The sequence below is a fragment of the Xenopus tropicalis genome, chromosome 5 (assembly GCF_000004195.4).
Source record: "Xenopus tropicalis strain Nigerian chromosome 5, UCB_Xtro_10.0, whole genome shotgun sequence".
NCBI lineage: Eukaryota > Metazoa > Chordata > Amphibia > Anura > Pipidae > Xenopus > Xenopus tropicalis.
The window spans coordinates 162,605,129-162,676,542 of NC_030681.2; the positions used below are offsets into that span (position 1 = coordinate 162,605,129).

Genomic DNA, 71,414 nt, shown 5'->3' on the forward strand with positions numbered 1-71,414 from the left:
GAACTAATTTGTTAATATCTATCATAGTTTCCAATACATTGAAGTCCCTAGAGGGTGAAAAGGACAGACCTTTTGCAAGTAGTGATAACTGAGTTTGAGTCAAATTTATACGTGAGAGGTTTAGAACATAGGTCTCTTGGTCCCCTTGCGGTCGCGAAGGTGATAATTCTGCGTGGAAAAAGGAAAATCCCTTCTTCGATTACCATCACCATTATCACTATGGTCACTCCGATCGCTTGCATCATTCAAACGTCTCCGCTGAAGGGCATCCCTATTCCTTGTTTCGTAATCGCGATCCGAGATTAGAATTTCTTTCTTTTTATTGCTGTTACGTCCTCGGGACCAAGTAGCTCGTGTAGACATTGTACCGGTATCATTAAAAGAATCCAGAGCTCGCACGATCCCTCTGCAAAGAAGCAGAAGAAGAAACAGAGGAGCAGAAGGAAGTACTCTCATTCCCTATACATGATTCATCATCTGTACTAGTGAATCTAACAGATTTCAAAGGCTGTGATTTCTTCAAAATAGTCTTACGAGAGTCCCGATATGCAGGGCCCATGTTAAATCGTTTCTTAAAGCTCCACTGTGTTGTTAAGTATACCCTCCCCTCGGTATAGTCCTGCTTATCCCTGTTTAATTTTTTAATTTTGCGCAAAAGAACCAAATCCTCAGCATTTTTTAGCTTAGTTTTTAAATTAGTATTCAAAACACTGTATTCATCAGACAGATGGAACCTGGTAAGGCATTCATACACATTGGTCAAATTCGTTTGAGTGCGTAAAAGATCATTTTTCTTATGTTCAATCAACAAACCCATCAACTTTAAGGAACAATCCGATAGTACCAAGTTCCATCTGTCCATAAAGTCAGCTTCTTGACTAGAAAAAGACGGCATCTTACGAATGCGCAGGCCACGAGGTATAATCTTTAATTCAACATACTTCTCAAGGGACGCCAAGTCCCACCAAAGGTTCATTTCTTTTATCGATAGTTTTTCTAACTCACGAAACCTATAATCTAAGGGCAGATCTACATTTGGTTCATTTAAATGCCCAGAAAAAGCATCCTGTAGACGCTGCCGGCGTTCATTAGCGCTTTGTATATAATGAATTAATTCAGGGTCTGCGGCAGGCTGAGAGCCGTTAGAAAAAGGACCCGACATGGTGAATGAAAAAAAAGGGCTACTTAAATATTAGCAAAAAAGCAAAAAAAGGAATATTTAATTCAAATATAAACTATAATCAAATTAATAAGCATAGGAAGCAGTTTGAAAAGATATGTAGAAACACAAACTAATAAAAGATGTGTAAACAACGAAATTCGTACCAAATTAAATGTTAAGGTCCAGGTGTGAACACCCCGAACCTAACACATGTATTAGAGTCAAGTCAAACCGCTGGGAAGGCTAATAACAATCCATGAGTCAAATTCACTCACCCGGGTCTCAAAGTGGTCCGGGTGCCCAGGGCCCCGAACCCGTAGCCTGGGGGTAATCCCAAAATTCAGCCAAAAGAAGCTCCAAACACTCCGGACTCCAATAAAAATCTGCTGCTATACCTGTTTTTATATGCACTTATTATTATGAGTATTTGAATTATATTTATTGGGCTGACCATGTATTGTATCATTTTGTATAGATTTTTATTGGATTGTACATTCTTTATTATGTTATATACACTGGGAATTATGAATGTGTATCATGTAGCTCTTTATTGATCTTATATTACGATAGCTTTTGGTCACATTTTTAGCCTAAGGGCATAATTATTTGTCTGTTTTTGTCTCCCTTCCCTTTTCTTTATATTCAGATGTTTTTCATCATTGTTAATTAGCTGCCAATCATTGTTATGAGCTGTTGCATGCTATAAATACCTCCTTTGGGATATATGGGTTAGCCTATGATTAAGTGCGCTTGCGCACAAAACGCGTTAGGCCTTTGCTTTTAATGGATCAATAAAGACAGAGTTTTTTATCCGAAGTCCGGAGTGTTTGGAGCTTCTTTTGGCTGAATTTTGGGATTACCCCCAGGCTACGGGTTCGGGGCCCTGGGCACCCGGACCACTTTGAGACCCGGGTGAGTGAATTTGACTCATGGATTGTTATTAGCCTTCCCAGCGGTTTGACTTGACTCTAATACATGTGTTAGGTTCGGGGTGTTCACACCTGGACCTTAACATTTAATTTGGTACGAATTTCGTTGTTTACACATCTTTTATTAGTTTGTGTTTCTACATATCTTTTCAAACTGCTTCCTATGCTTATTAATTTGATTATAGTTTATATTTGAATTAAATATTCCTTTTTTTGCAGTTATTTCTCAAGCCGCATGTTTGAAGGCCAGATTAAATGAAAATGATTGTTTATGTGGAAGCCTTCAAGCAGTCTGGGGGCCATAAGGCATCTGAAGGGCCACATCCAGCCGCGGGCCCTGGTTGGACAGCACTGGTTAAGCCTATCTATTCTATTGGTACTTTACCTACAGGGGGGCATCCTGTGGCTCATCTTTCTCATATCACAGATACTTAATGTCTCAGTTGTCAGTACCATATTTTATTATCTTGTAATAACTAAAGTATATTGGTACTGGTATAACACTAGTTTGGATGTATATCAATATTACTATGGTACAAGTACCCAGGGTATCATTACTGGGCACATACCCGCAGTTGCACTAGCCTGCTAGTTACCCAGGTATTTAATCTGGTAATCACTACATTATATTATTTCCCATATCAGTGTTTCAGTACTGTACATACAGTGGCTATCCTGCATCTAATAATTAGCCAATAGCTATTTGGGTTCTATATACAGCCCTACAGTTTATTATCACTATCACATAATGTTTATATGAGGATCATTTGTACTATTGCAAGTGGGAGGGCACATAAAGTTATGTGTATTCTCTCATGTCATTGTTACTCTGATGCAGTTTTAGACTTTGGGCCTGATTCACTAAAGTGCGATAAAAATTATCGCACGCTTTTTTTGCGGTAAAAAAGACGCGATAATTTGCGCGCAATTCACCATAGTATTATCGCGTGCAAAAAATCGCCATTTTCGCATGCAGTATTTCTCGCACTAGTTTTACCGCATGCGTTAATTTCCACGCTGAAAAGAATACGATCGCATGATTCACTATAACTTTTGCGCGCTAAATATCGCATTCGGCTATGCGAAAATTAACTCCTACTACAGGCAGGCGAAAAATTATACAAAAGTACAGTAAATGAGTTTTTGGCAATAAAATATGGACTTACAGTGTTATTTATTCAGTGTTTCCCCCAGAGTGACGCAGCCGCCAGTTTGCAGCGAAATGGTCATTTTTAACAGTAATTTTCTGCAAGTATTGGCGTGTATGGCTAACATGGCGTGCGTTCATTTGCGCGACTATTTATATTTGGCTACAAGTGATGAAATGTTTCGCCAGGCATGGATTCACAGCGAATTTTTGGATGTGCGTTGAATTTTTTCGCGGCGGATTTTTTCATGCGTTTCGCAAAACAATCCGCCAATGGCAAAACGCATGAAAAAATTCGCCACGCAAAAATTCAACGCACATCCAAAAATTGATACAAGCATCAAAAAATAATAGTCACGGGCAACAATTTTTTTGCCCGCACAACATTTTTGCCGTTTCGGGGATCTTTCGAAAGATTTGCTAATTTTTCACTAAAGAAACCAGAACACATTTGCTCATCACTAGTGGCTACTATTTATATACTACTATTTATATGCTACCATTTATATGCTACTATTTATAAGCTACTATTTATATGATACTATTTATATGCTACTATTTATATGATACTATTTATAAGCTACCATTTATATGCTACTATTTATATGCATCTACTATTTATATGCATCTACTATTTATATGATACCATTTATATGCTACTATTTATATGCATCTACTATTTATATGATACCATTTATATGCTACTATTTATATGCTACTATTTATAAGCTACCATTTATATGATACTATTTATATGCTACTATTTATATGATACTATTTATAAGCTACCATTTATATGCTACTATTTATATGCATCTACTATTTATATGCATCTACTATTTATATGATACCATTTATATGCTACTATTTATATGATACCATTTATATGCTACTATTTATATGCTACCATTTATATGTGGCTACTATTTATATACACCATTTATATGCTACTATTTATAAGCATCTACTATTTATATGATACCATTTATATGCTACCATTTATATGATACCATTTATATGCTACCATTTATATGCTACTATTTATATGCTACTATTTATATACTACTATTTATATGATACCATTTATATGCTACTATTTATATGCTACCATTTATATGCTACTATTTATATGCTACTATTTATATGCTACTATTTATATGCTACCATTTATATGCTACTATTTATATGCTACTATTTATATGATACTATTTATATGCTACCATTTATATGTGGCTAATATTTATATACACCATTTATATGTGGCGACAATTTTTATACACTATTTCTATGCTACCATTCATATGCGGCGACTATTCGTGTGCGTAATTTAGTGCATGTACCGGCAAATACCGCATTGAAATAGTCTTCGCGAGTTAAATAACACATGCAATATCGCACGTAAAAAAGCACAAGTATGCTTATAGTGAATCGTGCGAAAAATCGCAAAAATTAAGACGCGGTAAAATTTATAGCGCACGCTAAAAATAGCGCACATTTTATCGCACTTTAGTGAATCAGGCCCTAAATCTTTATAGTGTGATATTTTAAATTGACTTGTAATTAATCATTACATTTCCTATAATGTCCCACATTCCCACATACCAGTGTATAAAACTAGTACTGGCTGGGGGTATTAATGGTACCATGTTGTAGCAATCCAGTATATTATGATGCGGGGGTGCAAAAGTGGTGAATAGGGTATTAAATTATTACCAAAGGACATTTCATCAATGTAAAGTCTGTCGTAGCAGATACTTTCATTCCATATTACATTTACATTTATATTGGGATACATGGGGGCAAGTTCTTTAATATTATGGTCTCTTACCATATATTTATAGGCTGGTTTCGTTTTTAACTCCTAAACTGCTGTTTATGGCCGCAGCATTTCACCAAAAATGTTATTTCCCCGGGGTGTTTCCCTAGTGTTACACTATGGCCTCATTTATGGCTATTCCCCCCTGTTCCTATCTATACATTACTGCACATGGAAAGCTGCTCATTCTATTCAATACAGTTTGTGTTTCAACAGATTTTCCTAATTTGAAGCGGTTTAGCCAGATTTTAATATAATATTGATGATTAGGTATTTTCAGTTCTACCACATAGTGTTGCCTGACTAAGTATGGTAGCATTTGGGATATCTCTGCAGCTTATCATTGATTTCTATTATATTCTTTGTTATAATATTGTGTATTTTTCCTTTACAGTTCAGAGAGGAGATGTCTGGCACATTAATATAATCTGCTGCAGTATATCTTTATAGGATGTTATTTACCTGTATCATCTGCAGCCCATCATTGTATATCGATAAATAACTATATTCTAGTACGGCAAACATAGTGATAATGCATTACTATTTGGTAACTTTTTGTCTAGTGCTCATATGATACTGTATAATTTCACTATAGGACTATTTGGAGTTATCCAGTACATTCTCTGTGTCTGCATTAACATTTTAGTATGTTGAATTAATAATCTCTCTACAGCAGGCTTGGCCATGGTCTCACCAAACCCAAACTGTATATCATTCCTTATTTGGGTCTTGTAAGGCTCAGTCCTATAGTGCCGCAAAGGTAACCCTAAGGCAGAAAGGTGGTGAGTATGTTAACAAGAAGGTTGTCACACTCTTTAGTGTCCGCCTTTATATGGTGCAACTGTATTGCCGTATCTGCCTGTATAGGGTGCAACTGTATTGCCGTATCTGCCTGTATAGGGTGCAACTGTATTGCCGTATCTGCCTGTATAGGGTGCAACTGTATTGCCGTATCTGCCTTTATATGGTGCAACTGTATTGCCGTATCTGCCTGTATAGGGTGCAACTGAATATTGCCGTATCTGCCTGTATAGGGTGCAACTGTATTGCCGTATCTGCCTGTATAGGGTGCAACTGTATTGCCATATCTGCCTGTATAGGGTGCAACTGTATTGCCATATCTGCCTGTATAGGGTGCAACTGTATTGCCGTATCTGCCTGTATAGGGTGTATCTGTATTGCCGTATCTGCCTGTATAGGGTGCAACTGTATTGCCGTATCTGCCTGTATAGGGTGCAACTGTATTGCCGTATCTGCCTGTATAGGGTGCAACTGAATATTGCCGTATCTGCCTGTATAGGGTGCAACTGTATTGCCGTATCTGCCTGTATAGGGTGCAACTGTATTGCCATATCTGCCTGTATAGGGTGCAACTGTATTGCCATATCTGCCTGTATAGGGTGCAACTGTATTGCCGTATCTGCCTGTATAGGGTGTATCTGTATTGCCGTATCTGCCTGTATAGGGTGCAACTGTATTGCCGTATCTGCCTGTATAGGGTGCAACTGTATTGCCGTATCTGCCTGTATAGGGTGCAACTGTATTGCCGTATCTGCCTGTATTGGCTGCAACTGAATATTGCCGTATCTGCCTGTATTGGCTGCAACTGAATATTGCCATATCCGCTTCTATGTTCTTATTTGCAGGAAGAAATCATTGTACTAATGCCTTCTGCAACTACATGGGGGTCTCCCCTGGGGAATGTTGTTGTTGTTGTTAGTGTTGGGCTCTCATCACTATATTACTTGGCTACCGCTGTAGCTAGTCACACTATTGAAGTTGCCCTATGGAGTAACCCCTCTAGTTATGGGGGGTTCAGTGGCCAGTATGTGGGTTTAGCTCTCTCTGGTTTCCCTCCCTAATACTGTGTAGCTTTTGTACATCCCATTGGTGCCACTGCCATGCTACAGTCCAGGAAAAGAAAATCTCTAAGTATGATTTGATTTTCTCCTGTCTGTCCCTCGGCCCCACGCGCGGCCCCTCAGCCCCACGGCCCCTCGGCCCCACGCGCGGCCCCTCAGCCCCACGGCCCCTCGGCCCCACGCGCGGCCCCTCAGCCCCTCGGCCCCACAGCCCCTCAGCCCCACGGCCCCTCAGCCCCACGTGCGGCCCCTCAGCCCCACGGCCCCACGCACGGCCCCTCAGCCCCACGGCCCCTCGGTCCCACGCGCGGCCCCGCGGCCCCTCGGCCCCCTTCCCTTCAGGCTCAGCTGGTGCCAGTGTATGGGTCCCCACACCAGGGAAAGCTCAGTCGCTCTTTCTCTGTAGAGCCCTGGGGGTATCACTGGGTTACACTCGCTATCCTGCCTGTCCCTGTTGGGCAGCTGGGGGCTAAAAGTGGCCACTTGCGCTGGGAGATACCATGTATGCCTACAGCATTACGTTGGGGCAGGTAGCAGGGGCAGTTACTACTTCCCTTATTAAAAGGGTATTACAGGGCAGATCACTGGCATCTTGTTTTCCTTAACTTTTATTTGCTTTTTTGATGATTTTCTTTCTGGCCCCTCTGGCCCCTCTGGCCCTTCTGGCCCCTCTGGTCCCTCTGTCCCCTCTGGCCCCTCTGGCCCTTCTGGCCCCTCTGTCCCCTCTGGCCCCTCTGGCCCCTCTGTCCCCTCTGGCCCCTCTGTCCCCTGGCCCCTCTGGCCCCACTGTCCCCTCTGGCCCCTCTGGCCCCTCTGTCCCCTCTGTCCCCTCTGGCCCCTCTGGCCCCTCTGTCCCTCTGGCCCCTCTGTCCCTCTGGCCCCTCTGTCCCCTCTGGCCCCTCTGCCCCTCTGGCCCCTCTGTCCCTCTGGCCCCTCTGCCCCTCTGTCCCTCTGGCCCTCTGTCCCCTCTGTCCCCTCTGGCCCCTCTGTCCCCTCTGCCCCTCTGGCCCCTCTGTCCCCTCTGTCCCCTCTGGCCCCTCTGTCCCCTCTGGCCCCTCTGTCCCCTCTGGACCCCTCTGTCCCCTCTGTCCCCTCTGGCCCCTCTGTCCCCTCTGTCCCCTCTGGCCCCTCTGTCCCCTCTGGCCCCTCTGTCCCCTCTGGCCCCTCTGTCCCCTCTGTCCCTCTGGCCCCTCTGGCCCCTCTGGCCCCACTGTCCCCTCTGGCCCCTTTGTCCCCTCTGGCCCCTCTGTCCCTCTGGCCCCACTGTCCCCTGGCCCCTTGGCCCCTCTGGCCCCTCTGGCCCTCTGTCCCCTCTGTCCCCCTCTGGCCCCTCTGTCCCTCTGTCCCCTCTGGCCCCTCTGTCCCCTCTGGCCCTTTGTCCCCTCTGTCCCCTCTGGCCCCACTGTCCCCTCTGGCCCCTCTGGCCCCTCTGTCCCCTCTGGCCCCTTTGTCCCCTCTGGCCCCTCTGTCCCCTCTGGCCCCTCTGGCCCCTCTGTCCCCTCTGGCCCCTCTGTCCCCTCTGGCCCCTCTGGCCCCTCTGGCCCCTCTGTCCCCTCTGTCCCCTCTGGCCCCTCTGGCCCCTCTGTCCCCTCTGTCCCCTCTGTCCCCTCTGGCCCTCTGGCCCACTGGCCCCTCTGGCCCCTCTGGCCCCTCTGTCCCCTCTGGCCCCCTGGCCCCACTGGCCCCTCTGGCCCCTCTGGCCCCACTGTCCCCTCTGTCCCCTCTGGCCCCTCTGGCCCCTCTGGCCCCTCTGCCCCACTGTCCCCTTTGTCCCCTCTGGCCCCTCTGGCCCCTCTGGCCCCTCTGGCCCCTCTGTCCCCTCTGGCCCCTCTGGCCCAACTGTCCCCTCTGTCCCCTCTGGCCCCTCTGGCCCCACTGTCCCCTCTGGCCCCTCTGGCCCCTCTGGCCCCACTGTCCCCTTTGTCCCCTCTGTCCCCTCTGGCCCCTCTGGCCCCTCTGGCCCCTCTGTCCCCTCTGGCCCCACTGTCCCCTCTGGCCCCTCTGGCCCCTTTGTCCCCTCTGGCCCCTCTGGCCCCTCTGGCCCCTCTGGCCCCTTTGTCCCCTCTGGCCCCTCTGTCCCCTCTGTCCCCTCTGGCCCCTTTGTCCCCTCTGGCCCCTCTGTCCCCTCTGGCCCCTCTGTCCCCTCTGGCCCCTCTGTCCCCTCTGTCCCCTCTGGCCCCTCTGTCCCCTCTGGCCCCTCTGTCCCCTCTGTCCCCTCTGGCCCCTCTGGCCCCTCTGGCCCCTCTGTCCCCTCTGGCCCCTCTGGCCCCTTTGTCCCTCTGGCCCCTCTGTCCCCTCTGGCCCCTCTGGCCCCTCTGTCCCCTCTGGCCCCTCTGTCCCCTCTGTCTCCTCTGGCCCCTCTGGCCCCTCTGGCCCCTCTGTCCCCTCTGGCCCCTCTGGCCCCTCATCCATTGCCCTTAATAAGGAAGCTTCTAATAGGCTGGTTAGCTCAGCTAGCTATGGCTTCATTGCATCCAGTCTGTAGGGCTGGAAAGGCCGAAGCTTCTGCTCTACTACCAGGGTCGGACTGGGAAAAATCCCGGTGGGCTCCCCGCTCCAGTGGGCCCTGGCAGCCCAGACTCAACCCTTGCCAGCGCTCCCCCTGCCCGACCGCTCCTCCCCTGATGCGTCAAATTTACACGCTCGGGGGAGGATGTTGGGTGGGGGGCCCTATGAGGGGGGTTAGGGGGCCCCTGCGGGGGGTGGGGTTAGGGGACGCGCCCGGCTGGGGGCACCTGCAGGGCCCCTGGGACAGGAGACCCGATGGGCCCTTCACCCCCCAGTCCGACAGTGTCTACTACTGACTGTGTGACTGCAAATTTCTGTGAGCGAGACTCACACTTGCTGTTGGTACCCCTACTATTTCTGGGAGCTGCATCTTACACACACATAAAAACAACCTGCGAAGCTGCATATCACTAGCATAGGGCTATTTGCCTCGTCTGCTCCATGCTGTGCCCTCGCTATGTTTACTTACTTACACTGTGGTGCTGTAAATGTACATTGTGTACTGTGTTGTTGCTTTGTTCAGTACATTAATACTGTTATACTGCTAGTTATACTGAGTTATATATCCACTGTGTTATTTGGCACATTAATACTGTTATACTGCTAGTTATACTGAGTTATATATCCACTGTGTTATTTGGCACATTAATACTGTTATACTGCTAGTTATACTGAGTTATATATCCACTGTGTTATTTGGCACATTAATACTGTTATACTGCTAGTTATACTGAGTTATATATCCACTGTGTTGTTTGGCACATTAATACTGTTATACTGCTAGTTATACTGAGTTATATATCCACTGTGTTATTTGGCACATTAATACTGTTATACTGCTAGTTATACTGAGTTATATATCCACTGTGTTGTTTTGGCACATTAATACTGTTATACTGCTAGTTATACTGAGTTATATATCCACTGTGTTGTTTGGCACATTAATACTGTTATACTGCTAGTTATACTGAGTTATATATCCACTGTGTTGTTTGGCACATTAATACTGTTATACTGCTAGTTATACTGAGTTATATATCCACTGTGTTGTTTGGCACATTAATACTGTTATACTGCTAGTTATACTGAGTTATATATCCACTGTGTTGTTTGGCACATTAATACTGTTATACTGCTAGTTATACTGAGTTATATATCCACTGTGTTGTTTGGCACATTAATACTGTTATACTGCTAGTTATACTGAGTTATATATCCACTGTGTTGTTTGGCACATTAATACTGTTATACTGCTAGTTATTATACTGAGTTATATATCCACTGTGTTGTTTGGCACATTAATACTGTTATACTGCTAGTTATACTGAGTTATACAGTAATGCTGTATTATTGCTTAGGGAAGATGATATACTGTTGCTGTATTCAGTTTATTAGTGTTATATTACTGCAGGTTAGCCTGACTGTGCCTCTGCCATTAATACTCTTACTGTAGGTAAACGTTACTCTAGCTCTAATGTTTTATTAATTACTATTCCTAGGTAGGGGAATTATTACTATACTTCCATATATTACTGCATGAATACTGGTAAAAGGCAGCTTTATGCCTCTGCTGGTTTCTATGGATTAATAGGGTATTATGGCAGCTCAGGCAAGATACTATGTACCTGCTGGGTTCTATGGGTTAATAGGGTATTATGGCAGCTCAGGCAAGATACTATGTACCTGCTGGGTTCTATGGATTAATAGGGTATTATGGCAGTTCAGGCAAGATACTATGTACCTGCTGGGTTCTATGGGTTAATAGGGTATTATGGCAGTTCAGGCAAGATACTCTGTACCTGCTGGGTTCTATGGATTAATAGGGTATTATGGCAGTTCAGGCAAGATACTCTGTACCTGCTGGGTTCTATGGATTAATAGGGTATTATGGCAGTTCAGGCAAGATAATATGTACCTGCTGGGTTCTATGGATTAATAGGGTATTATGGCAGTTCAGGCAAGATACTATGTACCTGCTGGGTTCTATGGATTAATAGGGTATTATGGCAGTTCAGGCAAGATACTGTGTACCTGCTGGGTTCTATGGATTAATAGGGTATTATGGCAGTTCAGGCAAGATACTATGTACCTGCTGGGTTCTATGGATTAATAGGGTATTATGGCAGTTCAGGCAAGATACTCTGTACCTGCTGGGTTCTATGGGTTAATAGGGTATTATGGCAGTTCAGGCAAGATACTCTGTACCTGCTGGGTTCTATGGATTAATAGGGTATTATGGCAGTTCAGGCAAGATACTCTGTACCTGCTGGGTTCTATGGATTAATAGGGTATTATGGCAGTTCAGGCAAGATACTCTGTACCTGCTGGGTTCTATGGATTAATAGGGTATTATGGCAGTTCAGGCAAGATACTCTGTACCTGCTGGGTTCTATGGATTAATAGGGTATTATGGCAGTTCAGGCAAGATACTCTGTACCTGCTGGGTTCTATGGATTAATAGGGTATTATGGCAGTTCAGGCAAGATACTCTGTACCTGCTGGGTTCTATGGATTAATAGGGTATTATGGCAGCTCAGGCAAGATACTATGTACCTGCTGGGTTCTATGGATTAATAGGGTATTATGGCAGTTCAGGCAAGATACTCTGTACCTGCTGGGTTCTATGGGTTAATAGGGTATTATGGCAGTTCAGGCAAGATACTCTGTACCTGCTGGGTTCTATGGGTTAATAGGGTATTATGGCAGTTCAGGCAAGATACTATGTACCTGCTGGGTTCTATGGATTAATAGGGTATTATGGCAATTAAGGCTACTGCACCAATGTAGGGTAGGTACTACAATAACGCGAGGCTATTCCCATTATGGTATGGGTGATACTGTAGGTAGCGCTGTAAGGCTATATCGGTTGGGCATACCGGGCATCGTTAGCCATTTCTAGATAATCTAGTCCTCTTTCTCACTACAGTGAGTGTAGTATTAATGTGTTTCTATTTCTTTTGATACCACGTTTCATGGTAAGTTGTTACAATTATACAGAGCCTCTGTTTACACGAAATATAATTTTTTAGGGGTGTGTTTGTTGGCACTGGAGTTGGGCATTGCCACTGGTCTTGCTTATGAGGACCAATCAGATCTTTGCTTTGCAGTTGACCATTTTAATCTGATTGCTGGTTGGTAGTTGTGGGTAACTGCTGATGGTTTTTCTCCAATACTGATTTAAGCCTCTCCGTGTGTAGGTGCGCAGGTTAGACTATATTGTCACTGCAGATGTATGTATATAGCAACACAAATGTACCCAGTACTTTACAGGGCAGAAACTCAAACAGGGGTTTTATGGATTAGACATTGAGAACAAAACTGAATAGTTGGAATGAGGTCTTTGGCCCAATAAATTTATCTTGGGTACTAGTCTCTGTACATTACAACAGGTTGGAGGAAGCTGCTATTTAATTTTAGAAATTAGTTTCCTGGTGATGAACCATCTCTGTAAAGCGCCAGGTGTAGCGGCGCAGTATCGGGAATGCATAACCAAACTGGAATCCAGTTGTGCCCAGTTGGGGCCTAAGGACAGGATCTTCGATACCGGGAAGAGTTAAGAGACCTGCTCTACGCAGCGGTCTCCCTTCCAAGCACTGACCAGGGCAAGCCCTGCTTAGCTTTCCAGACCTATCAGGTTCATTCGGGCCACAGGTGACATTAATTATCCCAGAACAAATAGCAATATAAATGCAGTGCCAACTTCACCTTTTAAACATAGTGCTAGAACTGCATTTGTACTGCTGTGTGTTCTGGGGACATCAAATGAAAAGTTGGCACTACATTTATACTACTTTGTGTTTGGGAGGCCATTATACGTCCAGTTGGATTGCATTTCTACTGCTTTATTTTCTGGGGACATTAAACATGGTGCTGGCATTGCAAATCTGATATGTGCGGGGATACTAAATATAAAGTTACTGCTGCATTTATATTGCTGTGTATTCTGGGGACATGCCTCAGAAACGTTACTAAAGCATTATAACCGGGCTATGTCACATTGGATTTATTAACCCTACTGCAGGAAGAATAATGTAAACCTATGGTACGGCAGTGCTGCAAATCTGCTCAGTGTTAGTGAATAAGCCCCAAGGTTTCAGCAAATCATTCAGCCACGAGCCGTGGGATAGGGATTCCAAGAATCAACTGCTTCCCCAGCTCTGAGAAATCTACTTACTCACTACTGAATCTGACCACATTGTCTGCAGCCCTTGGGCTCGCCCCCACATTGTCTGCAGCCCTTGGGCTCGCCCCCACATTGTCTGCAGCCCTTGGGCTCACCCCCACATTGTCTGCAGCCCTTGGGCTCGCCCCCACATGGGCACCACATTGGCAGCCCTTGGGCTCGCCCCCACATTGGCACCACATTGGCAGCCCTTGGGCTCGCCCCCACATTGTCTGCAGCCCTTGGGCTCGCCCCACATTGTCTGCAGCCCTTGGGCTCACCCCCACATTGTCTGCAGCCCTTGGGCTCACCCCCACATTGTCTGCAGCCCTTGGGCTCGCCCCCACATTGTCTGCAGCCCTTGGCTCACCCCCACATTGTCTGCAGCCCTTGGGCTCGCCCCCACATTGGCACCACATTGGCAGCCCTTGGGCTCGCCCCCACATTGTCTGCAGCCCTTGGGCTCGCCCCCACATTGGCACCACATTGGCAGCCCTTGGGCTTGCCCCCACATTGGCACCACATTGGCAGCCCTTGGGCTCGCCCCCACATTGTCTAGCCCTTGGGCTCGCCCCCACATTGGCACCACATTGGCAGCCCTTGGGCTTGCCCCCACATTGGCACCACATTGGCAGCCCTTGGGCTTGCCCCCACATTGGCACCACATTGGCTGCCCTTGGGCTTGCCCCCACATTGTCTGCAGCCCTTGGGCTCGCCCCCACATTGGCACCACATTGGCAGCCCTTGGGCTCACCCCCACATTGGCAGCCCTTGGGCTCGCCCCCACATTGGCACCACATTGGCGCCTTGGGGCTCGCTGCCTGCCCCTCCTGCGAGTCAGCATTGGCACGGGACATTGGCAGCATCCTTGGGCCTTGCCCCCATGCGGATTGGCCACCGACATGGCAGCTCCTTGGGGCTCGCCCCCACATTGGCACGCACATTGGCAGCGCCTTGGTGTTCCGCGCGCGCATTGGCACACTTTGGCAGCCCTTGGTCGCCCCACATTGGCACCACATGTGTCAGCCCTTGGGCGTCGCCGGCCCGCATGGGCAGCCCACATTGGCAGACCTTGGCTCGCTCCCAACATTGGCACCGTACATTGGCAGCCCTGTGGCGCGCCCCACAGGTTGGCTACACATTGGCAGTCCCCTTGGGCTCGCCCCCGCATTGGACGCACATGGCAGCCTTGGGGCTTGCCCCTACATTGGCACCGTACATTGGGGCGCCTTGGCTCGCGCGCCACATTAGCACGGCACATTGGGCTAGCCCTCTGGCTCGCCCCCGGCATTGGCACCCGACATTGGCAGCCTTGGGCTCGGCCCCACATTTTTGGCACCACTGTGACATGTGGCAGCCCTTGGGTCTCGGCGCCGCCCGTCGCATTCGGCAACGCCACATTGCAGCCCTTGGCTCGCTCCCCGGCCATTTGCACCGACAGTTGCAGCCGTTTGGCTCAGCCGCCCGTGGCATTGCAGCCCTTTGGACTGCGGCAGCACAGCGAGAGAGGGAGATATGTTTGTTCAACTGAAGGCCCCAAAGGAGCCATTTAACCGGCCGCAGTCTGCGCAACAAATTGCTGTGGCAATATACAGGAGATAAGTACGGCGCTACAGCAGGAATTCAGCGTGATCAGCTCAAATGACACTAAGCTGCCTAGTGAACTTGATGGCCCTAGGGCCCACAGAATTGGCCTCTGTGAAGCCGAAAGTCAGTTGGCAAGCGAAAGCTCTTGTGTCAATTGGTCCACGGGGGCATTCCCTTTGCCGAGAGGAATGTGACCCCAAAGCACAGAGCCGTTTATAAGCACTATGGCATGTCAGCCAGGGTCCCCAGAAGGGAAAGCACTAAAGAGTCCCACCTGGAGAGCCCCCAATGAGAGGCACAAGGAGGGGCCAGAGGCACTCGGGGATCTGTGTAGGGGAATGAAAGCCGGAGAGCGAGGCACCGCTACCGTCAGTCAGTATAGGGGCAGTTTAGGGGAGCTGTCTGTATAACACTGGGGTGCCTTGGGGTGGGACACAGAGTGACAGAATGATGTCTGTAAGGTGGCAGTATTAGCAGGGGCAGAGGATGGCACAGCTTGGCAGTTGTAGGGTAGCAGAAGTGTAAGTTACAGATAGTGGCAGTGGGCAGCGGGGGGCACACGCACTATCAGGCGCCAGCAGTACATGGGGGGGCAGCACTGTGCCTAACTGTCAGTATTTAGCTATAAGTAGTGAGGGACAGAGTAACAGTAGAAATGCTGGAGGAACCCTGGATCCGGACTATGCAGCGTCTCTTCTACCCCATCATGTCTGCCTTTGGCATGCCAGGTAAGCCCTTCTGTGCCAACCTACCCTACTGTGTGCCATCTTACTTATCTCTCTGTATGGAGCCATCCTGCCCTGCCAATGTGTGTGACTGCCAACCTACCCTACTGTGTGCCATCTTACTTACCTCTCTGTATGGAGCCATCCTGCCCTGCCAACCTGTGTGACTGCCAACCTACCCTACTGTGTGCCATCTTACTTATCTCTCTGTATGGAGCCATCCTGCCCTGCCAACCTGTGTGACTGCCAACCTACCCTACTGTGTGCCATCTTACTTATCTCTCTGTATGGAGCCATCCTGCCCTGCCAACCTGTGTGACTGCCAACCTACCCTACTGTGTGCCATCTTACTTATCTCTCTGTATGGAGCCATCCTGCCCTGCCAACCTGTGTGACTGCCAACCTACCCTACTGTGTGCCATCTTACTTACCTCTCTGTATGGAGCCATCCTGCCCTGACATATAGTGTCTCGTTAATGGTGTCATGCTATTAATTATCTGTTGGTTACCTGATATACCCACTCCTCCTAACGAAGTCCTGCTAACTACTGGGTACTGTGCCCATTATACTCACTGTACCATACAGAGTCCTGCTAATAACTGCTAGGCACCATGCCCCATATATACCCACTGCTAGGCACCATGCCCCATATATACCCACTGCTAGGCACCATGCCCCATATATACCCACTGCTAGGCACCATGCCCCATATATACCCACTGCTAGGCACCATGCCCCATATATACCCACTGCTAGGCACCATGCCCCATATATACCCACTGCTAGGCACCATGCCCCATATATACCCACTGCTAGGCACCATGCCCCATATATACCCACTGCTAGGCACCTTGCCCCATATATACCCACTGCTAGGCACCATGCCCCATAAAGGTTCGGGAGTCGGCCAAGATTGGCCCATTTCAGCCGGATCCATTCTGGCCAAACAGAATCACATGACTTCTTGTCCTATAAACAAGGAAGTTGAACATCATTTTTTTTTTTTAAAGGTTTTTTATTGGTTTTTATAACAATAGGGTAGGGTAGAAAGAGGAAAGTAAGGAAGGGATTGGAGAGTAACTGTTATTGTGCTGTTGTGGCTGGTGAGTCTGTGCACTGCTGGTTCTGACTCCTGATACAACTCCCCAATACCCATTCATCCCTCATTCTCACTGGGATTATAGTTATGTGTAACTGTCACTGTCCCTTTCCCTTTCCCTTCCCTGCACTGCTGGTTCTGACTCCTGATACAACTCCCCAATATCCATTCATCCCTCATTCTCACTGGGTTTATAGTTATGTGTAACTGTCACTGTCCCTTTCCCTTTCCCTTCCCTGCACTGCTGGTTCTGACTCCTGATACAACTCCCCAATATCCATTCATTCCTCATTCTCACTGGTTTTTAGGTTATGTTTATACTGTCACTGTGTCTGTCCCTTTTCCTTCCCTGCACTGCTGGTTCTGACTCGATACAACTCCCCAATACCATTCATTCCTCATTCTCACTGGGTTTATAGTTATGTGTAACTGTCACTGGTGTCTGTCCTTTCCACTTCCTGCACTGCTGGTTCTGACTCCTGATACAACTCCCCAATATCCATTCATTCCTCATTCTCACTGGTTTATAGTTATGTGTAACTGTCACTGTGTCTGTCCCTTTCCTTCCTGCACTGCTGGTTCTGACTCCTGATACAATCCCCAATATCCATTATTCCTCATTATCACTGGGTTTTATAGTTATGTGTATACTGTCCACTGTGTCTGTCCCTTCCCTTCCTGCATCTGCGTGGTTCTGACTTCTGATACCTACTCTCCAATTTACCTTCATTGTCATCCCTCATTCTCACTGGGGTTTATGTTATGTGTAACTGTCAGTGTGTCTGTTCCTTTCCCTTCCTGCACTGCTGGTTCTGATGCCTGGGATACGAAGACTCCCTTCAATACCAATAATTGCCTCATTGCTCACTGTTTATGTTGATTCGTGGTAACTGTCCACTATGTCTGTCCCTGTTCCGCTTCCCTGCACTGCTGGTTCTGACTCTCTGATACACTCCCTTCAATAAACCATTCATTCCTCATTCTCACTGGGTTTATAGTTGTTAAATGTGTACTGTCCCATGTTTTGTGTTCTGTCCCTTTTCCCTTCTGGGCATGCTGGGTTCTCTGACTCCTGATACAATCCCAATAATCCTGTCATTCCTCATTTATCACTGGTTATAGTTATGTGTAACTGTCACTGTGGTCGTTCCTTTCCCTTCCCTGCACCTGCTGGTTCTGACTCCTGATACAACTCCAATTATCCATTCATTCTCATTCTCAACTGGGTTTATAGTTTATGTGTAACTGTCACTGTGTCTGTCCGCTTTTCCTTCGCTGCACGCTGGTTCTGACTCTGATACAGCAATCCTAAATTTGACCATGTCATCCCTCATTCTCACTGGGGTTTAAGTTATGTGTAATGTCACTGTGTGTCTGTCCTGTTCCCTTCCCTGCCTGCTGGTTCTGACTCCTTGATAACAACTCCCTAAGTATCCATTTCATGCCCTATTCTCCTGGGTTCAGTTGTATGGTAACGGTGTCACTGTGGTCCTGCCCCTCCCATGCACTGGCTGTTCTGACTCCTGATACAACTCCCGTCGAATAACCCATTCAATCCTCATGTCTCACTGGGTTTTATATTATGTGTAACTGTCACGGTGTCTGTCCCTTTCCCTCGCCTGACGCTGTTCTGACTCCTGATACAACTCCCCAATACCCAATAATTTCCTCATTCTTCACTGGGTTTTATAGTTAATGTGTAACTGTCACTGTGTCTGTCCTTTCCTTCCCGTGTGCACTGCTGTGTTCTGACTCCTGATAAATATATCCATTTCATTCCTCATTTTCCACTTGGTTAGATAGTTATCGGTGTAACTAGTCACTTCGGCTGTCTTGTCCCTTTCCCTTCCCTTGCACTCTGGTTCTGACTCCTGAATTATCAACTCCCCCTAAATTATCCATTCCATTCATCATTTTCACTCGGTTTTATAGTTATCGTGTAAACTGTCGACTGTGTCTGTCCCTTTCCCTTCCCTGCACTGCTGGTTCTGATTCCTGATACAATCCGCAATACCCATTCACCCTCATTCTCACTGGTTTAGTAGTTAGTAACTGTCACTGGTCCTGTCCTTTCCCTTCCTGCACTGCTGGTTTCTGACTCCGATCAGACTCCCCAATACCAATAATTCCTCATTCTTCTCACTGGGTTTATATGTTAATGTGTAATCTGTCACTAGTCTTCTTTCCTTCCCTGCATGCTGTTCTGACTCCTTGATACAACTCCCCAATATCCATTCATTCCTCCCTCTCACTGGTTTATAGTTAGTGCTGTAACTGTCACTGGTGTCGTGTCCTTTCCTTCCTGCTACTGCTCGGTGTCTGACTCCTGATACAACTCCAATATCCATTCATTCCTCATGTTCTACTGTGGTTAAGTTATGTGTAATTGTCACTGTGTCTGCCCTTTCCCTTCCTGCACTTGCTGGTTCTGATCCTGATACACACTCCCCAATATCCATTTCATTCCCTCATTCTCATGGGTTTATAGTTATGTTAACTGTCAACTGTGTCTGTCCCTTTCCCTTCCTGACTGCTGGTTCTGACTCCTGATCAACTCCCCAATACGCATTCCTGCCTCATTCTCACTGGGTTATAGTATGTGTAACTGTACTGTGTCTGTCCCTTTCCTTCCCTGCACTGCTGGTTGTCTGCTCCTGAATACAACTCCCAATATTCATTCATCCCTCATATCTCACGGTGGGTTTATAGTTATGTGTAACTGTCACTTGTGCTGCCTTCCTGTCACTGCTGGTTCTGACTCCTGATCCAACTCCCCAAATGACCGACATCACCTCATCTCACGGGTTTATAGTTATGTGTAACTGTCACTGGTGTCTGTCCTTTCCTTGCCTGCACTGCTGGTTTTTGGACGTCCTGATACAACTCCCCAAACCCAGTAGATTCCTCATTCTCACTGGTTATTAGTAGTGTGTAACTGGTCACTGTGTCTGTCCCTTTCACCTTCCTGCATGCTGTTCTGACTCCTGAAATACAACTCCCCAATATCCATTCATTCCTCCATTTACTCGTTTATAGTTATGGTGTAACTGTACTGTGTCTGTCCTTTACCTTTCCCTGCAACTGCTGGTTCTGACTCCTGATTACAACTGCCCATATACATTCATTCCTTTTTCATTCTGGGTTATTAGTTATGTGTAACTGTCACTGTCCTGTCCCTTTCCTCTTCCCTGCACCTGCTGGTTCTGAACTCCTGATACAACTCCAATTACCATTTCATGTCCTCATTCTCACTGTGGTTTATAGTTTTATTGTGTAAACTGTCACTTGTGCCTGTCCTTTCCCCTTCCCTGCACTGCTGGTTCTGACTCCTGATACATACCACAATATCATTCATCTCTTCTCACTGGTTTATAGTTATGTGTAAACTGTCACTGGTCCTTGTCCCCTTCCTCTTCCCTGCAACTGCTGTTCGTGATCCTGGTGATCCAGACCCCCATCATATCGCATTCATGCCCATCATTCTCCTCACTGGGGGTTTATGAGTATAGTGGTAACTGTCACTATGTCTGTCCCCTTTCCATTCCCGATGCACTGGGTTCTGACTGCATGATACAACTCCCAGATACCGGCTCATGTGCCTCATTTTCACTGGGTGTGTATAGTTATGTGGTAACTGATTCAGCTGTGTCTGTCCGCTTCTCTTCCGTGGCACTGCTGGGTTTGCCTCCTGATACAGACTCCCCAATAATTCCATTCATTCCTCATTCTCTACTGGTTTATAGGTGTAGTGTGTAAACTGTCACTGTGTTCGTGTCCCTTTCCCTGCCCTGCATCTGCTGGGTTCTTGATCTGCGTGATCAGCAGTACTCCCAAATATCCATTCATTTCCCTCATGCTCACTGGGTTTTAGGTTAGTTAATGTGTAACTGTTACTGTCGCTTTCGCTCGGCCCTGCACTTTGCTGGTGCTAGAGCTGTTCCCTGATTAGCAACTCCCCAATACCCATGGTCATTCTCATTTCTCACTGGGTTTATAGTAATGTTGTAATGTCGACTTACGTGTCTGTCCTTTCCCCTTCTGCAGCTGCTGGTTTCTGACTCGTGATTACAGACTGCCCAATAAGCCATTCATCCCATTCTCACTGGGTTATAGTTATGTGTAACTGTCAGTTCGGTCCCTTGTCCCTTTCCCTTCCTGCACTGCTTGGTTCTGAACCTGATAGACAACTCTCCCATATTCCAGGTTCTGCCCTCATTCCTCACTGGGTGTAATTAGTTATGGTTGTAAACCTGTCACGTCCCTTTCCCTTCGTCTGCACTGCTGGTTCTACTCCTGATACAACTCCCAATAGTCATGGCGATCAATTCCTCATTCTCACATGGGTTTATAGTTATGTGTAACTTGTCATGGTGTCTGTCCCTTTCCCATCCTGCACTGCTGGTTCTGACTCCTGATACAACTCCCAAATCCATTCATTCTTCCCTCACTGGGTTTGAAATTTGCCTGGGGGGGGGGGGGTGCTTTCCCATTGAGGGACCTAGCGATAGGGAATTGCCCTAGGGAATGACCGCCTTATAAAGTGCAAAGTCAGTGTAGGAGTGCATGGGGGGCAGTGAGATAGAGGGGGCAACACACGTAGCTTTACTATTCCCCCAGGGGCCCCAGTTTATTCTGAGACATGGTGTAAGTTCTCTCCCGGGGCCGACCGGGTGCCAGATGGCTTGTCTCCTCACAGGCCCAGAGAGCGCCATTAATCAAGCATTGCGCCGTCATTTGCATGCAAAAATCTTCTTCTGATTTGCTAATTAGCAAGTTACCCCGGGTGCTGGAGTGAGATTTCAATTTGGTGACTTGTGATTTGTGTTTTGTTATAGCTGTTTTTTGCCGTATGGCTGGGCGTAGCTGTATGTTTCGGTTTGGGGCGCGTTTGTCTTTTGCGTTTGTTGTGGTGTGTGTATTTGCGTTTGTTTTTATTGTTATGGGTCGTTAGGGTTTGGATTGTGTTTTTTGGTGTATGGATGTGGTGTTGCATAGTGTCGATGTGGGTGTGTGGTGAGTAGCTGTTGTTTATTGATTATTCTGCGTGTTTTCGAGGTGGCCGAGCCTGGCCCCTTGTTGTGTGAGGTGAATGTGGTTTCTTGTGGCGGTGGGTGTGTGGCATGCGGGATGTGGCTGCGTTTGTTGGTGGCTCGTGCCTTGGTGTTGGTTGTGTTGGTAGGGTTGTTTATGGGCTGGTTGGAGCGCGTGGCTTGGTGTGTTGTGTTGTTGGTCTTGTAGGTGGGTTGGGTCGGTTATTGTGCTTGTCGGTGTGTGTGTGTAGAGGTTGTTGTGGGTTTGGTGTGCTTTTCGGTTGTGTGGCGTGGGTAGGGGAGGGGTTGTTTTGGTGGTGGGGTGGGTTTGTTGGTGTGAGGTTTTTGGTTGGCTTGTTGCTGTGTTGCTTGTTTGGGTTGTGTCACGTTTGATTTTGGGGTGGGGTTGGTGGAGGTTTGTGTTTGTTCGTGGGGTTTCAGTGTTGTGGTAGTGTCGTTGGTGTGTGGTCGTGTGCGCTAAGTGGATGGGTGTGTGGTGGTTGGCGTGGGTTCTGGTGGTGTTTGGTTGGTGGTGGTGTGTATGTGGTGGTTTGTGTGTGTGGCTGTTTGCGTGTTGCGGTGTGGTGGGTTTGGTAGGCGTTGTTGTTTGTGGGGCCTGTGGTGTGTTTGTTGATGTAGGATGCTTAGGTTTTATGCGTCGTGTTTGGTTGCTGTATTGGTGGCGTTGGGTGTGTGCGTGTTTGGTTGTAGGCCGCTGTGCAGGTTTGTCGTGTATTGATGTGAGGTTTGGTGTGGTGGTGGTTTGTGGGTGTGTATGGTGTAGTTTTGGAGTGTGTCGTTTGTGTGGAGGCGTGTTGTTTCGGTGTCTGGTTTTTTTTCATGTGATCAGTGCGTGTGTGTGTTGTGCTGTTCGAGGCTGATTGTTGGTATGTGGTGTTGGGTGAAGTTGCTTGAGATTGGTGGGGAGGGGTTTTGGTTTATTGATTTAGAGGGTGTTGCTGTTGTGTACGGGACTTTAACCCACCCCTTATACTTGGGGCCATTTCCCCCTACAGGTCCTTGGTTTTATTGAATACTTTGGGCTGCCAACTTCCTCCCCCTCTCATTTTCAGGAGGAGTTCAGGCCCCTCCTGCTTAAGGCTTATCGTGGCTCCTTCGGAAACAAAGAATTATCTTAAACAACACTCAGTCTCTTCTTCGCCATTCCTCTGCCCCTCACTCATCCTTCCTCTCTGTGTTCCGGGTAGTTCTGGCCGACTCGCTCTGCCCTCACACATCCCTTCCTTGTGTCTCCGTATCGTTCCTGGGCGAGCTCCTCTGCCCCGCACTCCATCCTTCCATTGTGTTTCCGTGACGTCCTGGAACGACTTCCTCTGCCGCCTTCACTCATCCCTTCCCTTGTGTCTCCGTACGTTCCTGGCCGACTCCTCTGCCCCTCACTTCCATCCCTTCCCTTTTTCCGTACGTTCCTGGCGAGGAGGCTCCTCTGCCTCCTCATGACATCCTTCCCTTGTGTTCCGTAGGGGGGCGTTCCTGGCCGACATTCCCTCTGCCCCGCACTCCATCTCTTCCTTGGTGTCTTTCCGTACGTTCCTGGCCGACTCCCTGCTCCTCACTCCCATCCCCTTCCTTGTGTCTCCGTCGTTTCCTGGCCGACATCCTCTGCCCTCACTCACTCTTCCTTGTGTCGTCCGTACGTTTCTGGACCGACTCCTCTGCCCCTTCACTCCATCCTTCCTTGGTGTCTCCCGTTGTTCCCCGCCCAACTGGCCTTGCTCCTCACGTCCATCCTTCCCTTGTGTCTCCGTATGTTTCCTGGCCACTCCTTCTGCTCCTCATATCCATCTCCTTCCCTTGTGTCTCCGTATGTTCCTGGCCGACTCCTCTGCCGCCTCACTACATCCTCTGTTCCCTTGTGTCTTCCGTACGTTCCGCCGACTCCTCTGCCCCGCACTCCATCTCTTCCCCTGTGTCTCCGTAGCGTCCCATTGGCCGACTCTCTGCTGCCCACATCATCTTGCCCTTGTGTTCCGTACGTTCCTGGCCGACTCCTCTGCCCCTCACTCCATCCCTTCCCTTGTGTCTCCGTATGTTCCCGGCCAACTCCTCTGCTCCTCACTCCATCCTTCCCTTGTGTCTCCGTATGTTCCTGGCCAACTCCTCTGCTCCTCACTCCATCCCTTCCCTTGTGTCTCGTACGTTCCTGGCTGACTCCTCTGCCCTCACTCCATCCCTTCCTGTGTCTCGCCGTATGTTCCCAGGCCAACTCCTCTGCTCCTCACTCCATCCCTTCCCTTGTGTCTCCGTATGTTCCTGGCCAACTCCTCTGCTCCTCACTCCATCTCTTCCCTTGTGTCTCCGTATGCTTCCCGGCCAACTCCTCTGCTCCTCACTCCATCCTTCCCTTGTGTCTCCGTATGTTCCTGGCGGACTCCTTGGCCCCTCACTACATCCCTTCCCTTGTGTCTCCGTACGTTCCTGGCCGACTCCTCTGCCCCGCACTCCATCTCTTCCCTTGTGTCTCCGTACGTTCCTGGCCGACTCTCTGCTCCTCACTCCATCCCTTCCCTTGTGTCTCCGTACGTTCCTGGCCGACTCCTCTGCCCCTCACTCCATCCCTTCCCCTTGTGTCTCCGTATGTTCCCGGCTAAACTCCTCTGCTCCTCACTCCATCCCTTCCCTTGGTGTCTCCGTACGTTCCTGGCCGACTCCGTCCATCTGCCCTCACTACATCCTTCCCTTGTGTCTCCGTACGTTCCTGGCCGACTCCTCTGCCCGCACTCCATCTCTTCCCTTGTGTCTCCGTACGTTCCTGGCCGACTCCTCTGCTCCTCACTCCATCCCTTCCCTTGTGTCTCCGTACGTTCCTGGCCGACTCCTCTGCCCCTCACTCCATCCCTTCCCTTGTGTCTCCGTATGTTCCCGGCCAACTCCTCTGCTCCTCACTCCATCCCTTCCCTTGTGTCTCCGTAGTGTTCCTGGCCAACTCCTCTGCTCCTCACTCCATCCCTTCCGCTTGTGTCTCCGTACGTTCCTGGCTGACTCCTCTGCCCCTCACTCCATCCCTTCCCTTGTGTCTCCGTATGTTCCCGGCCAACTCCTCTGCTCCTCACTCCATCCCTTCCCTTGTGTCTCCGTATGTTCCTGGCCAACTCCTCTGCTCCTCACTCCATCTCTTCCTTGTGTCTCCGTATGTTCCCGGCCAACTCCTCTGCTCCTCACTCCATCCCTTCCCTTGTGTCTCCGTACGTTCCTGGCCGACCCCTCTGCCCCTCCATCTCATCCCTTCCCTTGTGTCTCCGTACATTCCTGGCCGAACCCCCTCTGCCCCTCACTCCATCCCTTCCCTTGTGTCTCCGTACGTTCCTGGCCGACTCCTCTGCCCCTCACTCCATCCCTTCCCTTGTGTCTCCGTACGTTCCTGGCCGACTCCTCTGCTCCTCACTACATCTCTTCCCTTGTGTTTCCGTACGTTCCTGGCCGACTCCTCTGCTCCTCACTTCATCCCTTCCCTTGTGTCTCCGTACGTTCCTGGCCGACTCCTCTGCTCCTCACTCCATCTCTTCCCTTGTGTCTCCGTACGTTCCTGGCCGACTCCTCTGCTCCTCACTCCATCTCTTCCCTTGTGTCTCCGTACGTTCCTGGCCGACTCCTCTGCCCTCACTCCATCCCTTCCCTTGTGTCTCCGTACGTTCCTGGCCGACCCTCTGCCCCTCACTCTATCCCTTCCCTGTGTCTCCGTACGTTCCTGCCGGACCCCTCTGCCCTCACTCCATCCCTTCCTTGTTTCTCCGTACGTTCCTGGCCGACTCCTCAGCCCCTCACACCATCCCTTCCCTTGTGTCTCCGGTACGTTCTGGCTCGACTCCTCTGCCCCTCACTCCTACTCTTCCCTTGTGTCTCCGTACGTTCCTGGCCGGATCCCTCAGCCCCTCACACCATCCCTTCCCTTGTGTCTCCGTACGTTCCTGGCCGACTCCTCTGCCCTCACCTCCATCCCTTCCCTTGTGCTTCCCGTACGTTCCTGGCCGACTCCTCTGTCCCTCACTCCATCCCTTCCCTTTGTCTCCGTACGTTCCTGGCCGACTCCTCTGCTCCTCACTCCATCCTTCCCTTGTGTCTCCGTACGTTCTCGGCCGCCCCTCTGCTCCTCACTAAATCCCTTCCCTTGTGTCTCCGTACGTTCCTGGCCGACTCCTCTGCTCCTCACTCCATCTCTTCCCTTGTGTCTCCGTACGTTCCTGGTCGACTCCTCTGCCCCTCACTCCATCCCCTTCTTGTGTCTACGTACGTTCCTGGCCGAGCTCCTCTGCTCCTCACTCCACCCCCCTTGTGTCTCCGTACGTTCCTGGCCGACTCCTCTGCCCCTCACTCCAGTCCCTTTCGTTGTATCTCCGTACGTTCCTGGCCGACTCCTCTGCCCGCTCACTCCATCCCTTCCCTTGTGTTTCCGTACGTTCCTGGCCGGCCCCTCTGCCCCTCACTCCATCCCTTCCCTTGTGTCTCCGTACGTTCCTGCCCGAGCCCCTCTGCTCCTCACTACATCCCTTCCCCTTGTGTCTCCGTACGTTCCTGGCCGACTCCTCTGCCCCTCACTCCATCTTTTCCCTTATGTCTCCGTACGTTCCTGGCCGACTCCTCTGCTCCTCACTCAATCCCTTCCCTTGTGTCTCCGTACGTTCCTGGCCGACTCCTCTGCTCCTCACTACATCTCTTCCCTTGTGTCTCCGTACATTCCCGGCCGACTCCTCTGCTCCTCACTCCATCCCTTCCATTGTGTCTCCGTACGTTCCTGGCCGACTCCTCTGCCCCTCACTACATCCCTTCCCTTGTGTCTCCGTACGTTCCTGGCCGACTCCTCTGCTCCTCACTACATCTCTTCCCTTGTGTCTCCGTACATTCCCCCGCCGACTCCTCTGCTCCTCACTCCATCCCTTCCCTTGTGTCTCCGTACGTTCCTGGCCGACTCCTCTGCCCCTCACTCCATCCCTTCCCTTGTGTCTCCGTACGTTCCTGGGCCGACTCCTCTGCTCCTCACTCCATCCCTTCCCTTGGTGGTCTCCGTATGTTCCTGGCCGACTCCTCTGCCCCTCACTCAATCCCTTCCTTGTGTCTCCGTACGTTCCTGGCCGACTCCTCTTCCCCTCACTCCATCCCTTCCCTTGTCTGTGTCTCCGTACGTTCCTGGCCGACTCCCTCTGTCCCTCATTCCATCCCTTCCCTTGTGTCTCCGTACGTTCCTGGCCGACTCCTCTGCCCCTCACTACATCTCTTCCTTGTGTCTCCGTACATTCCTTGCCGACTCCTCTGCCCCTCACTACATCCTTCCCTTGTGTCTCCGTACGTTCCTGGCCGACTCCTCTGCTCCTCACTACATCTCTTCCCTTGGTGTCTCCGTACATTCCCGGCCGACTCCTCTGCTCCTCCACTCCATCCCTTCCTTGTGTCTCCGTACGTTCCTGGCTGACTCCTCTGCTCCTCACTCCATCCCTTCCCTTGTGTCTCCGTACGTTCCTGGCCGACTCCTCTGCCCCTCACTACATCCCTTCCCTTGTGTCTCCGTACGTTCCTGGCCGACTCCTCTGCTCCTCACTACATCTCTTCCCTTGTGTCTCCGTACATTCCCGGCCGACTCCTCTGCTCCTCACTCCATCCCTTCCCTTGTGTCTCCGTACGTTCCTGGCCGACTCCTCTGCCCCTCACTCCATCCCTTCCCTTGTGTCTCCGTACGTTCCTGGCCGACTCCTCTGCTCCTCACTCCATCCCTTCCCTTGTGTCTCCGTATGTTCCTGGCCGACTCCTCTGCCCCTCACTCCATCCCTTCCCTTGTGTCTCCGTACGTTCCTGGCCGACTCCTCTGCCCCTCACTCCATCCCTTCCCTTGTGTCTCCGTACGTTCCTGGCCGACTCCTCTGTCCCTCATTCCATCCCTTCCCTTGTGTCTCCGTACGTTCCTGGCCGACTCCTCTGCCCCTCACTACATCTCTTCCCTTGTGTCTCCGTACATTCCTGGCCGACTCCTCTGCCCCTCACTACATCCCTTCCCTTGTGTCTCCGTACGTTCCTGGCCGACTCCTCTGCTCCTCACTACATCTCTTCCCTTGTGTCTCCGTACATTCCCGGCCGACTCCTCTGCTCCTCACTCCATCCCTTCCCTTGTGTCTCCGTACGTTCCTGGCTGACTCCTCTGCTCCTCACTCCATCCCTTCCCTTGTGTCTCCGTACGTTCCTGGCCGACTCCTCTGCTCCTCACTCCATCTCTTCCCTTGTGTCTCCGTACGTTCCTGGCCGACTCCTCTGCTCCTCACTCCATCCCTTCCCTTGTGTCTCCGTACGTTCCTGGCCGACTCCTCTGCTCCTCACTCCATCCCTTCCCTTGTGTCTCCGTACGTTCCTGGCCGACTCCTCTGCCCCTCACTCCATCCCTTCCCTTGTGTCTCCGTACGTTCCTGGCCGACTCCTCTGCTCCTCACTCCATCCCTTCCCTTGTGTCTCCGTATGTTCCTGGCCGACTCCTCTGCCCCTCACTCAGTCCCTTCCCTTGTGTCTCCGTACGTTCCTGGCCGACTCCTCTTCCCCTTACTCCATCCCTTCCCTTGTGTCTCCGTACGTTCCTGGCCGACTCCTCTGTCCCTCATTCCATCTCTTCCCTTGTGTCTCCGTACGTTCCTGGCCGACTCCTCTGCCCCTCACTCCATCCCTTCCCTTGTTTCTCCGTACGTTCCTGGCCGACTCTTCTGCTCCTCACTCCATCTCTTCCCTTGTGTCTCCGTACGTTCCTGGCCGACTCCTCTGCTCCTCACTCCATCCCTTCCCTTGTGTCTCCGTACGTTCCTGGCCGACTCCTCTGCTCCTCACTACATCTCTTCCCTTGTGTCTCCGTACATTCCCGGCCGACTCCTCTGCTCCTCACTCCATCCCTTCCCTTGTGTCTCCGTACGTTCCTGGCTGACTCCTCTGCTCCTCACTCCATCCCTTCCCTTGTGTCTCCGTACGTTCCTGGCCGACTCCTCTGCTCCTCACTACATCTCTTCCCTTGTGTCTCCGTACGTTCCTGGCCGACTCCTCTGCCCCTCACTCCATCCCTTCCCTTGTTTCTCCGTACGTTCCTGGCCGACTCTTCTGCTCCTCACTCCATCTCTTCCCTTGTGTCTCCGTACGTTCCTGGCCGACTCCTCTGCTCCTCACTCCATCCCTTCCCTTGTGTCTCCGTACGTTCCTGGCCGACTCTTCTGCTCCTCACTACATCTCTTCCCTTGTGTCTCTGTATGTTCCCGGCCGACTCCTTCGTTCCGCGCAGAGCAATCGTTTGGTTGCGCCCCCCCACTAACCCTTTCTGCCTTGCTGCCCCTCACATTTGGAATGCCCTCCCCGATTTCCTCCGGAGAGAATCCTCCCCCAGTCTGTTTAAAACTAAACTTAAAGACTCCCTATTGGAGCACTCACCCATCACCTGATCTGGGAACTGGCACTTATATTGTAATGTCACCCACTGTGACCTACAGCACTTATATTTGCCTATTTGTGTCTGTAAGTTACCCTCCCATATAGAGTGTAAGCTCTACGGGGCAGGGACCTTCTTCCTCTTGTGTCCTCGACTCTTAACTTATTGCTGCTGTATTTATCTGTATTTATTATTATACTTTGTATTTATCTATCATCTTATTAACCCCCTGTTTGTATTAATGTATTCTACTGTACAGCGCTGTGTACATAAGTAGCACTTTATAAATAAAGATATACATACATACATACATACACACATACATACATACATACGCAGTTAGACAGTCAGTATGGGGGCAGTTAGACAGGCGGTACGGGGATAGAGCCGTATGGGGGCAGTTAGACAGGCGGTACGGGGATAGAGCTGTATGGGGGCAGTTAGACAGGCGGTACCGGGATAGAGCCGTATGGAGGCAGGAAATGGGACTAAACATCCAATAGGCCTCCGGTGATACAGGGCTAACCTCAAGCCCCATAGGTCAGTCGGATAAGTGGGCGGGGTTACTAAGCCTACAGGGAAGGGGTAGCTGAGAATCTGTTTGGCCCGGTACCAGACTGCCCCGGGCACTGACCCAGCAGGCAAATCCCCAGAATGTTAGGAAAGTCTAGAATATTATCTGCCATATATTTATTCCCTCAGAACCTCTCGAGTCCCATCCCGCAGAACCTCTCGAGTCCCATCCCGCAGAACCTCTCGAGTCCCATCCCGCAGAACCTCTCGAGTCCCTTCCCGCAGAACCTCTCCTGTCCCATCCCGCAGAACCTCTCGAGTCCCATCCCGCAGAACCTCTCGAGTCCCATCCCGCAGAACCTCTCGAGTCCAATCCCGCAGAACCTCTCCTGTCCCATCCCGCAGAACCTCTCGAGTCCCATCCCGCAGAACCTCTCCTGTCCCATCCCGCAGAACCTCTCGAGTCCAATTCCGCAGAACCTCTCGAGTCCCATCCCGCAGAACCTCTCGAGTCCCATCCCGCAGAACCTCTCGAGTCCCATCCCGCAGAACCTCTCCTGTCCCATCCTTCAGAAGCTCTCTAGTCCCATCCCTCAGAACCTCTCTAGTCCCATCCCTCAGAACCTCTCTAGTCCCATCCCTCAGAACCTCTCCTGTCCCATCCCTCAGAACCTCTCTAGTCCCATCCCTCAGAACCTCTCTAGTCCCATCCCTCAGAACCTCTCTAGTCCCATCCCACTGGCCCCTCTTGAGTCCCATCCTGCAGAACCTCTCTAGTCTCATCCCACTGTTCCTCACTCAATGTTGGGAGTAAGTGCTACAATCTACAGTAGGATAGTAAGCAAGGCTACCAGTTTTGTATAGTGTTGGTCCCCACGTATGTGTTAGACTGGGAATGGAACTTGGGTGGGTTCCAAATATAAAATCTGAGCCTTGAATGGATGGGGAATTGGAAATCACAGAGGAGCTCCATTTCTTGATCACCTGGTTTAGTTCTAAGTTCTTAGTTCTAGAATATCAATTCGAGTTAGTGGAGAGTTGAGACATGCCTGCTATGGGTTCTGATGGTCAGACAAACAGGGGAATTGTGGGAGCGCCCCAAGGCTAATTAAAATATAGTACAATGGAAGTGCAACTGATGTGGCCAAACGAGCTACAAACATAAGAGGGTCTTGGTCCATTCTCCTAATGATTGCCCACCTTTCTCTCTTATTTAGCAAGCATTATCACCATTGCCATCTTGTGGAAAGGGAACCTGGAGATGTCCAAGTCCATCATTTACTACTTGGTGTCACTGGCCGTGGCCAACTTCCTCCTCATCCTGGTGGTGACCATTTTCCGGGACATCTTCTACTTCTATGTGGATGTGACCTTGTGGTGGCCACAGCCATCTTGTAGCGTCAGTAACTGGATCTACTTCACTTGCGTTTATGCGCTCATCTGGCTCACCGTGGCTTTCACCTTTGACCGCTATGCCATAGTCTGCTCCATGAAACTGAAGCTGTGGTACTGCACTGCCAGGACAGCACGGATAGTCATCATTGCAATCTACGTGGGCGCGTTTGTGGCAGCCATGCCCACCTACTGGATGTATGTTCCTGTCCGTACCACTCAGCCCGATGGCTCTCTGTTCCACATCTGCTCCTTGCACCGCAACCTAAGTTCCATCCCTTTCCTGTCTGCCTACGACCATATCCAGACCACCCTTTGGATTATCATTCCGTTGGTCTCGCTGGTTCTGACAAATGGGCTGACTGTCTGGCACATCACGGTCACCACCAGGGTTAGACAAGGCCTGAAAAGCGTCCCATCTGGGAAAGAGTCTGAAGACCCTGAGGTGGCCAGAAGAAAGAAGTCTATGACTCTCCTACTGATGATCACCATTTCCTTCCTGGGCCATTGGCTTCCCAAAATGGTAATCAAGGTGGTGGAGAGATTCACTTACCCTCCTGTCAACCGCTATGATTTCTACCATGTGGTCAATGTGGTGAGGATGCTGTGCAACATGCTGATCGTCCTGAGCTCCTTCAGCAACATGTGCATCTACTCGCTCACCATCACCAGGTTTAGGGAGGAGCTATTCCGAGGGGCCAAGTACGTCATCCGGGTAATATTCCGGCACCCCTCCTCTTCCCTCCCACCTCCCAAGCAAGTCAAGATATTCTCCATCTAAGGGCAGATTGTCCCACACATGGAAGTGCTAGAGCTTCCCACCAACATGGAGACCACATTCCCATCATCTGTACAGTCTCCTACTGGTTCATACAACTAAGAGATGGTGAAAATGACTACAGGGGATTGTGGGGCAGATGTGATGCTGCTAGATGCCCCGTATGAGTGATACCTTAATAACGTTATGTGTGATGGTCTCAGTTTCCTCAATGGACACCATCACTTGACTATAATGCAGTGGGTAGATGGGCGCCGTCACTTCCTGCCGTGGGTAGATGGGCGCCGTCACTTCCTGCCATGGGCGCCGTCACTTCCTGCCATGAGCACTGTCACTTCCTGCCATGGAAGTCATGAGATTACCTGTTTGTGTCTCGTTAGTGATGTAGAATGTTGTATAAATATGGGACTGTCACATAAACCCAATAAATATGTCAAACCCAGAAACACATGTCCGAGTTGCACCAGGTGCCCGAGACCCTCAGCCGAGGGAGGGCGATGGGCACCCAAACATCCACACAGGCCCCCAGAAACATAGAAGCCCCCCCAGATGTCAGATTTACTGATCTGAAGGCCGAGACTGTCATCTCCCCCAACTCACAGGCACCAGCAGCTGGTCACATTCTCAGTAACCCTTTATGTACCATACCCTGTGCCAGCCTCTGGCTAGATGGGCGGAGCCATCTGTGCCCCAATCTGGTGGGACTGGAAGCTCTGACTCCTCTATGGTACTGATGTACCCGCTCATTCAGCCCCTCTGCCTTCCCTGTGTCTGTCGTAACCACATTATTCCCATTATATATGTCTCTCCCTGCAACTTTGTGCTACTAGTCTGTCAGTCTGAGCCTGTGCCGCAATCTGCTCCTCATTTCCTATCTGCCTCCCTGATTGGCTCCAGCTCTCCCTCCCTGATTGGCTCCAGCTCTCCCACGGTACCAGCATACATTTACTCCTGGTACCGGCCCGTTCCCTCAGATACCCAGTGCCAGTACTCCCAGCTCTCCCACGGTACCAGTCAGACTCCTTGCATTAGTAACATACATTTACTCCTGGTACCGGCCCGTTCCCTCAGATACCCAGTGCCAGTACCCCCAGCTCTCCCACGGTACCAGTCAGACTCCTTGCATTAGTAACATACATTTACTCCCGGTACCGGCCCGTTCCCTCAGATACCCAGTGCCAGTACCCCCAGCTCTCCCACGGTACCAGTCAGACTCCTTGCATTAGTAACATACATTTACTCCCGGTACCGGCCCGTTCCCTCAGATACCCAGTGCCAGTACCCCCAGCTCTCCCACGGTACCAGTCAGACTCCTTGCATTAGTAACATACATTTACTCCCGGTACCGGCCCGTTCCCTCAGATACCCAGTGCCAGTACCCCCAGCTCTCCCACGGTACCAGTCAGACTCCTTGCATTAGTAACATACATTTACTCCTGGTACCGGCCCATTCCCTCAGATACCCAGTGCCAGTACCCCAGCTCTCCCACGGTACCAGTCAGACTCCTTGCATTAGTAACATACATTTACTCCTGGTACCGGCCCGTTCCCTCAGATACCCAGTGCCAGTACCCCCAGCTCTCCCACGGTACCAGTCAGACTCCTTGCATTAGTAACATACATTTACTCCCGGTACCGGCCCGTTCCCTCAGATACCCAGTGCCAGTACCCCCAGCTCTCCCACGGTACCAGTCAGACTCCTTGCATTAGTAACATACATTTACTCCCGGTACCGGCCCGTTCCCTCAGATACCCAGTGCCAGTACCCCCAGCTCTCCCACGGTACCAGTCAGACTCCTTGCATTAGTAACATACATTTACTCCTGGTACCGGCCCGTTCCCTCAGATACCCAGTGCCAGTACCCCCAGCTCTCCCACGGTACCAGTCAGACTCCTTGCATTAGTAACATACATTTACTCCCGGTACCGGCCCGTTCCCTCAGATACCCAGTGCCAGTACCCCCAGCTCTCCCACGGTACCAGTCAGACTCCTTGCATTAGTAACATACATTTACTCCCGGTACCGGCCCGTTCCCTCAGATACCCAGTGCCAGTACCCCCAGCTCTCCCACGGTACCAGTCAGACTCCTTGCATTAGTAACATACATTTACTCCTGGTACCGGCCCGTTCCCTCAGATACCCAGTGCCAGTACCCCCAGCTCTCCCACGGTACCAGTCAGACTCCTTGCATTAGTAACATACATTTACTCCCGGTACCGGCCCGTTCCCTCAGATACCCAGTGCCAGTACCCCCAGCTCTCCCACGGTACCAGTCAGACTCCTTGCATTAGTAACATACATTTACTCCTGGTACCGGCCCGTTCCCTCAGATACCCAGTGCCAGTACCCCCAGCTCTCCCACGGTACCAGTCAGACTCCTTGCATTAGTAACATACATTTACTCCTGGTACCGGCCCGTTCCCTCAGATACCCAGTGCCAGTACCCCCAGCTCTCCCACGGTACCAGTCAGACTCCTTGCATTAGTAACATACATTTACTCCCGGTACCGGCCCGTTCCCTCAGATACCCAGTGCCAGTACCCCCAGCTCTCCCACGGTACCAGTCAGACTCCTTGCATTAGTAACATACATTTACTCCTGGTACCGGCCCGTTCCCTCAGATACCCAGTGCCAGTACCCCCAGCTCTCCCACGGTACCAGTCAGACTCCTTGCATTAGTAACATACATTTACTCCTGGTACCGGCCCGTTCCCTCAGATACCCAGTGCCAGTACCCCCAGCTCTCCCACGGTACCAGTCAGACTCCTTGCATTAGTAACATACATTTACTCCTGGTACCGGCCCGTTCCCTCAGATACCCAGTGCCAGTACCCCCAGCTCTCCCACGGTACCAGTCAGACTCCTTGCATTAGTAACATACATTTACTCCCGGTACCGGCCCGTTCCCTCAGATACCCAGTGCCAGTACCCCCAGCTCTCCCACGGTACCAGTCAGACTCCTTGCATTAGTAACATACATTTACTCCTGGTACCGGCCCGTTCCCTCAGATACCCAGTGCCAGTACCCCCAGCTCTCCCACGGTACCAGTCAGACTCCTTGCATTAGTAACATACATTTACTCCTGGTACCGGCCCGTTCCCTCAGATACCCAGTGCCAGTACCCCCAGCTCTCCCACGGTACCAGTCAGACTCCTTGCATTAGTAACATACATTTACTCCTGGTACCGGCCCGTTCCCTCAGATACCCAGTGCCAGTACCCCCAGCTCTCCCACGGTACCAGTCAGACTCCTTGCATTAGTAACATACATTTACTCCTGGTACCGGCCCGTTCCCTCAGATACCCAGTGCCAGTACCCCCAGCTCTCCCACGGTACCAGTCAGACTCCTTGCATTAGTTACATACATTTACTCCCGGTACCGGCCCGTTCCCTCAGATACCAGTGCCAGTACCCCCAGCTCTCCCACGGTACCAGTCAGACTCCTTGCATTAGTAACATACATTTACTCCTGGTACCGGCCCGTTCCCTCAGATACCCAGTGCCAGTACCCCCAGCTCTCCCACGGTACCAGTCAGACTCCTTGCATTAGTAACATACATTTACTCCTGGTACCGGCCCGTTCCCTCAGATACCCAGTGCCAGTACCCCCAGCTCTCCCACGGTACCAGTCAGACTCCTTGCATTAGTTACATACATTTACTCCCGGTACCGGCCTGTTCCTTTTGGGTGGGCAATATTGGGCCAATTCGATTGAATTAAAATGGTGGATAATGATCTGTATCTCACACATATATTGTACATCAGTCAGGGACCCCACTGGCCCCCCTATACTCCTGCACCCCCAAACCTTGGGGATAATGATCTGTATCTCACACATATATTGTACATCAGTCAGGGACCCCACTGGCCCCCCTATACTCCTGCACCCCCAAACCCTGGGGATAATGATCTGTATCTCACACATATATTGTACATCAGTCAGGGACCCCACTGGCCCCCCTATACTCCTGCACCCCCAAACCTTGGGGATAATGATCTGTATCTCACACATATATTGATATTGTACATCAGTCAGGGACCCCACTGCCCCCCTATACTCCTGCACCCCCAAACCTTGGGGATAATGATCTGTATCTCACACATATATTGATATTGTACATCAGTCAGGGACCCCACTGCCCCCCTATACTCCTGCACCCCCAAACCTTGGGGGTAATGATCTGTATCTCACACATATATTGTACATCAGTCAGGGACCCCACTGGCCCCCCTATACTCCTGCACCCCCAAACCTTGGGGATAATGATCTGTATCTCACACATATATTGTACATCAGTCAGGGACCCTACTGCCCCCTATACTCCTGCACCCCCAAACCTTGGGGATAATGATCTGTATCTCACACATATATTGTACATCAGTCAGGGACCCCACTGGCCCCCCTATACTCCTGCACCCCCAAACCTTGGGGATAATGATCTGTATCTCACACATATATTGTACATCAGTCAGGAACCCCACTGGCCCCCCTATACTCCTGCACCCCCAAACCTTGGGGATAATGATCTGTATCTCACACATATATTGTACATCAGTCAGGGACCCCACTGCCCCCTATACTCCTGCACCCCCAAACCTTGGGGATAATGATCTGTATCTCACACATATATTGTACATCAGTCAGGGACCCCACTGGCCCCCCTATACTCCTGCACCCCCAAACCTTGGGGATAATGATCTGTATCTCACACATATATTGTACATCAGTCAGGGACCCTACTGCCCCCCTATACTCCTGCACCCCCAAACCTTGGGGATAATGATCTGTATCTCACATATATATTGTACATCAGTCAGGGACCCCACTGGCCCCCCTATACTCCTGCACCCCCAAACCTTGGGGATAATGATCTGTATCTCACACATATATTGTACATCAGTCAGGGACCCCCACTGGCCCCCTATACTCCTGCACCCCCAAACCTTGGGGATAATGATCTGTATCTCACACATATATTGTACATCAGTCAGGGACCCCACTGGCCCCCCTATACTCCTGCACCCCCAAACCTTGGGGATAATGATCTGTATCTCACACATATATTGTACATCAGTCAGGGACCCCACTGGCCCCCCTATACTCCTGCACCCCCAAACCTTGGGGATAATGATCTGTATCTCACACATATATTGTACATCAGTCAGGGACCCCACTGGCCCCCCTATACTCCTGCACCCCCAAACCTTGGGGATAATGATCTGTATCTCACACATATATTGATATGGATACTTTAATGAGCTCATTTTGGGCAGACAGCAGGTCAGTGCCAGGGCTCGGTGCCAGGATACTGGGGGGCAAGTTTAGGGTAAGCTGGGCACAATGCTGTTGATTGTCACCCCACGGGGTCACAGGGCAGGGAGATGTTCCCCAGCCGGCGGTGGGCATTAACCAGTTCTCTCCTGCACTGCTGCTCCCGTACCAGTTGGCGGTTCTGTTCCTCCAGCTTGTGCTTGTGGGCCTGCAGGAGGCGGGCACTACGGATGAGGAGGAGGAGCTCCTGCCTGAGCTGCTGGTTCTCCCCTCTGACTCTGCTGCTCATCTCCACAATGGCCTTTTTAGCCTCCTTGTGGGCCTCTTGGGACAACTGGTCCAGTTGCCGCTCTGAGTCCTTCTGGCACTGGGCCTTGTCCCGCAGGAAGGCACTCTTCACCCTCAGCATGGCCTGGGCGTGCCTCCCACGGGTGCCCATCACCTCCTCCTCCAGCTCCCGGATCAGTACCAGCTGCTGCCTCCTCAGCTCCTTCATGGGCTCCAACCCCTCCAGCTCCTCCATCACTTTGGCCAGTTGTGCCTCCCTCTGGAGCAGCTTCTCCCTCAGCTTCTCCTCCTCGGCCTCCAACTGGGCCTCCAGCGCCCTCTTGTGCCCGGCGATGTCCTGCAGGTCCCGGTGGTGCTGGTCACTGAGGGTGACGATGGCGTGGTGTTGGCGCTGGCTCCGCTTGCCCATGTAGGAGAGATACTCATGGCTCTCTATGCGCAGCCTCTCGGCCTCCTCCTGTAGGAACTCATTCTCCTTCCTCAGCTGCTCCATCCTCTTCCTCAGGCCTTCCTGCTCCGCGGTCAGCAGGGCGTGTTCTGCCTCCATCCGGGCCTCCCTCTCACTCACAGGCCTCTCCCCCGGGGCCTCCCTGCCGGCCTCTCCTGCCTCCGCCGGGGCTTCCTTCCCAGCAGCCTTTGCTCCCTTCTTGACTCCTTTCTTAGGCGGCATCTGTAGGGCACAAGTGGCATAGTAACACTTAACCAGTTAGTGCCCAGTCTCTCTCTTATACACTCTGTGCCACCCTGTGTGTGTCTCCCTGCCTGGCACCCAGTCTCTCTCTTATACACTCTGTGCCACCCTGTGTGTGTCTCCCTGCCTGGCACCCAGTCTCTCTCTTATACACTCTGTGCCACCCTGTGTGTGTCTCCCTGCCTGGCACCCAGTCTCTCTCTTATACACTCTGTGCCACCCTGTGTGTGTCTCCCTGCCTGGCACCCAGTCTCTCTCTTATACACTCTGTGCCACCCTGTGTGTGTCTCCCTGCCTGGCACCCAGTCTCTCTCTTATACACTCTGTGCCACCCTGTGTGTGTCTCCCTGCCTGGCACCCAGTCTCTCTCTTATACACTCTGTGCCACCCTGTGTGTGTCTCCCTGCCTGGCACCCAGTCTCTCTCTTATACACTCTGTGCCACCCTGTGTGTGTCTCCCTGCCTGGCACCCAGTCTCTCTCTTATACACTCTGTGCCACCCTGTGTGTGTCTCCCTGCCTGGCACCCAGTCTCTCTCTTATACACTCTGTGCCACCCTGTGTGTGTCTCCCTGCCTGGCACCCAGTCTCTCTCTTATACACTCTGTGCCACCCTGTGTGTGTCTCCCTGCCTGGCACCCAGTCTCTCTCTTATACACTCTGTGCCACCCTGTGTGTGTCTCCCTGCCTGGCACCCAGTCTCTCTCTTATACACTCTGTGCCACCCTGTGTGTGTCTCCCTGCCTGGCACCCAGTCTCTCTCTTATACACTCTGTGCCACCCTGTGTGTGTCTCCCTGCCTGGCACCCAGTCTCTCTCTTATACACTCTGTGCCACCCTGTGTGTGTCTCCCTGCCTGGCACCCAGTCTCTCTCTTATACACTCTGTGCCACCCTGTGTGTGTCTCCCTGCCTGGCACCCAGTCTCTCTCTTATACACTCTGTGCCACCCTGTGTGTGTCTCCCTGCCTGGCACCCAGTCTCTCTCTTATACACTCTGTGCCACCCTGTGTGTGTCTCCCTGCCTGGCACCCAGTCTCTCTCTTATACACTCTGTGCCACCCTGTGTGTGTCTCCCTGCCTGGCACCCAGTCTCTCTCTTATACACTCTGTTCCACCCTGTGTGTGTCTCCCTGCCTGGCACCCAATCTCTCTCTTATACACTCTGTGCCACCCTGTGTGTGTCTCCCTGCCTGGCACCCAGTCTCTCTCTTATACACTCTGTGCCACCCTGTGTGTCTCCCTGCCTGGCACCCAGTCTCTCTCTTATACACTCTGTGCCACCCTGTGTGTGTCTCCCTGCCTGGCACCCAGTCTCTCTCTTATACACTCTGTGCCACCCTGTGTGTGTCTCCCTGCCTGGCACCCAGTCTCTCTCTTATACACTCTGTGCCACCCTGTGTGTGTCTCCCTGCCTGGCACCCAGTCTCTCTCTTATACACTCTGTGCCACCCTGTGTGTGTCTCCCTGCCTGGCACCCAGTCTCTCTCTTATACACTCTGTGCCACCCTGTGTGTGTCTCCCTGCCTGGCACCCAGTCTCTCTCTTATACACTCTGTGCCACCCTGTGTGTGTCTCCCTGCCTGGCACCCAGTCTCTCTCTTATACACTCTGTTCCACCCTGTGTGTGTCTCCCTGCCTGGCACCCAATCTCTCTCTTATACACTCTGTGCCACCCTGTGTGTGTCTCCCTGCCTGGCACCCAGTCTCTCTCTTATACACTCTGTGCCACCCTGTGTGTGTCTCCCTGCCTGGCACCCAGTCTCTCTCTTATACACTCTGTGCCACCCTGTGTGTGTCTCCCTGCCTGGCACCCAGTCTCTCTCTTATACACTCTGTGCCACCCTGTGTGTGTCTCCCTGCCTGGCACCCAGTCTCTCTCTTATACACTCTGTGCCACCCTGTGTGTGTCTCCCTGCCTGGCACCCAGTCTCTCTCTTATACACTCTGTGCCACCCTGTGTGTGTCTCCCTGCCTGGCACCCAGTCTCTCTCTTATACACTCTGTGCCACCCTGTGTGTGTCTCCCTGCCTGGCACCCAGTCTCTCTCTTATACACTCTGTGCCACCCTGTGTGTGTCTCCCTGCCTGGCACCCAGTCTCTCTCTTATACACTCTGTGCCACCCTGTGTGTGTCTCCCTGCCTGGCACCCAGTCTCTCTCTTATACACTCTGTGCCACCCTGTGTGTGTCTCCCTGCCTGGCACCCAGTCTCTCTCTTATACACTCTGTGCCACCCTGTGTGTGTCTCCCTGCCTGGCACCCAGTCTCTCTCTTATACACTCTGTGCCACCCTGTGTGTGTCTCCCTGCCTGGCACCCAGTCTCTCTCTTATACACTCTGTGCCACCCTGTGTGTGTCTCCCTGCCTGGCACCCAGTCTCTCTCTTATACACTCTGTGCCACCCTGTGTGTGTCTCCCTGCCTGGCACCCAGTCTCTCTCTTATACACTCTGTGCCACCCTGTGTGTGTCTCCCTGCCTGGCACCCAGTCTCTCTCTTATACACTCTGTGCCACCCTGTGTGTGTCTCCCTGCCTGGCACCCAGTCTCTCTCTTATACACTCTGTGCCACCCTGTGTGTGTCTCCCTGCCTGGCACCCAGTCTCTCTCTTATACACTCTGTGCCACCCTGTGTGTGTCTCCCTGCCTGGCACCCAGTCTCTCTCTTATACACTCTGTTCCACCCTGTGTGTGTCTCCCTGCCTGGCACCCAATCTCTCTCTTATACACTCTGTGCCACCCTGTGTGTGTCTCCCTGCCTGGCACCCAGTCTCTCTCTTATACACTCTGTGCCACCCTGTGTGTCTCCCTGCCTGGCACCCAGTCTCTCTCTTATACACTCTGTGCCACCCTGTGTATGTCTCCCTGCCTGGCACCCAGTCTCTCTCTTATACACTCTGTGCCACCCTGTGTGTGTCTCCCTGCCTGGCACCCAGTCTCTCTCTTATACACTCTGTGCCACCCTGTGTATGTCTCCCTGCCTGGCACCCAGTCTCTCTTTTATACACTCTGTGCCACCCTGTGTGTGTCTCCCTGCCTGGCACCCAGTCTCTCTCTTATACACTCTGTGCCACCCTGTGTATGTCTCCCTGCCTGGCACCCAGTCTCTCTCTTATACACTCTGTGCCACCCTGTGTGTGTCTCCCTGCCTGGCACCCAGTCTCTCTTTTATACACTCTGTGCCACCCTGTGTGTGTCTCCCTGCCTGGCACCCAGTCTCTCTCTTATACACTCTGTGCCACCCTGTGTGTGTCTCCCTGCCTGGCACCCAGTCTCTCTCTTATACACTCTGTGCCACCCTGTGTGTGTCTCCCTGCCTGGCACCCAGTCTCTCTCTTATACACTCTGTGCCACCCTGTGTATGTCTCCCTGCCTGGCACCCAGTCTCTCTCTTATACACTCTGTGCCACCCTGTGTATGTCTCCCTGCCTGGCACCCAGTCTCTCTCTTATACACTCTGTGCCACCCTGTGTATGTCTCCCTGCCTGGCACCCAGTCTCTCTCTTATACACTCTGTGCCACCCTGTGTATGTCTCCCTGCCTGGCACCCGGTCTCTCTGTAACCCCGTCAGTGCCACCCTGTGTATGTCTCCCTGCCTGGCACCCAGTCTCTCTCTTATACACTCTGTGCCACCCTGTGTATGTCTCCCTGCCTGGCACCCAGTCTCTCTCTTATACACTCTGTGCCACCCTGTGTGTGTCTCCCTGCCTGGCACCCAGTCTCTCTTATACACTCTGTGCCACCCTGTGTGTGTCTCCCTGCCTGGCACCCAGTCTCTCTTATACACTCTGTGCCACCCTGTGTGTGTCTCCCTGCCTGGCACCCAGTCCTCTCTTATACACTCTGTGCCACCCTGTGTATGTCTCCCTGCCTGGCACCCAGTCTCTCTCTTATACACTCTGTGCCACCCTGTGTGTGTCTCCCTGCCTGGCACCCAGTCTCTCTCTTATACACTCTGTGCCACCCTGTGTGTGTCTCCCTGCCTGGCACCCAGTCTCTCTCTTATACACTCTGTGCCACCCTGTGTATGTCTCCCTGCCTGGCACCCAGTCTCTCTCTTATACACTCTGTGCCACCCTGTGTATGTCTCCCTGCCTGGCACCCAGTCTCTCTCTTATACACTCTGTGCCACCCTGTGTGTGTCTCCCTGCCTGGCACCCAGTCTCTGTCTTATACACTCTGTGCCACCCTGTGTATGTCTCCCTGCCTGGCACCCAGTCTCTCTCTTATACACTCTGTGCCACCCTGTGTATGTCTCCCTGCCTGGCACCCAGTCTCTCTCTTATACACTCTGTGCCACCCTGTGTGTGTCTCCCTGCCTGGCACCCAGTCTCTCTCTTATACACTCTGTGCCACCCTGTGTATGTCTCCCTGCCTGGCACCCGGTCTCTCTGTAACCCCGTCAGTGCCACCCTGTGTATGTCTCCCTGCCTGGCACCCAGTCTCTCTCTTATACACTCTGTGCCACCCTGTGTATGTCTCCCTGCCTGGCACCCAGTCTCTCTCTTATACACTCTGTGCCACCCTGTGTGTGTCTCCCTGCCTGGCACCCAGTCTCTCTTATACACTCTGTGCCACCCTGTGTGTGTCTCCCTGCCTGGCACCCAGTCTCTCTTATACACTCTGTGCCACCCTGTGTGTGTCTCCCTGCCTGGCACCCAGTCTCTCTCTTATACACTCTGTGCCACCCTGTGTATGTCTCCCTGCCTGGCACCCAGTCTCTCTCTTATACACTCTGTGCCACCCTGTGTGTGTCTCCCTGCCTGGCACCCAGTCTCTCTCTTATACACTCTGTGCCACCCTGTGTGTGTCTCCCTGACTGGCACCCAGTCTCTCTCTTATACACTCTGTGCCACCCTGTGTGTGTCTCCCTGCCTGGCACCCAGTCTCTCTCTTATACACTCTGTGCCACCTGTGTGTGTCTCCCTGCCTGGCACCCAGTCTCTCTCTTATACACTCTGTGCCACCCTGTGTGTGTCTCCCTGCCTGGCACCCAGTCTCTCTTTTATACACTCTGTGCCACCCTGTGTGTGTCTCCCTGCCTGGCACCCAGTCTCTCTCTTATACACTCTGTGCCACCCTGTGTGTGTCTCCCTGCCTGGCACCCAGTCTCTCTCTTATACACTCTGTGCCACCCTGTGTGTGTCTCCCTGCCTGTGACCCAGTCTCTCTCTTATACACTCTGTGCCACCCTGTGTATGTCTCCCTGCCTGGCACCCAGTCTCTCTCTTATACACTCTGTGCCACCCTGTGTGTGTCTCCCTGCCTGGCACCAAGTCTCTCTCTTATACACTCTGTGCCACCCTGTGTGTGTCTCCCTGCCTGGCACCCAGTCTCTCTCTTATACACTCTGTGCCACCCTGTGTGTGTCTCCCTGCCTGGCACCCAGTCTCTCTCTTATACACTCTGTGCCACCCTGTGTGTGTCTCCCTGCCTGGCACCCAGTCTCTCTCTTATACACTCTGTGCCACCCTGTGTGTGTCTCCCTGCCTGGCACCCAGTCTCTCTCTTATACACTCTGTGCCACCCTGTGTGTGTCTCCCTGCCTGGCACCCAGTCTCTCTCTTATACACTCTGTGCCACCCTGTGTGTGTCTCCCTGCCTGGCACCCAGTCTCTCTCTTATACACTCTGTGCCACCCTGTGTGTGTCTCCCTGCCTGGCACCCAGTCTCTCTCTTATACACTCTGTGCCACCCTGTGTGTGTCTCCCTGCCTGGCACCCAATCTCTCTCTTATACACTCTGTGCCACCCTGTGTGTGTCTCCCTGCCTGGCACCCAGTCTCTCTCTTATACACTCTGTGCCACCCTGTGTGTGTCTCCCTGCCTGGCACCCAGTCTCTCTCTTATACACTCTGTGCCACCCTGTGTATGTCTCCCTGCCTGGCACCCAGTCTCTCTCTTATACACTCTGTGCCACCCTGTGTGTGTCTCCCTGCCTGGCACCCAGTCTCTCTCTTATACACTCTGTGCCACCCTGTGTGTGTCTCCCTGCCTGGCACCCAGTCTCTCTCTTATACACTCTGTGCCACCCTGTGTATGTCTCCCTGCCTGGCACCCAGTCTCTCTCTTATACACTCTGTGCCACCCTGTGTGTGTCTCCCTGCCTGGCACCCAGTCTCTCTCTTATACACTCTGTGCCACCTGTGTGTGTCTCCCTGCCTGGCACCCAGTCTCTCTCTTATACACTCTGTGCCACCCTGTGTGTGTCTCCCTGCCTGGCACCCAGTCTCTCTTTTATACACTCTGTGCCACCCTGTGTGTGTCTCCCTGCCTGGCACCCAGTCTCTCTCTTATACACTCTGTGCCACCCTGTGTGTGTCTCCCTGCCTGGCACCCAGTCTCTCTTATACACTCTGTGCCACCCTGTGTATGTCTCCTGCCTGGCACCCAGTCTCTCTCTTATACACTCTGTGCCACCCTGTGTGTGTCTCCCTGCCTGGCACCCAGTCTCTCTCTTATACACTCTGTGCCACCCTGTGTGTGTCTCCCTGCCTGGCACCCAGTCTCTCTCTTATACACTCTGTGCCACCCTGTGTATGTCTCCCTGCCTGGCACCCAGTCTCTCTCTTATACACTCTGTGCCACCCTGTGTATGTCTCCCTGCCTGGCACCCAGTCTCTCTCTTATACACTCTGTGCCACCCTGTGTGTGTCTCCCTGCCTGGCACCCAGTCTCTCTCTTATACACTCTGTGCCACCCTGTGTATGTCTCCCTGCCTGGCACCCAGTCTCTCTCTTATACACTCTGTGCCACCCTGTGTATGTCTCCCTGCCTGGCACCCAGTCTCTCTCTTATACACTCTGTGCCACCCTGTGTATGTCTCCCTGCCTGGCACCCAGTCTCTCTCTTATACACTCTGTGCCACCCTGTGTATGTCTCCCTGCCTGGCACCCGGTCTCTCTGTAACCCCGTCAGTGCCACCCTGTGTATGTCTCCCTGCCTGGCACCCAGTCTCTCTCTTATACACTCTGTGCCACCCTGTGTATGTCTCCCTGCCTGGCACCCAGTCTCTCTCTTATACACTCTGTGCCACCCTGTGTGTGTCTCCCTGCCTGGCACCCAGTCTCTCTTATACACTCTGTGCCACCCTGTGTGTGTCTCCCTGCCTGGCACCCAGTCTCTCTTATACACTCTGTGCCACCCTGTGTGTGTCTCCCTGCCTGGCACCCAGTCCTCTCTTATACACTCTGTGCCACCCTGTGTATGTCTCCCTGCCTGGCACCCAGTCTCTCTCTTATACACTCTGTGCCACCCTGTGTGTGTCTCCCTGCCTGGCACCCAGTCTCTCTCTTATACACTCTGTGCCACCCTGTGTGTGTCTCCCTGCCTGGCACCCAGTCTCTCTCTTATACACTCTGTGCCACCCTGTGTATGTCTCCCTGCCTGGCACCCAGTCTCTCTCTTATACACTCTGTGCCACCCTGTGTATGTCTCCCTGCCTGGCACCCAGTCTCTCTCTTATACACTCTGTGCCACCCTGTGTGTGTCTCCCTGCCTGGCACCCAGTCTCTCTCTTATACACTCTGTGCCACCCTGTGTATGTCTCCCTGCCTGGCACCCAGTCTCTCTCTTATACACTCTGTGCCACCCTGTGTATGTCTCCCTGCCTGGCACCCAGTCTCTCTCTTATACACTCTGTGCCACCCTGTGTATGTCCCCCTGCCTGGCACCCAGTCTCTCTCTTATACACTCTGTGCCACCCTGTGTGTGTCTCCCTGCCTGGCACCCAGTCTCTCTTATACACTCTGTGCCACCCTGTGTGTGTCTCCCTGCCTGGCACCCAGTCTCTCTTATACACTCTGTGCCACCCTGTGTGTGTCTCCCTGCCTGGCACCCAGTCCTCTCTTATACACTCTGTGCCACCCTGTGTATGTCTCCCTGCCTGGCACCCAGTCTCTCTCTTATACACTCTGTGCCACCCTGTGTGTGTCTCCCTGCCTGGCACCCAGTCCTCTCTTATACACTCTGTGCCACCCTGTGTATGTCTCCCTGCCTGGCACCCAGTCTCTCTCTTATACACTCTGTGCCACCCTGTGTGTGTCTCCCTGCCTGGCACCCAGTCTCTCTCTTATACACTCTGTGCCACCCTGTGTATGTCTCCCTGCCTGGCACCCAGTCTCTCTTATACACTCTGTGCCACCCTGTGTGTGTCTCCCTGCCTGGCACCCAGTCTCTCTCTTATACACTCTGTGCCACCCTGTGTATGTCTCCCTGCCTGGCACCCGGTCTCTCTGTAACCCCGTCAGTGCCACACTGTGTATGTCTCCCTGCCTGGCACCCGGTCTCTCTGTAACCCCGTCAGTGCCACACTGTGTATGTCTCCCTGCCTGGCACCCGGTCTCTCTGTAACCCCGTCAGTGCCACACTGTGTATGTCTCCCTGCCTGGCACCCGGTCTCTCTGTAAGCCCGTCAGTGCCACACTGTGTATGTCTCCCTGCCTGGCACCCGGTCTCTCTGTAACCCCGTCAGTGTCGCACTGTGTATGTCTCCCTGCCTGGCACCCGGTCTCTCTGTAACCCCATCAGTGCCGCACTGTGTATGTCTCCCTGCCTGGCACCCGGTCTCTCTGTAACCCCGTCAGTGCCGCACAGTGTATGTCTCCCTGCCTGGCACCCAGTCTCTCTCTTATACACTCTGTGCCACCCTGTGTATGTCTCCCTGCCTGGCACCCAGTCTCTCTTATACACTCTGTGCCACCCTGTGTGTGTCTCCCTGCCTGGCACCCAGTCTCTCTCTTATACACTCTGTGCCACCCTGTGTATGTCTCCCTGCCTGGCACCCGGTCTCTCTGTAACCCCGTCAGTGCCACACTGTGTATGTCTCCCTGCCTGGCACCCGGTCTCTCTGTAACCCCGTCAGTGCCACACTGTGTATGTCTCCCTGCCTGGCACCCGGTCTCTCTGTAACCCCGTCAGTGCCACACTGTGTATGTCTCCCTGCCTGGCACCCGGTCTCTCTGTAACCCCGTCAGTGTCGCACTGTGTATGTCTCCCTGCCTGGCACCCGGTCTCTCTGTAACCCCATCAGTGGCGCACTGTGTATGTCTCCCTGCCTGGCACCCAGTCTCTCTCTTATACACTCTGTGCCACCCTGTGTATGTCTCCCTGCCTGGCACCCAGTCTCTCTCTTATACACTCTGTGCCACCCTGTGTATGTCTCCCTGCCTGGCACCCAGTCTCTCTCTTATACACTCTGTGCCACCCTGTGTGTGTCTCCCTGCCTGGCACCCAGTCTCTCTCTTATACACTCTGTGCCACCCTGTGTGTGTCTCCCTGCCTGGCACCCAGTCTCTCTCTTATACACTCTGTGCCACCCTGTGTATGTCTCCCTGCCTGGCACCCAGTCTCTCTCTTATACACTCTGTGCCACCCTGTGTGTGTCTCCCTGCCTGGCACCCAGTCTCTCTCTTATACACTCTGTGCCACCCTGTGTGTGTCTCCCTGCCTGGCACCCAGTCTCTCTCTTATACACTCTGTGCCACCCTGTGTATGTCTCCCTGCCTGGCACCCAGTCTCTCTTATACACTCTGTGCCACCCTGTGTGTGTCTCCCTGCCTGGCACCCAGTCTCTCTCTTATACACTCTGTGCCACCCTGTGTATGTCTCCCTGCCTGGCACCCAGTCTCTCTCTTATACACTCTGTGCCACCCTGTGTGTGTCTCCCTGCCTGGCACCCAGTCTCTCTCTTATACACTCTGTGCCACCCTGTGTATGTCTCCCTGCCTGGCACCCAGTCTCTCTTATACACTCTGTGCCACCCTGTGTGTGTCTCCCTGCCTGGCACCCAGTCTCTCTCATATACACTCTGTGCCACCCTGTGTATGTCTCCCTGCCTGGCACCCGGTCTCTCTGTAACCCCGTCAGTGCCACACTGTGTATGTCTCCCTGCCTGGCACCCGGTCTCTCTGTAACCCCGTCAGTGCCACACTGTGTATGTCTCCCTGCCTGGCACCCGGTCTCTCTGTAACCCCGTCAGTGCCACACTGTGTATGTCTCCCTGCCTGGCACCCGGTCTCTCTGTAACCCCGTCAGTGTCGCACTGTGTATGTCTCCCTGCCTGGCACCCGGTCTCTCTGTAACCCCGTCAGTGCCGCACTGTGTATGTCTCCCTGCCTGGCACCCGGTCTCTCTGTAACCCCGTCAGTGCCGCACAGGGTATGATGTATAGGATAGAATTGTGCCCCCATAACAGCCGTTAGATCGGGGGGGACAGAAGGACAGTCCCCGATGTCATTTCCCTACTGGGACTCACCGTATGGGAGACTGATGGTTCCGCTCTCCTCCTCTTCAACTGTCAGATTATCCCCCCCCCTCCACTCTGGTGTTACCTAGCAACTGTAAACAAACAGTCACACCCCCACTCTGCCCCTCCCCTCCCTGCACTCATCGCCAGAGAAAGATACAAAGTTCCCCAAATGTAATGAGACAAGGGGGCTTCTGGCCGAGGTTACCCCCCCCTGCCCTGAGATACAAGTGGAACTAATAAGCCAAACAGGTCTCCCACTCCTCTTTCTTTCTTGGGGGAGACCACTGAGCACCCACACGTATAATAGGAATATATCTGTGGGGTAGCTCTAGGGGGGATTGTGGGAGTTGTAGTCAGACAGTGGCTGATGTGTATAGTGAGATATATAGTGAGGGTATCACTTGCACTAACTTGGGGGCCAGGGGGAGTCACACTCACACTCACACTCACAATTAAACTTGTATATTCCCTTCCCCAGTGACCCAGGCAGGGTAATAGTTACAGCCACTCATGGGATCTCTCTCAGCCTATCCGCTTGTGCCCCTGTGCTAGTGGGCGGTGCCTGGGGTACTAACCCTTTCTGCTCTGCTTAGTGGTGCATCTGGCTCAGATGTACCCCCCGATGCCCCTAGCCTAGGAATACCCCCCGATGCCCCTAGCCTAGGAATACCCCCGATACCCCTAGCCTAGGAATACCCCCGATACCCCTAGCCTAGGAATACCCCCGATACCCCTAGCCTAGGAATAACCCCCGATACCCCTAGCCTAGGAATACCCCCCGATACCCCTAGCCTAGGAATACCCCCCGATGCCCCTAGCCTAGGAATACCCCCCCGATACCCCTAGCCTAGGAATACCCCCCGATGCCCCTAGCCTAGGAATACCCCCCGATGCCCCTAGCCTAGGAATACCCCCCGATACCCCTAGCCTAGGAATACCCCCCGATACCCCTAGCCTAGGAATACCCCCCCTGATGCCCCTAGCCTAGGAATACCCCCCCGATGCCCCTAGCCTAGGAATACCCCCCGATACCCCTAGCCTAGGAATACCCCCCGATACCCCTAGCCTAGGAATACCCCCGATACCCCTAGCCTAGGAATACCCCCCGATACCCCTAGCCTAGGAATACCCCCCGATGCCCCTAGCCTAGGAATACCCCCGATACCCCTAGCCTAGGAATACCCCCCTGATGCCCCTAGCCTAGGAATACCCCCCCGATGCCCCTAGCCTAGGAATACCCCCCGATACCCCTAGCCTAGGAATACCCCCCGATACCCCTAGCCTAGGAATACCCCCCTGATGCCCCTAGCCTAGGAATACCCCCGATGCCCCTAGCCTAGGAATACCCCCCGATACCCCTAGCCTAGGAATACCCCCGATACCTAGCCTAGGAATACCCCCCTGATGCCCCTAGCCTAGGAATACCCCGATGCCCCTAGCCTAGGAATACCCCCCGATACCCTAGCCTAGGAATACCCCCCGATGCCCCTAGCCTAGGAATAACCCCCCGATGCCCCTAGCCTAGGAATACCCCCCGATACCCCTAGCCTAGGAATACCCCCCGATGCCCCTAGCCTAGGAATACCCCCGATGCCCCTAGCCTAGGAATACCCCGATGCCCCTAGCCTAGGAATACCCCCCGATACCCCTAGCCTAGGAATACCCACCGATGCCCCTAGCCTAGGAATAACCCCCCGATGCCCCTAGCCTAGGAATACCCCCCGATGCCCCTAGCCTAGGAATACCCCCCGATACCCCTAGCCTAGGAATACCCCCCGATTGCCCCTAGCCTAGGAATAACCCCCCGATGCCCCTAGCCTAGGAATACCCCCCGATACCCCTAGCCTAGGAATACCCCCCGATGCCCCTAGCCTAGGAATACCCCCCCGATACCCCTAGCCTAGGAATACCCCCCGATGCCACTAGCCTAGGAATACCCCCCGATGCCCCTAGCCTAGGAATACCCCCCCGATGCCCCTAGCCTAGGAATACCCCCGATGCCCCTAGCCTAGGAATACCCCCGATGCCCCTAGCCTAGGGAATACCCCCCGATGCCCCTAGCCTAGGAATATCCCCCCGATGCCCCTAGCCTAGGAATACCCCCCGATACCCCTAGCCTAGGAATACCCCCCGATACCCCTAGCCTAGGAATACCCCCCGATACCCCTAGCCTAGGAATACCCCCCGATACCCCTAGCCTAGGAATACCCCCCCTGATGCCCCTAGCCTAGGAATACCCCCCCCGATGCCCCTAGCCTAGGAATACCCCCGATACCCCTAGCCTAGGAATACCCCCCGATACCCCTAGCCTAGGAATACCCCCCGATACCCCTAGCCTAGGAATACCCCCTGATGCCCCTAGCCTAGGAATACCCCCCCGATGCCCCTAGCCTAGGAATACCCACCGATGCCCCTAGCCTAGGAATACCCCCCCGATGCCCCTAGCCTAGGAATACCCCCGATACCCTAGCCTAGGAATACCCCCCGATACCCCTAGCCTAGGAATACCCCCCCGATGCCCCTAGCCTAGGAATACCCCCCGATGCCCCTAGCCTAGGAATACCCCGATGCCCCTAGCCTAGGAATACCCCCCGATACCCCTAGCCTAGGAATACCCCCCGATGCCCCTAGCCTAGGAATACCCCCCGATACCCCTAGCCTAGGAATAACCCCCCGATGCCCCTAGCCTAGGAATACCCCCCGATGCCCCTAGCCTAGGAATACCCCCGATACCCCTAGCCTAGGAATACCCCCCGATGCCCCTAGCCTAGGAATAAACCCCCCGATGCCCCTAGCCTAGGAATACCCCCGATACCCCTAGCCTAGGAATACCCCCCGATGCCCCTAGCCTAGGAATACCCCCCCGATACCCTAGCCTAGGAATACCCCCCGATGCCCCTAGCCTAGGATACCCCCCGATGCCCCTAGCCTAGGAATACCCCCCGATGCCCTAGCCTAGGAATACCCCCGATGCCCCTAGCCTAGGAATACCCCGATGCCCCTAGCCTAGGAATACTCCCCGATGCCCCTAGCCTAGGAATACCCCCGATACCCCTAGCCTAGGAATACCCCCGATACCCCTAGCCTAGGAATACCCCCCGATGCCCCTAGCCTAGGAATACCCCCCGATACCCCTAGCCTAGGAATACCCCCGATACCCCTAGCCTAGGAATACCCCCCGATGCCCCTAGCCTAGGAATACCCCCCGATACCCCTAGCCTAGGAATACCCCCCGATACCCCTATCCTAGGAATACCCCCCGATACCCATATCCTAGGAATACCCACCGATGCCCCTAGCCTAGGAATACCCTCCGATGCCCCTAGCCTAGGAATACCCCCCGATGCCCCTAGCTAGGAATACCCCCCCGATGCCCCTAGCTTAGGAATACCCCCGATACCCCTAGCCTAGGAATACCCCCGATGCCCCTAGCCTAGGAATACCCCCGATGCCCCTAGCCTAGGAATACCCACCGATGCCCCTAGCCTAGGAATACCCCCCGATGCCCCTAGCTAGGAATACCCCCGATACCCCTAGCCTAGGAATACCCCCCGATACCCCTAGCCTAGGAATACCCCCTCGATGCCCCTAGCCTAGGAATACCCCGATGCCCCTAGCCTAGGAATACCCCCGATGCCCCTAGCCTAGGAATACCCCCGATACCCCTAGCCTAGGAATACCCCCCCGATGCCCCTAGCCTAGGAATAACCCCCCGATGCCCCTAGCCTAGGAATACCCCCCGATGCCCCTAGCCTAGGAATACCCCCCCCCGATGCCCCTAGCCTAGGAATACCCCCCGATGCCCCTAGCCTAGGAATACCCCCCGATACCCCTAGCCTAGGAATAACCCCCGATGCCCCTAGCCTAGGAATACCCCCCGATGCCCCTAGCCTAGGAATACCCCCCCCGATGCCCCTAGCCTAGGAATACCCCCCGATGCCCCTAGCCTAGGAATACCCCCCGATACCCCTAGCCTAGGAATACCCCCCGATGCCCCTAGCCTAGGAATACCCCCCCCGATGCCCCTAGCCTAGGAATACCCCCGATGCCCCTAGCCTAGGAATACCCCCCGATACCCCTAGCCTAGGAATACCCCCCGATACCCCTAGCCTAGGAATAACCCCCGATGCCCCTAGCCTAGGAATACCCCCGATGCCCCTAGCCTAGGAATACCCCCCGATACCCCTAGCCTAGGAATACCCCCCGATACCCCTAGCCTAGGAATACCCCCCGATACCCCTAGCCTAGGAATCCCCCCCGATGCCCCTAGCCTAGGAATACCCCCCCGATACCCCTAGCCTAGGAATACCCCCCGATGCCCCTAGCCTAGGAATACCCCCCGATGCCCCTAGCCTAGGAATACCCCCCGATGCCCCTAGCCTAGGAATACCCCCGATGCCCCTAGCCTAGGAATACCCCCGATGCCCCTAGCCTAGGAATACCCCCCGATGCCCCTAGCCTAGGAATACCCCCCCGATGCCCCTAGCCTAGGAATACCCCCGATGCCCCTAGCCTAGGAATACCCCCGATACCCCTAGCTAGGAATACCCCCGATACCCCTAGCCTAGGAATACCCCCCGATACCCCTAGCCTAGGAATACTCCCCGATACCCCTATCCTAGGAATACCCCCCAATACCCCTAGCCTAGGAATACCCCCCGATACCCCTAGCCTAGGAATACCCCCCGATACCCCTAGCCTAGGAATACCCCCCCGATACCCCTAGCCTAGGAATACCCCCGATACCCCTAGCCTAGGAATACCCCCCGATACCCCTAGCCTAGGAATACCCCCGATACCCCTAGCCTAGGAATACCCTCCGATACCCCTAGCCTAGGAATACCCCCCGATGCCCCTAGCCTAGGAATACCCCCCCGATACCCCTAGCCTAGGAATACCCTCCGATACCCCTAGCCTAGGAATACCCCCCGATCCCCTAGCCTAGGAATACCCCCCCGATGCCCCTAGCCTAGGAATACCCCCCCCGATACCCCTAGCCTAGGAATAACCCCCCGATGCCCCTAGCCTAGGAATACCCCCCCGATGCCCCTAGCCTAGGAATACCCCCCGATGCCCTAGCCTAGGAATACCCCCCGATACCCCTAGCCTAGGAATACCCCCCGATACCCCTAGCCTAGGAATACCCCCCGATGCCCCTAGCCTAGGAATACCCCCGATGCCCCTAGCCTAGGAATACCCCCGATACCCCTAGCCTAGGAATACCCCCCGATACCCCTAGCCTAGGAATACCCTCCGATACCCCTAGCCTAGGAATACCCCCGATACCCCTAGCCTAGGAATACCCCCCGATACCCCTAGCCTAGGAATACCCCCCGATGCCCCTAGCCTAGGAATACCCCCGATACCCCTAGCCTAGGAATACCCCCGATGCCCTAGCCTAGGAATACCCCCCGATGCCCCTAGCCTAGGAATACCCCCCGATGCCCCTAGCCTAGGAATAACCCCCCCCGATGCCCCTAGCCTAGGAATAACCCCCCCCGATGCCCCTAGCCTAGGAATACCCCCCGATACCCCTAGCCTAGGAATACCCCCCCGATGCCCCTAGCCTAGGAATACCCCCCGATGCCCCTAGCCTAGGAATACCCCCCCGATGCCCCTAGCCTAGGAATACCCCCCCCGATTCCCCTAGCCTATTAATACCCCCGATACCCCTAGCCTAGGAATACCCCCCCCCGATGCCCTAGCCTAGGAATACCCCCCCGATGCCCCTAGCCTAGGAATACCCCCGATGCCCCTAGCCTAGGAATACCCCCCGATGCCCTAGCCTAGGAATACCCCCCGATGCCCCTAGCCTAGGAATACCCCGCGATACCCTAGCCTAGGAATACCCCCCCGATGCCCCTAGCCTAGGAATACCCCCCGATGCCCCTAGCCTAGGAATACCCCCCCCGATGCCCCTAGCCTAGGAATACCCCCCGATGCCCCTAGCCTAGGAATACCCCCGATACCCCTAGCCTAGGAATACCCCCGATACCCCTAGCCTAGGAATACCCCCCGATACCCCTAGCCTAGGAATACCCCCGATACCCCTAGCCTAGGAATACCCCCGATACCCCTAGCCTAGGAATACCCCCGATGCCCCTAGCCTAGGAATACCCCCCGATGCCCTAGCCTAGGAATACCCCCCGATACCCCTAGCCTAGGAAATACCCCCGATGCCCCTAGCCTAGGAATACCCCCGATACCCCTAGCCTAGGAATACCCCCCGATACCCCTAGCCTAGGAATACTCCCCCGATACCCCTAGCCTAGGAATACCCCCCGATACCCCTAGCCTAGGAATACCCCCCGATGCCCTAGCCTAGGAATATCCCCCCGATGCCCCTAGCCTAGGAAAACCCCCCGATGCCCCTAGCCTAGGAATACCCCCCCGATACCCCTAGCCTAGGAATACCCCCCGATACCCCTAGCCTAGGAATACCCCCCGATGCCCCTAGCCTAGGAATACCCCGATGCCCCTAGCCTAGGAATACCCCCCGATACCCCTAGCCTAGGAATACCCCCGATGCCCCTAGCCTAGGAATACCCCCCCGATGCCCCTAGCCTAGGAATACCCCCCCGATGCCCCTAGCCTAGGAATACCCCCCGATACCCCTAGCCTAGGAATACCCCCCCGATGCCCCTAGCCTAGGAATACCCCCCGATACCCCTAGCCTAGGAATACCCCCCGATACCCCTAGCCTAGGAATACCCCCCCGATGCCCCTAGCCTAGGAATACCCCCCCCGATGCCCCTAGCCTAGGAATACCCCCCCGATGCCCCTAGCCTAGGAATACCCCCCGATGCCCCTAGCCTAGGAATACCCCCCGATGCCCCTAGCCTAGGAATACCCCCCGATGCCCCTAGCCTAGGAATACCCCCCGATGCCCCTAGCCTAGGAATAACCCCCGATGCCCCTAGCCTAGGAATACCCCCCGATGCCCCTAGCCTAGGAATACCCCCCCGATGCCCCTAGCCTAGGAATACCCCCCCGATGCCCCTAGCCTAGGAATACCCCCCGATGCCCCTAGCCTAGGAATACCCCCCGATGCCCCTAGCCTAGGAATACCCCCCGATGCCCCTAGCTAGGAATACCCCCCCGATGCCCCTAGCCTAGGAATACCCCCCCCGATTCCCCTAGCCTATTAATACCCCCCGATGCCCCTAGCCTAGGAATACCCCCCCCCGATGCCCCTAGCCTAGGAATACCCCCCCCGATGCCCCTAGCCTAGGAATACCCCCGATGCCCTAGCCTAGGAATACCCCCGATACCCCTAGCCTAGGAATACCCCCCGATGCCCCTAGCCTAGGAATACCCCCGATGCCCTAGCCTAGGAATACCCCCGATACCCTAGCCTAGGAATACCCCCCGATGCCCCTAGCCTAGGAATACCCCCCGATGCCCCTAGCCTAGAATACCCCCCCCGATGCCCCTAGCCTAGGAATACCCCCCCGATGCCCCTAGCCTAGGAATACCCCGATACCCCTAGCCTAGGAATACCCCCGATGCCCCTAGCCTAGGAATACCCCCGATACCCCTAGCCTAGGAATACCCCCAATGCCCCTAGCCTAGGAATACCCCCGATACCCGTAGCCTAGGAATACCCCCCGATACCCCTAGCCTAGGAATACTCCCCCGATGCCCTAGCCTAGGAATACCCCCCGATGCCCCTAGCCTAGGAATACCCCCGATGCCCCTAGCCTAGGAATACCCCCGATACCCCTAGCCTAGGAATACCCCCCGATGCCCCTAGCCTAGGAATACCCCCCGATGCCCCTAGCCTAGGAATACCCCCCGATACCCCTAGCCTAGGAATACCCCCCGATGCCCCTAGCCTAGGAATACCCCCCGATGCCCCTAGCCTAGGAATACCCCCCCGATGCCCCTAGCCTAGGAATACCCCCCGATGCCCCTAGCCTAGGAATACCCCCCCCCGATGCCCCTAGCCTAGGAATACCCCCCGATGCCCCTAGCCTAGGAATACCCCCCCCCCGATGCCCCTAGCCTAGGAATACCCCCCGATGCCCCTAGCCTAGGAATACCCCCCGATGCCCTAGCCTAGGAATACCCCCCCCCGATGCCCCTAGCCTAGGAATACCCCCCGATGCCCCTAGCCTAGGAATACCCCCCGATGCCCCTAGCCTAGGAATACCCCCGATGCCCCTAGCCTAGGAATACCCCCCCCCGATGCCCCTAGCCTAGGAATACCCCCGATACCCCTAGCCTAGGAATACCCCCCGATGCCCCTAGCCTAGGAATACTCCCCCGATGCCCCTAGCCTAGGAATACCCCCCCCGATACCCCTAGCCTAGGAATACCCCCCCGATGCCCCTAGCCTAGGAATACTCCCCCGATGCCCCTAGCCTAGGAATACTCCCCGATGCCCTAGCCTAGGAATACCCCCCCGATACCCTAGCCTAGGAATACCCCCGATACCCCTAGCCTAGGAATTACCCCGATACCCCTAGCCTAGGAATACCCCCCGATGCCCTAGCCTAGGAATACCCCCCGATGCCCCTAGCCTAGGAATACCCCCCGATACCCCTAGCCTAGGAATACCCCCCGATGCCCCTAGCCTAGGAATACCCCCCGATTACCCCTAGCCTAGGAATACCCCCCGATACCCCTAGCCTAGGAATACTCCCCCGATGCCCCTAGCCTAGGAATACCCCCCGATACCCCTAGCCTAGGAATACCCCCGCATGCCCCTAGCCTAGGAATATTCCCCCGATGCCCCTAGCCTAGGAAAACCCCCCGATGCCCCTAGCCTAGGAATTACCCCCCGATACCCCTAGCCTAGGAATACCCCCCCGATACCCCTAGCCTAGGAATACCCCCGATGCCCCTAGCCTAGGAATACCCCCGATGCCCCTAGCCTAGGAATACCTCCCGATACCCCTAGCCTAGGAATACCCCCCGATGCCCCTAGCCTAGGAATACCCCCCCGATGCCCCTAGCCTAGGAATACCCCCCCGATGCCCCTAGCCTAGGAATACCCCCGATGCCCCTAGCCTAGGAATACTCCCCCGATGCCCCTAGCCTTAGGAATACCCCCCCGATACCCCTAGCCTAGGAATACCCCCCGATGCCCCTAGCCTAGGAATACTCCCCGATGCCCCTAGCCTAGGAATACTCCCCCGATGCCCCTAGCCTAGGAAACTACCCCCCGATACCCCTAGCCTAGGAATACCCCCGATACCCCTAGCCTGGAAATACCCCCCGATGCCCCTAGCCTAGGAATACCCCCGATTGCCCCTTAGCTAGGAATACCCCCCGAAACCCCTAGCCTAGGAATACCCCCGATGCCCCTAGCCTAGGAATACCCCCCGATACCCCTAGCCTAGGAATACCCCCCGATGCCCCTAGCCTAGGAATATCCCCCCGATGCCCCTAGCCTAGGAAAACCCCCCGATGCCCCTAGCCTAGGAATACCCCCCCGATACCCCTAGCCTAGGAATAACCCCCCCCGATACCCCTAGCCTAGGAATAACCCCCCCGATGCCCCTAGCCTAGGAATACCCCCGATGCCCCTAGCCTAGGAATATCCCCCCGATACCCCTAGCCTAGGAATTACCCCCCGATGCCCTAGCCTAGGATACCCCCCGATGCCCCTAGCCTAGGAATACCCCCCCGATGCCCCTAGCCTAGGAATACCCCCCCGATACCCCTAGCCTAGGAATACCCCCCCGATACCCCTAGCCTAGGAATACCCCCCGATGCCCCTAGCCTAGGAATATCCCCCGATGCCCCTAGCCTAGGAATACCCCCCCGATGCCCCTAGCCTAGGAATACCCCCCGATGCCCCTAGCCTAGGAATACCCCCCCGATGCCCTAGCCCTAGGAATACCTCCCCCCCGATGCCCCTAGCCTAGGAATATCCCCCGATGCCCCTAGCCTAGGAATACCCCCGATACCCCTAGCCTAGGAATACATCCCCGATGCCCCTAGCCTAGGAATAACCCCCCCCGATACCCCTAGCCTAGGAATACCCCCCCCCCCGATGCCCCTAGCCTAGGAATCCCCCCCGATGCCCCTAGCCTAGGAATACCCCCCCGATGCCCCTAGCCTAGGAATACCCCGATGCCCCTAGCCTAGGAATACCCCCGATACCCCTAGCCTAGGAATACCCCGATGCCCCTAGCCTAGGAATACCCCCCGATACCCCTAGCCTAGGAATACCCCCGATGCCCCTAGCCTAGGAATATCCCCCCCGATGCCCCTAGCCTAGGAAAACCCCCCGATGCCCCTAGCCTGGGAATACCCCCCGATACCCCTAGCCTAGGAATACCCACCGATACCCCTAGCCTAGGAATACTCCCCCGATGCCCCTAGCCTAGGAATACCCCCCCGATACCCCTAGCCTAGGAATACCCCGCCCCCGATGCCCCTAGCCTAGGAATACCCCCTGATGCCCCTAGCCTAGGAATAGCCCCCCAGCAGCCCCTAGCCTAGGAATACCCCCGATGCCCCCTAGCTAGAATCACCCCCCGATACCTAGCCTAGGAATACCCCCCGATGCCCCTAGCCTAGGAATTACCCCCGATACCCCTACCTAGGAATACCCCCGATGCCCCTAGCCTAGGAATTTATCCCGATGCCCCTAGCCAGGGAAAAACCCCCCGATGCCCCTAGCCTAGGAATACCCCCGATACCCCTAGCCTAGGAATACCCCCCGATGCCCCTAGCCTAGGAATACCCCCCGATGCCCCTAGCCTAGGAATACCCCCCGATACCCCTAGCCTAGGAATACTCCCCCGATGCCCCTAGCCTAGGAATACCCCCCGTACCCCTAGCCTAGGAATACCCCCCGATGCCCCTAGCCTTAGGAATACCCCCGATGCCCCTAGCCTGGAATAACCCCCCGATGCCCCTAGCCTAGGAATACCCCCCCCGATACCCCTAGCCTAGGAATACCCCCCCGATGCCCCTAGCCTAGGAATACCCCCGATACCCCTAGCCTAGGAATACCCCCCGATGCCCTAGCCTAGGAATACCCCCGATGCCCCTAGCCTAGGAATACCCCCGATGCCCTAGCCTAGGAATACCCCCCGAACCCCTAGCCTAGGAATACCCCCGATACCCTAGCCTAGGAATACTCCCCCGATGCCCTAGCCTAGGAATACCCCCCCGATGCCCCTAGCCTAGGAATACCCCCCCGATGCCCCTAAGCCTAGGAATACCCCCCGATGCCCCTAGCCTAGGAATACCCCCCCGATGCCCCTAGCCTAGGAATACCCCCCCCGATGCCCCTAGCCTAGGAATACCCCCCGATACCCCTAGCCTAGGAATACCCCCCCCGATGCCCCTAGCCTAGGAATACCCCCGATGCCCTAGCCTAGAATACCCCCCCCCGATGCCCCTAGCCTAGGAATACCCCCCGATGCCCCTAGCTAGGAATACCCCCCGATGCCCCTAGCCTAGGAATACCCCCCCGATGCCCCTTGCCTAGGAATACCCCCCCCGATGCCCCTAGCCTAGGAATACCCCCCGATGCCCCTAGCCTAGGAATACCCCCCGATGCCCCCTAGCCTAGGAATACCCCCGATGCCCTAGCCTAGGAATACCCCCCCCCGATGCCCTAGCCTAGGAATACCCCCCGATACCCCTAGCCTAGGAATACCCCCCGATGCCCCTAGCCTAGGAATACTCCCCGATGCCCCTAGCCTAGGAATACCCCCCCCGATACCCTAGCCTAGGATACCCCCCCGATGCCCCTAGCCTAGGAATACCCCCCGATGCCCCTAGCCTAGGAATACTCCCCGATGCCCCTAGCCTAGGAATACCCCCCCGATACCCTAGCCTAGGAATTACCCCCGATACCCTAGCCTAGGAATACCCCCGATACCCCTAGCCTAGGAATACCCCCGATGCCCCTAGCCTAGGGAATACCCCCGATTGCCCCTAGCCTAGGAATACCCCCCGATCCCCTAGCCTAGGAATACCCCCGATGCCCCTAGCCTAGGAATACCCCCGATTACCCCTAGCCTAGGAATACCCCCCAATGCCCCTAGCCTAGGAATTACCCCCCGATACCCGTAGCCTAGGAATACCCCCCGATACCCTAGCCTAGGAATTACCCCCCGATGCCCCTAGCCTAGGAATATCCCCCGATGCCCCTAGCCTAGGAATACCCCCCCAATGCCCCTAGCCTAGGAATACCCCCGATACCCCTAGCCTAGGAATACCCCCGATACCCCTAGCTAGGAATACCCCCGATGCCCCTAGCCTAGGGAATACTCCCCCGATGCCCCTAGCCTTAGGAATACCCCCGATACCCCTAGCCTAGGAATACCCCCGATGCCCCTAGCCTAGGAATATCCCCCCGATGCCCCTAGCCTAGGAATACCCCCCCCGATGCCCCTAGCCTAGGAATACCCCCCGATGCCCTAGCCTAGGAATACCCCCGATACCCCTAGCCTAGGAATAACCCCCCCGATACCCTAGCCTAGGAAAACCCCCGATGCCCCTAGCCTAGGAATACCCCCCGATACCCCTAGCCTAGGAATACCCCCCGATGCCCCTAGCCTAGGGAATACCCCCCGATTACCCCCTAGCCTAGGAATACCCCCCGATACCCTAGCCTAGGAATACTCCCCCGATGCCCCTAGCCTAGGAATTACCCCCGATACCCCTAGCTAGGAATACCCCCCGATGCCCCTAGCCTAGGAATATCCCCCCGATGCCCCTAGCCTAGGAAAACCCCCGATGCCCCTAGCCTAGGAATACCCCCGATACCCCTAGCCTAGGAAATACCCCCCCGATACCCCGTATGCCTAGGAATACCCCCCGATGCCCCTAGCCTAGGAATACCCCCCGATGCCCCTAGCCTAGGAATACCCCCCGATACCCCTAGCCTAGGAATACCCCCCGATGCCCCTAAGCCTAGGAATACCCCCCCCGATGCCCCTAGCCTAGGAATACCCCCCCGATGCCCCTAGCCTAGAATACCCCCGATACCCCTAGCCTAGGGAATACCCCCCCGATACCCCTAGCCTAGGAATACCCCCCGATGCCCCTAGCCTAGGAATACCCCCGATGCCCCTAGCCTAGGGAATACCCCCCCGATACCCCTAGCCTAGGAATACCCCCCGATACCCCTAGCCTAGGAATACCCCCCCGATGCCCTAGCCTCGGAATACCCCCCGGATACCCTAGCCTAGGAATACCCCCGATGCCCTAGCCTAGGAATATCCCCCCGATGCCCCTAGCCTAGGAAAACCCCCCCGATGCCCCTAGCCTAGGAATACCCCCCCGATACCCTAGCCTAGGAATACCCCCCCGATACCCCTAGCCTAGGAATACCCCCCGATGCCCTAGCCTAGGAATACCCCCGATGCCCCTAGCCTAGGAATACCCCCGATGCCCCTAGCCTAGGAATAACCCCCCATGCCCCTAGCCTAGGAATACCCCCCCGATGCCCCTAGCCTAGGAATACCCCCCGATGCCCCTAGCCTAGGAATACCCCCCGATGCCCCTAGCCTAGGAATACCCCCCGATGCCCCTAGCCTAGGAATACCCCCCCCGATTCCCTAGCCTATTAATACCCCGATGCCCCTAGCCTAGGAATACCCCCCCCGATGCCCCTAGCCTAGGAATACCCCCCCCGATGCCCCTAGCCTAGGAATACCCCCCGATGCCCCTAGCCTAGGAATACCCCCGATACCCCCTTAGCCTAGGAATTACCCCCCCGATGCCCCTAGCCTAGGAATACCCCCCGATACCCCTAGCCTAGGAATACCCCCGATACCCCTAGCCTAGGAATACCCCCCCGATGCCCCTAGCCTAGGAATACCCCCGATGCCCCTAGCCTAGGAATACCCCCCCCGATGCCCCTTAGCCTAGGAATACCCCCCGATGCCCTAGCCTAGGAATACCCCCGATACCCTAGCCTAGGAATACCCCCGATGCCCCTAGCCTAGGAATACCCCCCGATACCCTAGCCTAGGAATACCCCCCGAGTTGCCCCTAGCCTAGGAATACCCCCCGATGCCCCTAGCCTAGGAATACCCCCCCGTTGCCCCTAGCCTAGGAATACCCCCCCCCCGATGCCCTAGCCTAGGAATACCCCCCGATGCCCCTAGCCTAGGAATACCCCCCGATGCCCCTAGCCTAGGAATACCCCCCGATGCCCCTAGCCTAGGAATACCCCCCGATTACCCCTAGCTAGGAATACCCCCCGATGCCCCTAGCCTAGGAATACCCCCCCGATGCCCTAGCTAGGAATACCCCCCGATGCCCCTAGCCTAGGAATACCCCCCGATACCCTAGCCTAGGGAATACCCCCCCGATGCCCCTAGCCTAGGAATACCCCCCGATGCCCCTAGCCTAGGAATACCCCCCCGATGCCCCTAGCCTAGGAATACCCCCCGATGCCCCTAGCCAGTAGGAAACCTGCAACAGTAGCCCATTGACTTCAATGTGTTTCAAGAATTTTTTGTGGATTTTCCAGCAGTTTTGTGAAGTTGTGAGGGAAGCGAATGGGGCAGATTTGCGTGGGACACGGTGGGCGTGGCCAGGGTGAATCAGAGGCGTGACCATCCATGTATGGGGCTATTGGGGACATGGACTTGCCTAATTTCTATGGGAAGCTCCTCCCCCTGTCACCTCTCAGGCACCGCCCACAGCGTTACACTTATAGGGATTCCCTAAGCCCGGCCAACCCAGACCAACAAAAACTCATCCTCACACAGACATTTTACTCACAAACTTAGTCATTTACCATAATTCACATTTTATGTCTCACATCAACGTCCTCCCAAGGGCCACACTGTGTGGGCGGAGTCAGACCCACGGGATCCATCCTGCAAGTCACACACAGGGCCAGAAAGGCGGATACGGTTCTACATGGGTCCATTTGTGGGGTATAATTAGATAATTGGGTGTAATTAAGGGGCCCCCATATAGGACTCAGGCCCAGTGTAACAGAAACTGCTGTTTGAAAGCTAAACTCTTGCCATAAAGCAAGGCTGCACTGCTGCTCTGTGAGAGGAAGGAAGGTGACTGAATCCGAGTGCTAAGGTGCAGGTTGGTGCCGCCCACCTCTCTGGTTACAGTGAAGGGATTGGGCCATAAATCTGAACAAGCCCCGCCCCCACATAACGAAATATCCAGAGAAGCCACAGCCAGACAAGGTTTCCAGGCTCATTACTGATTGGCCACATAAGGCCCATTTCTAATCTGCCCTTTGTGCTACCTTGGGGGGGGGCAATTAGTCTGGCTGTTGGGATGTATTACACAGGATATTACCCAGCCCCCACCGGGGATATATGGTGGGCAACCTCCTCTGGGAATCCCTCCCCCTTACTAACACTAAGTGCTATTGGTCTGGGAAGTGAGGGTTATTGTAATTGGTGGGGGGTGAGCCGCAGGGGTAGCTCAGGCCTAGGGGGCAACTTCTGCAGGAAGATTCCCTCCAACTGTCTGGATGCCCCTCCCCTAAAAGGGACTAAGAATTAGTGGATCTAGGGGTCACCCTTGGGCATTAAATGTGGTTTTCAGCCTCCCCTGGTTATTTGCCTTGCACACCCGCCATACCTGCCCCCTACCCACCCCCTACCCGCCATACCTGCCCCCTACCCACCCCCTACCCGCCCCCTACCCGCCATACCTGCCCCCTACCCGCCCCCTACCTGCCATACCTGCCCCCTACCCGCCATACCTGCCCCCTACCCACCCCCTACCCGCCATACCTGCCCCCTACCCGCCCCCTACCCGCCATACCTGCCCCCTACCCGCCCCCTACCCGCCATACCTGCCCCCTACCCACCCCCTACCCGCCCCCTACCCGCCATACCTGCCCCTACCCGCCCCCTACCTGCCATACCTGCCCCCTACCCGCCATACCTGCCCCCTACCCACCCCCTACCCGCCATACCTGCCCCCTACCCGCCCCCTACCCGCCATACCTGCCCCCTACCCACCCCCTACCCGCCCCCTACCCGCCATACCTGCCCCCTACCCGCCCCCTACCTGCCATACCTGCCCCCTACCCGCCATACCTGCCCCCTACCCACCCCCTACCCGCCATACCTGCCCCCTACCCACCCCCTACCCGCCATACCCGCCCCCTACCCGCCATACCTGCCCCCTACCTGCCCCCTACCCGCCCCCTACCCGCCATACCTGCCCCCTACCTGCCATACCTGCCCCCTACCTGCCCCCTACCCGCCCCCTACCCGCCATACCTGCCCCCTACCCGCCCCCTACCTGCCATACCTGCCCCCTACCCGCCATACCTGCCCCCTAACCACCCCCTACCCACCCCCTACCTGCCCCCTACCCGCCATACCTGCCCCCTACTCACTCCCTACCCGCCCCCTACCTTCCCCTACCCGCCCCATACCTGCCCCCTACCCACCATACCTGCCCCCGCCCCCTACCCGCCCCCTACCCGCCATACCTGCCCCCTACTCACCCCCTACCCGCCCCCTACCTGCCGCCTACCCGCCATACCTGCCCCCTACCCACCCCCTACCTGCCCCCTACCCGCCCCCTTTCAAACAGGTGGCCAGTATTCCTGCCTGCTGATATTGCTCTTGTCTTGTCTGTATGTGGCCCCTGGGTCCCCCCATTGGCACAGAATAACCCCCCCCACTGGGCAGATTTGATTGGACGGGGAGGGTATAGAAGCCACGCCCACTAAGCCACTCCCCCTCGGCTCATTGCAGATCAGGATCTTGGGCCCTGGGGCCACTTTGGTTCAGAGAAATAGGAATTCCGTGTGTTAGAGCCCCCGGTGCCATGTTATGGTCCCTTCCCATCATGCCTTGGGTGGGCCCCTCTCCCATTGGTCACTGCACCACATCTTCACTGAAGGTCAGGAGGTCCATGATGAGGCGCTCCAGCTCGGCAAAGGTGGGCCGGGTGGGGGCCGCTCGGCGCCAGCACATGTTCATAATGTAGGAGACGTTGTCGGGAGCGTCCCTGGGGGGCTGCAGGGTCCCCCCCTCCCTCAGCATTTCCCTCACGTACTGCTCATTGGTTATCTCTGTGCAAAGGGCAAGTAAAGGGAGGAAAGTGAGAATTCCCTTATCTTTCTATTCAGCCCCTCCCCTATCAATATACCGGTCTCTCACTCAAACCACTCCCTGGTTGCTAAGGTAACTTGGACCCTAGCAACCGGATAGCTGCTAAAATTCCAAACTGCAGAGCTGCTGAACAAAACGTTAAATTACAAACTACAAATAATAAAAAATGAAGACCAATTGCAAAAAGTTGAACAACCCATTTAACTATTACTGTGTTATAACGTGACCTTTTCTTTGCAGTTTGTCTTTTTTTTATAGGTTTTGAATTATTTTCCGTCCTCTTCTTCCTTTTCTCCAACATTTATATGGGGGTCGCTGACCCCGGGAGCCAAAAATCCACTTTTTATTATTATTGTTACTGCTGTTGCTCCGATTTCTATTTAGACCTCTCCATTTCATCTTCCAGTCTCTCTTACGCACCAAGGCCCGGTTGCTAAGGTACATAAGACCCTAGCAACCAGATAGATGCTGAAATTCCAAACTAAAGAGCTGGTGATAACAAGCTAAATAATTAAACTAAATAAAGGCCAAGTGCAAGTTGTCGTACAACATGACTGTTTGCATCAATGAACAGTCTAATGCCGAACAGTCTAATGCCGAACAGTCTAATGCCGAACAGTCTAATGCCGAACAGTCTAATGCGAACAGTCTAATGCCGAACAGTCTAATGCCGAACAGTCTAATGCCGAACAGTCTAATGCCGAACAGTCTAATGCGAACAGTCTAATGGCGAAACAGTCTAATGCGAACAGTCTAATGCGAACAGTCTAATGCGAACAGTCTAATGCCGAACAGTCTAATGCGAACAGTCTAATGCCGAACAGTTCTATGCGAACAGTCTAATGCCGAACAGTCTAATGCCGAACCGTCTAATGCGAACAGTCTAATGCCGAACAGTCTAATGCGAACAGTCTAATGCCGAACAGTCTAATGCGAACAGTCTAATGCCGAACAGTCCTAATGCCGAACAGTCCTAATGCGAACAGTCTAATGCGAACAGTCTAATGCCGAACAGTCTAATGCGAACAGTTAAGCGAACAGTCTAATGCCGAACAGTATCCTAATGCGAACAGTCTAATGCCGAACAGTCTAATGCGAACAGTTAATGCCGAACAGTCTAATGCAAACAGTCTAATGCCGAACAGTCTAATGCGAACAGTCTTAATGCCGAACAGTCTAATGCCGAACAGTCTAATGCGAACAGTCTAATGCCGAACAGTCTAATGCCGAACAGTCTAATGCCGAACAGTCTAATGCGAACAGTCTAATGCCGAACAGTCTAATGCGAACAGTCTAATGCCGAACAGTCTAATGCGAACAGTCTAATGCTGAACAGTCTAATGCCGAACAGTCTAATGCGAACAGTCTAATGCCGAACAGTCTAATGCGAACAGTCTAATGCCGAACAGTCTAATGCAAACAGTCTAATGCCGAACAGTCTAATGCCGAACAGTCTAATGCCGAACAGTCTAATGCGAACAGTCTAATGCCGAACAGTCTAATGCCGAACAGTCTAATGCCGAACAGTCTAATGCGAACAGTCTAATGCCGAACAGTCTAATGCCGAACAGTCTAATGCCGAACAGTCTAATGCGAACAGTCTAATGCGAACAGTCTAATGCCGAACAGTCTAATGCCGAACAGTCTAATGCCGAACAGTCTAATGCGAACAGTCTAATGCCGAACAGTCTAATGCCGAACAGTCTAATGCCGAACAGGCTGCTCTCTCTCACCTGGAAACGGCATCTTCCCATAGGTCACAATCTCCACCAATAACACTCCGAACGACCACACGTCCGATTTGCTGGAATATCTCTGCTCCGAGAAAACCTCTGGCGCCATCCACTTGATTGGGATTCTAGCGTCTGCCAATAGGAGAGGAGGGAAATGTGGGAAAGGGGATCTCACCATCAGCATAGGAAGGGGATAATATAGGGAATTACCTGCGGACATGGCAATAGATGAGCTGTCCATGAAACGAGCCAATCCAAAGTCTCCAATTTTACAGGACAACATGGCGGAAAGCAGAATATTCTCCGCTCGCAGGTCACGATGAACACAAAGATTCTGCTCCATGTACCCCATCCCCTGGCAAATCTGGGGGCCAAACATATAAAAACTGCCCTTATTCACTGTAACCGGCGACAGAACCCCTCAGTGACTGCTAATATCCTTATCATTTACAGTAGGGGGTACATTATCCCTTATAATACATGAGTGATACTCAGAGTTCCCTGTATAACTCAGCCTGCAGCCTTGTGCCTTTATATGGGGGGCACAGAACCCCTCAGTGACTGCTAATATCCTTATCATTTACAGTAGGGGGTACATTATCCCTTATAATACATGAGTGATACTCAGAGTTCCCTGTATAACTCAGCCTGCAGCCTTGTGCCTTTATATGGGGGGGCACAGAACCCCTCAGTGACTGCTAATATCCTTATCATTTACAGTAGGGGGTACATTATCCCTTATAATACATGAGTGATACTCAGAGTTCCCTGTATAACTCAGCCTGCAGCCTTGTGCCTTTATATGGGGGGCACAGAACCCCTCAGTGACTGCTAATATCCTTATCATTTACAGTAGGGGGTACATTATCCCTTATAATACATGAGTGATACTCAGAGTTCCCTGTATAACTCAGCCTGCAGCCTTGTGCCTTTATATGGGGGGCACAGAACCCCTCAGTGACTGCTAATATCCTTATCATTTACAGTAGGGGGTACATTATCCCTTATAATACATGAGTGATACTCAGAGTTCCCTGTATAACTCAGCCTGCAGCCTTGTGCCTTTATATGGGGGGTACAGAACCCCTCAGTGACTGCTAATATCCTTATCATTTACAGTAGGGGGTACATTATCCCTTATAATACATGAGTGATACTCAGAGTTCCCTGTATAACTCAGCCTGCAGCCTTGTGCCTTTATATGGGGGGCACAGAACCCCTCAGTGACTGCTAATATCCTTATCATTTACAGTAGGGGGTACATTATCCCTTATAATACATGAGTGATACTCAGAGTTCCCTGTATAACTCAGCCTGCAGCCTTGTGCCTTTATATGGGGGGCACAGAACCCCTCAGTGACTGCTAATATCCTTATCATTTACAGTAGGGGGTACATTATCCCTTATAATACATGAGTGATACTCAGAGTTCCCTGTATAACTCAGCCTGCAGCCTTGTGCCTTTATATGGGGGGCACAGAACCCCTCAGTGACTGCTAATATCCTTATCATTTACAGTAGGGGGTACATTATCCCTTATAATACATGAGTGATACTCAGAGTTCCCTGTATAACTCAGCCTGCAGCCTTGTGCCTTTATATGGGGGGCACAGAACCCCTCAGTGACTGCTAATATCCTTATCATTTACAGTAGGGGGTACATTATCCCTTATAATACATGAGTGATACTCAGAGTTCCCTGTATAACTCAGCCTGCAGCCTTGTGCCTTTATATGGGGGGTACAGAACCCCTCAGTGACTGCTAATATCCTTATCATTTACAGTAGGGGGTACATTATCCCTTATAATACATGAGTGATACTCAGAGTTCCCTGTATAACTCAGCCTGCAGCCTTGTGCCTTTATATGGGGGGCACAGAACCCCTCAGTGACTGCTAATATCCTTATCATTTACAGTAGGGGGTACATTATCCCTTATAATACATGAGTGATACTCAGAGTTCCCTGTATAACTCAGCCTGCAGCCTTGTGCCTTTATATGGGCACAGAACCCCTCAGTGACTGCTAATATCCTTATCATTTACAGTAGGGGGTACATTATCCCTTATAATACATGAGTGATACTCAGAGTTCCCTGTATAACTCAGCCTGCAGCCTTGTGCCTTTATATGGGGGGCACAGAACCCCTCAGTGACTGCTAATATCCTTATCATTTACAGTAGGGGGTACATTATCCCTTATAATACATGAGTGATACTCAGAGTTCCCTGTATAACTCAGCCTGCAGCCTTGTGCCTTTATATGGGGGGCACAGAACCCCTCAGTGACTGCTAATATCCTTATCATTTACAGTAGGGGGTACATTACCCCTTATAATACATGAGTGATACTCAGAGTTCCCTGTATAACTCAGCCTGCAGCCTTGTGCCTTTATATGGGGGGCACAGAACCCCTCAGTGACTGCTAATATCCTTATCAGTGACAGTAGGGGGTGCATTATCCTTATATGGGCACAGAGGGGCAGGGGACTGACCTGTGCAGCAAAGTCCATGAGCTGCTGGAGCTCCAGGTTGCGGTTCTGCTGATGATCTGAGAGAGAGAGAGACAGTTTGTACATAAAACGCCTTGGGAAGAGGGTGCCGGGCAGACAGTGGCCACTAGAGGGCAGACTCACCCCGGAGGTAGCGTTTCAGGGTGCCCCTCTCCATATACTCAGTGACAATGAATACAGGGGAGACCTGCAGGCACACAGCGTATAACTTCAGCAGCCGCTCGTGGCTCAGCTTCCACATTGTATCTGCCTCCCCGTACAGCGACTTCTGCAGCGACTGCGCCGTCACTGCAACACAAGCAAGGGGGGTACTACTGGGGCACCGGGGGGGGGGACCCCACAACCCCTCATTGTAACAAGCCCCTCCCTAACATGGAACCCCCAGTCTGATTGGCTCCCTCCTGTCTGCTGGGAGGGGCTACTGGGGAATAAAGCATCAGAGTTTATTGTATGGTCCCCTTATATATTTATATATAGTGCCCCCCCTTATATATTTATATATAGTGACCCCCCCCCCCCCCCAGTGTAACCAATCCCAACTGGGCCAGCCTTTCCCCATAACTGAGCCCATTCCCTTTATCAGCTTAGTCGCTCTTCCCTGTACTTTCTCTATTTCATTACTGCCCCCCCTTATATATTTATATATAGTGACCCCCCCCCTTAACTGCCCCCCCCCCCCCCAGTGTAACCAATCCCAACTGGGCCAGCCTTTCCCCATAACTGAGCCCATTCCCTTTATCAGCTTAGTCGCTCTTCCCTGTACTTTCTCTATTTCATTACTGCCCCCCCTTATATATTTATATATAGTGACCCCCCTTAAACTGCCCCCCCCCCCAGTGTAACCAATCCCAACTGGGCCAGCCTTTCCCCATAACTGAGCCCATACCCTTTACCAGCTTAGTTGCCCTTCTCTGGACCCTCTCTAACTCAATAATGTCCCGTTTGAGCACTGGAGACCAAAACTGAACAGCATATTCTAGATGGGGCCTTACCAGCGCTCTGTAAAGGGGAAGAATAACCCCCCCTCCCGTGAATCTATACCCCTTTTAATACAGCTCAAAACCCTGTTTGCCCTTGCAGCTGCTGCCTGGCATTGCTTGCTACAGCCAAGTTTATTACCCACAAGTCCTCCTGCCCCCCCCCCATTATGGATTTGCCCAGTGCAGTCCCATTAAGGGTATAAGTGGGGGCAGATAGTTACCCCCCAGTGCCTGACCTTACATTTACCCACACTGAATCCCATCTGCCACTTATCTGCCCACAGTGCCATGTTGCCCAGACTCTGAGAAGTGGGATACAGGGGTAAGTGGGGTTCAGTACTGGGGTACAGGGGTAAGTAGGGATCAGTACTGGGGTACAGGGGTAAGTGGGGATCAGTACTGGGGTACAGGGGTAAGTGGGGTTCAGTACTGGGGTACAGGGGTAAGTGGGGATCAGTACTGGGGTACAGGGGTAAGTGGGGTTCAGTACTGGGGTACAGGGGTAAGTGGGGTTCAGTACTGGGGTACAGGGGTAAGTGGGGTTCA

The 71,414-nt window shown here is 53.5% G+C and overlaps 3 protein-coding genes across 4 annotated transcripts in view; 1 reads left to right on the forward strand and 2 right to left on the reverse strand.

The window, feature by feature from the left end:
• Positions 1 to 15,439: 15,439 nt before the first annotated feature.
• LOC116410825 (probable G-protein coupled receptor 139) lies at positions 15,440 to 32,570 on the forward strand. Its single transcript, XM_031901956.1, has 2 exons — positions 15,440 to 15,901; positions 31,164 to 32,570. Exons 1-2 carry the CDS (start codon positions 15,829 to 15,831, stop codon positions 32,117 to 32,119), a joined length of 1,029 nt encoding a protein of 342 aa, XP_031757816.1. The 5' UTR covers positions 15,440 to 15,828; the 3' UTR covers positions 32,120 to 32,570.
• Positions 32,571 to 37,354: 4,784 nt separating this feature from the next.
• Positions 37,355 to 48,700, reverse strand: ccdc166 (coiled-coil domain containing 166). Its single transcript, XM_004920292.3, has 2 exons — positions 48,623 to 48,700; positions 37,355 to 38,348 (listed from the first exon to the last, which is right to left on the reverse strand). The coding sequence occupies exon 2, from the start codon at positions 38,346 to 38,348 to the stop codon at positions 37,473 to 37,475; it is 876 nt and encodes a 291-aa protein (XP_004920349.1). The 5' UTR covers positions 48,623 to 48,700; the 3' UTR covers positions 37,355 to 37,472.
• A 16,395-nt stretch (positions 48,701 to 65,095) lies between these two features.
• The window catches only part of LOC101733045 (tyrosine-protein kinase SRK2-like), a 16,665-nt gene continuing 10,346 nt past the window's right edge, over positions 65,096 to 71,414 (reverse strand). Inside the window, exons 5-9 of one of the 2 annotated variants that reach the window (XM_031901953.1) lie at positions 70,012 to 70,176; positions 69,871 to 69,926; positions 67,587 to 67,740; positions 67,377 to 67,508; positions 65,096 to 65,603 (exon numbers count right to left, since the gene is read on the reverse strand). In XM_031901953.1, coding sequence (XP_031757813.1) covers positions 65,407 to 65,603; positions 67,377 to 67,508; positions 67,587 to 67,740; positions 69,871 to 69,926; positions 70,012 to 70,176 — 704 coding nt within the window. In that variant the 3' untranslated portion in view covers positions 65,096 to 65,406. The remainder of the gene's footprint in view (positions 65,604 to 67,376; positions 67,509 to 67,586; positions 67,741 to 69,870; positions 69,927 to 70,011; positions 70,177 to 71,414) is intronic. The other variant, XM_031901954.1, reaches the window with a different exon arrangement.

What these genes read in the sequence shown, in the direction of transcription:
- LOC116410825 (XM_031901956.1), top strand. Translation starts at nt 15,829, where the DNA reads ATGCTGGAGGAACCCTGGATCCGGACTATGCAGCGTCTCTTCTACCCC. An exon ending in GTCTGCCTTTGGCATGCCAG is followed by an intron (nt 15,902 to 31,163) that starts GTAAGCCCTTCT and finishes TCTCTTATTTAG; the next exon opens with CAAGCATTATCACCATTGCC.
- ccdc166 (XM_004920292.3), bottom strand. Translation starts at nt 38,348, where the DNA reads ATGCCGCCTAAGAAAGGAGTCAAGAAGGGAGCAAAGGCTGCTGGGAAG.